Source organism: Lithobates pipiens, unplaced genomic scaffold, assembly GCF_037356315.1.
Source record: "Lithobates pipiens isolate NorthernLeopardFrog02 unplaced genomic scaffold, aLitPip1_a1.2 Scaffold_30, whole genome shotgun sequence".
NCBI classification, from domain to species: domain Eukaryota; kingdom Metazoa; phylum Chordata; class Amphibia; order Anura; family Ranidae; genus Lithobates; species Lithobates pipiens.
The window spans coordinates 29,270,320-29,335,145 of record NW_027507791.1 but is presented as its reverse complement, the minus strand read 5'-3'; the positions used below and the strand labels follow the sequence as shown (position 1 = coordinate 29,335,145).

General features: G+C 45.7%; 1 protein-coding gene across 1 annotated transcript; it reads left to right on the top strand.

Annotated features, from left to right (window-relative positions):
* The first annotated feature begins 10,617 nt into the window (after positions 1-10,617).
* Positions 10,618-35,718, top strand: LOC143942514 (uncharacterized). Its single transcript, XM_077463827.1, has 2 exons — positions 10,618-10,771; positions 21,279-35,718. Exons 1-2 carry the CDS (start codon positions 10,634-10,636, stop codon positions 34,995-34,997), a joined length of 13,857 nt encoding a protein of 4,618 aa, XP_077319953.1. The 5' UTR covers positions 10,618-10,633; the 3' UTR covers positions 34,998-35,718.
* Positions 35,719-64,826: the final 29,108 nt, after the last annotated feature.

The window sequence follows — 64,826 nt, the reverse complement described above, 5'->3', positions numbered from 1 at the left end:
TAATTACTTTATTTATTTTTATTTATTTTGATCTACTTATTTTAGTTACTTTTTTTAATTCACATTTTTATAGTTACTTTAATGATAATATTATTTAATTACTTTTTAATTACTTTGACGAATTTAGTGATTCAAACTGTGTCCAGTCCGCTTTGAATCTATAATTGCCACATAGGATCGGTTTATGACTATACAGGGCTTATGTGTTTCAATGTATTTATTTATTTATTTAATTTATTTATTTATTTAATGTGCCAATTTTTCTATATGTTTATTTTATAAACTATTATACTGTTACATAGAAACATATTATAAAATGTACCCTATTTAATTACTTCATTTATTTTTATTTATTTTGATGTACTCATTTTAGTTCCTTTTTTTTATTCACATTTTTTATTTAATAATATTTAATTACGTTACTTTTTATTTACTTTGACGTATTTATTGAAATGATTCAAACTGTGTCCAGTCCACTTTGAATCTATAATTGACACAGAGGATCGGTTTAGGACTATGTAGGGCTTGTGTGTTTCAATATAATTTATTTTCTCTCTTTTTTAAAAACATTTTTTATTTTATTTATTAAATTATATGATTATATTATTTAATTACTTAGTTTTCATTTTTATTGTATTTATTATTTTATTATTATATATTATTTACCTAGAGCCATCCAGTGGTCATGCATACCTAGAGCCATCCAGTGGTCATGCATACCTAGCCTCATCTAGTGGTCATACATACTTTTTGCCATCTAGTGGTCATACATACTTTTTGCCATCTAGTGGCCATAGATACCTAGCCCCATCTAGTGGCCATAGATACCTAGCCCCATCTAGTGGCCATAGATACCTAGCCCCATCTAGTGGCCATAGATACCTAGCCCCATCTAGTGGCCATAGATACCTAGCCCCATCTAGTGGCCATAGATACCTAGCCCCATCTAGTGGCCATAGATACCTAGCCCCATCTAGTGGCCATAGATACCTAGCCCCATCTAGTGGCCATAGATACCTAGCCCCATCTAGTGGCCATAGATACCTAGCCCCATCTAGTGGCCATAGACACCTAGCCCCATCTAGTGGCCATAGACACCTAGCCCCATCTAGTGGCCATAGACACCTAGCCCCATCTAGTGGCCATAGACACCTAGCCCCATCTAGTGGCCATAGACACCTAGCCCCATCTAGTGGCCATAGACACCTAGCCCCATCTAGTGGCCATAGACACCTAGCCCCATCTAGTGGCCATAGACACCTAGCCCCATCTAGTGGCCATAGACACCTAGCCCCATCTAGTGGCCATAGACCCCTAGCCCCATCTAGTGGCCATAGATACCTAGCCCCATCTAGTGGCCATACATACCTAGCCCCATCTAGTGGCCATACATACCTAGCCCCATCTAGTGGCTATAGATACCTAGCCCCATCTAGTGGCCATACATACCTAGCCCCATACCTGGTGCCATCTAGGGGCCATACATACCCGGCCCCATCTAGGCGCCATACATACCTGGCCATACATACCCGGCCCCATCTAGTGGCCATACATACCCGGCCCCATCTAGTGGCCATACATACCCGGCCCCATCTAGTGGCCATACATACCCGGCCCCATCTAGTGGCCATACATACCCGGCCCCATCTAGTGGCCATACATACCCGGCCCCATCTAGTGGCCATACATACCCGGCCCCATCTAGTGGCCATACATACCTGGCACCATCTAGGGGCCATACATACCTGGCCATACATACTTGGCCCCATCTAGGGGCCATACATACCCGGCCCCACTAGATGGAGCTGATGACACCAAGAATTAATCCATTCTATTTGGCCACTAGATGGAGCTGATGACACCAGGAATTCATCTATTCTATTTGGCCACTAGATAGAGCCGATGACACCAGGAAATCAATTATTCTATTTGGCCACTAGATGAAGCCAATGACACCAGGAATTCTTCTATTCTATTTGGCTTATAGATGACTTAGGAAAATTACAGGAAATGGACGCCTGCACGAATGCTTCTGACATTCGAGCAACGAATGTTTTATAAATAGACCGCAATGTGTTATTTGTGATCATTTTTTTGATGGTTTCCATCGTTTGTACACCTTGTTGGCGGTGGCCCATTGGATATGTAATAAAAGTATCCTTCCTGATAATTGTTATTTGATGTTTTTTTTTTTTTTTTTTTTTTTAGATACTTTTGGTTGTATTTATAAATCGTTTGCAAAGCGGGTTTGTCCATCCGCACTGGACGGGAATTTGTTTGGTGTCAAAATCGAACGTTCTTAGGCTAGATTTTCTCTGCAGATTGAAGGTGTGACTGGGGAAAATACATTATTGGCCACTAGATGGCGCCAAGTAAATAAGTAAGCTCCTCAACCCCATCTAGTGGCCATAATATGGAATTTCCCCCCTAACCCAGAGGGGGGGGGGGGTGTTTGGTTGTGAATTCATCCACATTGGAGCAGACAGAATCCGAAGCAGCTTTGCATGGCAACCAATCAGCTTCTACCTTCAGCTTGTTCAGTTAGTGTTTAAAAAAATGAAGGATAGAACGTGATTGGTCGCTAGGCACAGCCGCTCCAGAGTCTACTCCAGTCTTGATAAATCAACCTGGTTTTTTGTTTATTGATGAACTTTCAATCTGCAGAGGGCAATTGATTTTGCCCCATTTGCACAGAAGCAATTTGGGGGATAAAATTGAATGTCCTCTGGCACTAGGCTATGCAATTCGAATGTGCAAAACTACCACATTATGGCCACTAGATGGTGCTAAGTATGTATGCTCTTCAGCTCCATCTAGTGGCCATAATGTTGCATTTTTTTTCTTCATTTACACTTTTGTGTGAATAGGAAAAAAATGCAGCATTATGGCCACTACATGGAGCTGAGGAGCATACATACCCGGCCTCGTCTAGTGGCCATACATACCCGGCCCCATCTAGTGGCCATACATACCCGGCCCCATCTAGTGGCCATACATACCCGGCCCCATCTAGTGGCCATACATACCCGGCCCCATCTAGTGGCCATAAATACCCGGCCCCATCTAGTGGCCATACATACTTGGCACCGTATAGTGACCATACATACCTGGCCCCATCTAGTGGCCATACATACCCGGCACCATCTAGTGGCCATACATACTTGGCACCGTATAGTGGCCATACATACCCGGCCCCATCTAGTGGCCATACATACCCGGCACCATCTAGTGGCCATACATACTTGGCACCGTATAGTGGCCATACATACCTGGCCCCATCTAGTGGCCATACATACCCGGCCCCGTCTAGTGGCCATACATACCCGGCGCCATCTAGGGGCCATACATACCCGGCCCCATCTAGTGGCCATACATACCCGGCCCCATCTAGTGGCCATACATACCCGGCCCCATCTAGTGGCCATACATACCCGGCCCCATCTAGTGGTCATACACACTTTTTGCCATCTAGTGACCATAATGTGGTATTTTTTTTTTCACACATTCGTATTGCAGAGACTAGAGCCAGAGAACATTCGATTTCACCCCATTCACACAGAACGAATTTTCAGGCAGTTCTGATGGGTGAATAGCTATGGGCTCTCACCCCTCCCCCCCCCCCCCCAAATAAAGTTTCTCTTCCTTATACATGTCAGTCTGGGGCTCGGCATCCGCAAAGTTAAACTGGTTTCGTTGTGATAAATGCTGGAAATTCGCCTTCCAGCCGATGCAGAAAGTGATTCATGGGGAGTAATGCGGGTGACACCGCGGGTGACAGAGTACCTATCAATGTCAGGGGGGAGGGGGGGGCGCAGAGCGTTGCAGCATCAGAGCATCACACAGATCGCTCATTATTCAGATCAGGGTGTGATGGTGAGATTGGGAGGTAATGGGCAGCCCAGGGGACGGAACACGGCGGGGCGGAGAGGAGATGGGTGTCACCCGGGTGTCACTGTGTTTATTTATTATATAAAGACACCCAACGGATCCGATCCCAACCAACCCAGACACCGATCTGCCGAGACCCGAGGAGACGCATCACTTACCAGGTAACCTTCTACTATGGATTGATCATTCAGGGGTGTGACAGAGGAGCTTACACTCTAATCCCATCACTTCACTATTAATATGCTGTATGTTTATATAGCTCTGACATATACCGCAGCGCTGTACAGAGATCACATCAGTCTCTGCACCAGAGGAGCTTACACTCTAATGTCCCCTCCCCCCACAGTCACATCAGTCTCTGTACAGAGGAGCTTACACTCTAATGTCCCCTCCCCCCACAGTCACATCATTCTCTGTACAGAGGAGCTTACACTCTAATGTCCCCTCCCCCCACAGTCACATCAGTCTCTGTACAGAGGAGCTTACACTCTAATGTCCCCTCCCCCCACAGTCACATCATTCTCTGTACAGAGGAGCTTACACTCTAATGTCCCCTCCCCCCACAGTCACATCATTCTCTGTACAGAGGAGCTTACACTCTAATGTCCCCTCCCCCACACAGTCACATCTGTCTCTGTACAGAGGAGCTTACACTCTAATGTCCCCTCCCCCCACAGTCACATCAGTCTCTGTACAGAGGAGCTTACACTCTAATGTCCCCTCCCCCTCCACAGTCACATCAGTCTCTGTACCAGAGGAGCTTACACTCTAATGTCCCCTCCCCCCACAGTCACATCAGTCTCTGTACAGAGGAGCTTACACTCTAATGTCCCCTCCCCCACAGTCACATACTTACAGTGCCTTGAAAAAGTATTCATACCCCTTGAAATTTTCCACATTTTGTATTTTATGGGGATTTTATGTGATGGATCAACACAAAGTTTCACATAATTGTGAAGTGGAAGGAAAATGATAAATGTTACAAATAAATATGTGAAAAGTGTGGGGGAGGGGCATTTGTATGGCGCCCCCTATACTCTGATACCCCTAACTAAAATCTAGAGGAACCAATTGCCTTCAGAGGTCACCTAAATAGTAAATAGAGTCCACCTGTGTGTCATTTCATCTCAGTATAAATACAGCTGTTCTGTGAAGCCCTCAGATGTTTGTTGGAGAACCTCAGTGAACAAACAGCATCATGAAGGCCAAGGAACACACCAGACAGGTCAGGGATGAAGTTGTGGAGAAGTATAAAGCAGGGTTGGGTTATAATAAAATCTCCCAAGCTTTGATCATCTCACGGAGCTCTGTTCAATCCATCATCGGAAAATGGAAAGAGTATGGGCACAACTGCAAACCTACCAAGACATGGCCGTCCACCTAAACTGACCGGGCCGGGCAAGGAGAGCATTCATCAGAGAAGAGCCAAGAGGCCCATGGTGACTCTGGAGGAGCTGCAGAGATCCACAGCTCAGGGGGGAGAATCTGTCCACAGGACAACTATTAGTCGTCTCTCCACAAATCTGCCCTTTATGGAAGAGTGACAAGAAGAAAGACATTGGAGAAAGAAAGTCATAAGAAGTCCTGTTTGTAGTTTGTGAGAAGCCATGTGGGGGAGGGGGCAGCAAACATGTGGAAGAAGGTGATCTGGTCAGAGGAGACCAAAAATCAACTTCTTGGACTAAAAGCAAAACGCTATGTGTGGGGGGAAACTAACACCGCCCATCCCCCGAACACACCATCCCCACCGTGAGACATGGTGGTGGCAGCATCATGTGGTGGGGATGGTTTTCTTCAGCAGGGACAGGGAAGCTGGTCAGAGTTGATGGGAAGATGGATGGAGACAAATACAGGACAATCTTAGAAGAAAACCTGTTAGAGTCGGCAGAAGATTTGAGACCGGGGCGGAGGTTCCCCTTCCAGCAGGACAACGACCCGAAACATCCAGCCAGAGCTACAATGGAATGGTTTACATCAAAGCATATTCATGTGTTAGAATGGCCCAGTCACAGTCCAGACCTAAATCCCATTGAGAATCTGTGGCCAGACTTGAAAATTGCTGATCACAGACGCTCTCCATCCAATCTGACAGAGCTTGAGATATTTTACAAAGAAGAAGAATGGGCAGAAATGTCCTCTCTAGATGTGCAAAGCTGGTAGAGACACCCCCAAAAAGACTTGTAGAGAAAGGGGGTTCTACAAAGTATTGACTCCGGGGGGCGCCATACAAATGCAATACCTTTTCAAGGCTCTCTATGTGTGTATAGAATATATAATTGTAAATGTATTGAAGTATATAAAATGATGTAATCTATGGACTGGTGACATCAGGAGCTCAGTGTGGATTCCTCTATTGAATGTTGAGAGGACCAATCATGGGCAGTTCTAATATGTTCCTTTGATGTGGTGCACCATCCAGATCATGGAGCAGTGCTGGGACTTGTGGTTCCTCTGAGGGGGGAGGGTGGGGGGTAGTAGTAGGTGAGCAGGTCTGGGACTTGCGGTTCCTCTGAGGGGTAGGTGAGCAGGTCTGGGACTTGTGGTTCCTCTGAGGGGTAGGTGAGCAGGTCTGGGACTTGTGGTTCCTCTGAGGGGGGAGGGTGGGGGGTAGTAGTAGGTGAGCAGGTCTGGGACTTGCGGTTCCTCTGAGGGGTAGGTGAGCAGGTCTGGGACTTGCAGTTCCTCTGAGGGGTAGGTGAGCAGGTCTGGGACTTGTGGTTCCTCTGAGGGGTAGGTGAGCAGGTCTGGGACTTGTGGTTCCTCTGAGGGGGGAGGGTGGGGGGTAGTAGTAGGTGAGCAGGTCTGGGACTTGTGGTTCCTCTGAGGAGGAGTCAAGCAGTGCTGGGACTTGTGGTTCCTCTGAGGGGGGTGGTCGGGGGAGGATTAGGTGAGCAGATGAGGTCGATACCGCCAAGCCTGCACCGGGCTCCACCAATCCAGCAGATCACCTCCCTCCCAGTGGCCCTCCCATGGTTGATATGAGTTACAGGAAAGGCTCTCTCCCGGGGGGCCCCTCTGCACCTCTCTTCCATGACTGCAGTGTGTCCCGCAGGTCCGGTCCCAGAAAGTCAGGGAACCCGGGCGCTAGTGGAGGTGCCGGTCACTTAACCCCCTCCACTATCAGAGGAGCCATGTCACCCATCTCCTGGCTGGTTGGCTGCTTTAAGCAATGTTCCCCTGGACAGCCCTCTGTGTGTCTGACTAGGTATTGCATCTTCCTCCAGCCCCGCCCCTCGCTGCATTGGCATCTTCCTCCAGCCCCGCCCCTCGCTGCATTGGCATCTTCCTCCGAGCCGCCCCTCGCTGCATTGGCATCTTCCTCCGAGCCCCGCCCCTCGCTGCATTGGCATCTTCCTCCGAGCCGCCCCTCGCTGCATTGGCATCTTCCTCCGAGCCGCCCCTCGCTGCATTGGCATCTTCCTCCGAGCCGCCCCTCGCTGCATTGGCATCTTCCTCCAGCCCCGCCCCTCGCTGCATTGGCATCTTCCTCCAGCCCCGCCCCTCGCTGCATTGGCATCTTCCTCCAGCCCCGCCCCTCGCTGCATTGGCATCTTCCTCCAGCCCGCCCCTCGCTGCATTGGCATCTTCCTCCAGCCCCGCCCCTCGCTGCATTGGCATCTTCCTCCAGCCCCGCCCCTCGCTGCATTGGCATCTTCCTCCAGCCCCGCCCCTCGCTGCATTGGCACCTTCCTCCAGCCCCGTCCCTCGCTGCATTGGCATCTTCCTCCAGCCCCGTCCCTCGCTGCATTGGCATCTTCCTCCGAGCCGCAATTAACGCTTAATGGTCACTTTACTAAAGAAAGGCAAAACATACAGGAAAAGTTTTTCTACCCCCCCCCCCCCCACACACACACACACACACACATACATTCCTGCACAGGGGAGGTCTACTGTCCAAAAGGTGATCCTACCTGAATAACAGCAGGGTCCAGAGTCCTTTAGAGGTAAGTGTTCAAATAATCCAGAAGGCAGAAAGTGTCCTCCATCCATGATTGGCAGGAAGTCCATACAGGAAGTAATATACGCCCACAGCTGGCAGCTAAGAGTCCATCGAGTCCTCAGGTTCCCAGCCCCTTAGGGAACCCCGACTGGGCCCCCCAGATGGGGGAACAGACCAACAGAGTAACATCTTGGCATTTATTCCGAGCAGCTCTCCCTCAGGGAGCTCTTTTCATGTGAATCTCTGGAAATTTGGCTGCAAAAACTGGCCAATCAATTCCTCAGATCCACCACATATCTGCATTGTAACGAGTCGCACCTGAATGGTAATCCGAGGACAGCTGAGAGACATGGATGTAGGACAGCAGAGCAGAAAAATAATATTAACCCTACTGGGGGGGGGGGGGGACATTAACCCTACTGGGGGGAGGGGGGAACATTAACCCTACTGGGGGGGACATTAACCCTACGGGGGGGGGGGGGGAACAACCTCAACATTGGGATTTGAATTTGGCCAATTTAATGTTTCAGGCATATTAGGAAAAAATTAAAAATGTGAATGTAATTCGACCTTTTGATCAATTTTTTTTTGATGGTGGTGTTTATATTATGGCTACTCGTTAAAAATGAAAATTGTGAAAAAAAAAACATCTTGTGAATAGTGATGTGTGCATTGTGATTGTCTGCGTCCCTGAAATGTGAAAATCTCTTAATTGCATCTCTAATTCCTACATTTTTGCCATGTCAAAATATATATATATACTGTATATATATATATATATATATATATATATATATATATATATATATATATATATATATATATATATAAATGTTTTGAATAAAATGCAATTGTATTCATTGAATTATTATTATTATTATTATTATTATTATTAATAATAATAATAATAATAATAATAATAATAATTATATATTATAGTTTATCATATTTTATTTTATTTTGCTTTAATATCATTTTATATTATAGTTTATCTATTTTTTTTATTATTATTATATTTTATTATTATTTTTATTTTTTTATTTACTTAATTTTTTATGATATGTTATATTATATTAATTATATATTACAATTATTTCTTTTATTTATCTTATTATATATATTTTTAAAATTATTTTTTATTGACAAAGATGCATGGCATTAATACATACAACAAAGTTCTCAACGTACGCACAATAAAGTACAATATGTGGTTTTACAGACATAAAACAGGTCAACAAAGACATGTACAAAACTTTACTTAGAATTAAAAAAAAAGAGAGAAAATTAAATATTGAATACCCTCCTGGGTGTACAAAAATGTATTATTATTATTATTATTATATTATTATTATTATTAATAAATATATATAATTTTATAATTATTATTGTATTATATTTTTTATATTATTATTTTATTATAATTATTACTATTATATTATTCGTATTATTATGATTATTATTAATAATAATAATAAAAATCATAATACTAATAATGATATATTATAATATAATAATAATTATGATTATAATATTATTGTTATAATTGTGTTTTTTTTATTATTAATATTATTATTATTATTATTATAGTTATTATCATTACTATTATTATTATCAATAATACTATATTATTATTACTATTATTATTATTATTATTATATTATAACTATATTATTATTATTATTATTATTATTATTATTATTATATAATATAGTTTATAATATTTTATTTTATTTTGCTTTATATAATTTTATATTATAGTTTATATCATTTTTATGATGTTACATTATATTAATTATATATTACAATTATTTATTTTATTTATCTTATTATATATATTTTGTAATTATTTTTTATTGACGAAGATGCATGACATTAATACATACAACTGTACAGTGCTAAACGTAAGCACAATAAAGTACAATATACAATTTACAGACATAAACAGGTCAACAAAGACATGTACAAAACTTTACTTAGAATTCAAAAAAAAGAAAGGAAGGTTAAATATTGAGTATCCTCCTGGGTGTATAAAAATGTATTATTAATATTATTGTTGTTGTTATTATTATTATTATTATTATTATTATTATTATTATTATTATTATTATTATTATTATGAATAATAATAATAATAATAATAATAAATATATATTATTTTATAATTATTATTATATTATTGTTATTATTATAATTATTATTTTATCATATTATATTATTGTTATCATTATGATTATTATTATTAATAATAAAAGTCATAATAATAATAATAATTATTATATATTATAATATAATTATTATTATTCTAGTATTGTTATTATTATAATTATTGTTTTTTATTATAATTATTACTCTTTTAATATTGTTATATATATATAATTATTATTATTATTATTATTATTATTATTATTAATAATAATAAAAATAATAATAACTAATTATAATAGTAATAATAATAATAATAATAATAATAATAATATAGTCATAATTATAATACAAAAATTATAATAATAACAAAGATTTAATAATAACAATTATTATATTATAATATATAATTATTATTATGATTTTTATTATTATTAATAATAATAATAATAATAATAATAATAATCATAATAATAAGAATAATGTAATAGTAATAATTATAATTAAATAATAGTTATAATAATAACAATATTATAATAATTATACAATTATATATATTTATTAATATTATATTGTAATATTTGTATTCATATTATTTCAAATTCAATTTATTGGATAATTTATTTGTTTTCATTTCCAGCCTAGACCTTCCCCGCCGCAGCCATGGCCAACATTCTAACTGCCATTCGGCAGATCATCGAGACCTTCCACCGCTACAGCAGCGAGAGCGCCCCCTGCGACACGCTGAATATGGAGGAATTTAACAAACTCGTCCAGACGCAGTTTGCCGATGTCATAGAGGTAATGAAGTCGCCACCTGGTGGCACAGTGGAGAACGGCGCCATTTTATACTAACCGGGGCAATTTTTTAATATTATTGTTAAAATCAGCAGTTTTAAAAAAAAATTATGTAGAACCCACAAACATTATATATTTTCTTAAGGAAGAGGCTTTGTAAAATAAAAGGGCGGTGGTCGCCATTTTTTTTATGTAGGATGCTATTTGCACAATTTTAATTAAATAATTAGGAATGAAAAATTAGGGGAAAAAAATAATTTTGGTTTTAAACACAAAATAACACCCGCTTTTTGGGGTAAAAGATTAGGGCTGTGTTGAGTAAATAGACAACAAATATGTCAATTGCACGTGCCCATAAAAAGGTGCCCAATATTTTTATTGCTTTTTAAATTATTTTAAAATTATTTTAATTTATTTAATTACAATTATTATTTTAATTCTTTAGTTGATTTTTTCCACATTTTGTTATGTTACAGCCTTATCCCAAAATGGATTAAATTAATAATTTTCCTCAAAATTCTACAAACATCCCCCATAATGACAATGTAAGAGAAGTTTGTTGAAATCTTTTCAAATTTATTAAAAATAAAAAAGGAAAAAATCCCATGTACATAAGTATCACAGGCTCCTCCCATGTACATAAGTATCACCGACTCCTCCTATGTACATAAGTATCACAGGCCCCTCCCATGTACATAAGTATCACAGGCTCCTCCCATATTCATCACAGGCTCCTCCCACGTACATAAGTATCACAGGCTCCTCCCATGTCCATAAGTATCACAGGCTCCTCCTAGGTACATATGTATCACAGGCTCCTCCCATATTCATCACAGGCTCCTCCCATGTACATATGTATCACAGGCTCCTCCCATATTCATCACAGGCTCCTCCCATGTACATAAGTATCACAGGCTCCTTCCATGTACATAAGTATCACAGGCTCCTCCCATGTACATAAGTATCACAGGCTCCTCCCATGTACATAAGTATCACCGGCTCCTCCCATGTACATAAGTATCACAGGCCCCTCCCATGTACATAAGTATCACAGGCTCCTCCCATATTCATCACAGGCTCCTCCCATGTACATAAGTATCACAGGCTCCTTCCATGTACATAAGTATCACAGGCTCCTCCCATGTACATTAGTATCACAGGCTCCTCCCATGTACATAAGTATCACAGGCTCCTCCCATATTCATCACAGGCTCCTCCCATGTACATAAGTATCATAGACTCCTTCCATGTACATAAGTCTATGGACTGGTGACATCAGGAGCTCAGTGTGGATTCCTCTATTGAATGTTGAATGTTGAGAGGACCAATCATGGGCAGTTCTAATATGTTCCTTTGATGTGGTGCACCATCCAGATCATGGAGCAGTGCTGGGACTTGTGGTTCCTCTGAGGGGGGAGGGTGGGGGGTAGTAGTAGGTGAGCAGGTCTGGGACTTGTGGTTCCTCTGAGGGGTAGGTGAGCAGGTCTGGGACTTGTGGTTCCTCTGAGGGGGTAGTCAGGGGAGGAGAAGTTGAGCAGATGAGGTCGGTACCGCCAAGCCTGCATCGGGCTCCACCAATCCAGCAGATCACCTCCCTCCCAGTGCCCCTCCCATGGTTGCTATGAGTTACAGGAAAGGCTCTCTCCCAGGGCCCCTCTGCACCTCTCTTCCATGACTGCAGTCTGTCCTGCAGATCCGGTCCCAGAAAGTCGGGGAACCCGGGCACTAGTGGAGGTGCCGATCGCTTAACCCCCTCCACTATCATAGGAGCCATGTCACCCATCTCCTGGCTGGTTGGGTGCTTTAAGCAATGTTCCCCTGGACAGCCCTCTGTGTGTCTGACTAGGTATTGCATCTTCCTCCAGCCCCGCCCCTCGCTGCATTGGCATCTTCCTCCAGCCCCGCCCCTCGCTGCATTGGCATCTTCCTCCAGCCCCGCCCCTCGCTGCATTGGCATCTTCCTCCGAGCCCCGCCCCTCGCTGTACATAAGTATCACAGGCTCCTTCCATGTACATAAGTATCACAGGCTCCTCCCATGTACATTAGTATCACAGGCTCCTCCCATGTACATAAGTATCACAGGCTCCTCCCATGTACATAAGTATCACAGACTCCTCCCATGTACATAAGTATCACAGACTCCTCCCATGTACATAAGTATCACAGGCTCCTCCCATGTACATAAGTATCACAGGCTCCTCCCATGTACATAAGTATCACAGGCTCCTCCCATATTCATCACAGGCTCCTCCCATGTACATTAGTATCACAGGCTCCTCCCATGTACATTAGTATCACAGGCTCCTCCCATGTACATAAGTATCACAGGCTCCTCCCATGTACATAAGTATCACAGGCTCCTCCCATGTACATAAGTATCACAGGCTCCTCCCATATTCATCACAGGCTCCTCCCATGTACATTAGTATCATAGGCTCCTTCCATGTATTTTTTTTATTTTTAATAGAGTGCAAACAAAAACAAATTAATTTAACCTCCTCCCACCCGCCCTGTAGCCGAATGACGGCCTTAGAGTGGGCGGGTTCCTTCGCCTGGCCGTCCCCGGACGCCCTTGTGTTTACTTCCGCAATGCGCGCCGCCGGGGGCGCGCATCGCGGAAGTATTGTATTCGCCGTGTCTCCCGGAGACAGGCAAATACAGATCGCCGTGAACGGCCAATCAAAGCGGCCGTTCACAGCGCGATAACAGCTGCCAATGGGAGATGATCTCAAATGTAAACATATGAGATCAACTCCCATTGCCGTGTCTCTCCCTCCTCACACAGAGACAGCGTGTGAGGAGGGAGAGCGATCTGTGTGTCAGCCCCAGTGCCATCTGTCAGCCCCAGTGCCATGTGTCAGCCCCAGTGCCAGTGCCATCTGTCAGCCCCAGTGCCATGTGTCAGCCCCAGTGCCAGTGCCATCTGTCAGCCCCAGTGCCATGTGTCAGCCCCAGTGCCAGTGCCATCTGTCAGCCCCAGTGCCATGTGTCAGCCCCAGTGCCAGTGCCATCTGTCAGCCCCAGTGCCATCTGTCAGCCCCAGTGCCAGTGCCATCTCTCAGCCCAGTGCCATCTGTCAGCCCAGTGCCATCTGCCAGTAGTGCCAGTGCCGCCTGCCAGCACCAGTGCCGCCTGCCATCAGCCCCAGTGCCGTCAGCCCCAGTGCCGCCAGCGCCAGTGCCACCTGCCAGCCCCAGTGCCATCCGTCAGCCCCAGTGCCATCCGTCAGCCCCAGTGCCGTCAGTGCCGTCAGCCCCAGTGCCGCCAGTGCCGTCAGCCCCAGTGCCACCTGCCAGTGGTAACTGCCAGCACCAGTGCCACCTGCCAGCGCCAGTGCCACCTGCCAGCGCCAGTGCCATCCGTCAGTCCCAGTGCTGTCAGCCCCAGTGCCGTCAGTGCCGCCAGTGCCAGTGCCACCTGCCAGCGCCAGTGCCACCTGCCAGCGCCAGTGCCATCCGTCAGCCCCAGTGCCGCCAGTGCCAGTGCCGCCAGTGCCACCTGCCAGTGCCACCTGCCACCACCAGTGCCGCCAGTGCCAGTGCCGCCAGTGCCACCTGCCAGCGCCAGTGCCACCTGCCAGCGCCAGTGCCATCCGTCAGCGCCAGTGCCGTCAGCCCCAGTGCCGCCAGTGCCACGTGCCAGTGCCACGTGCCAGTGCCACCTGCCAGTGCCAGTGCCACCTGCCAGTGCCACCTGCCAGTGCCATCCGTCAGCCCCAGTGCCGTCAGCCCCAGTGCCGCCAGTGCCAGTGCCACCTGCCAGCGCCACCTGCCAGTGCTATCTGCCAGCCGCAGTGCCATCTGCCAGCCCCATTTGCCAGAGCAATTAGCCAGAGCAAATAGCCAGCACCATCTACCAGTGCCATCTGCCAGTGCCAGCCCCAGTGCCAGCCCCAGTGCCATCTGTCAGCGACATCTGCCAGCCCCATCTGTCAGCCCCATCTGTCAGCCCCATCTGCCTCCAGTGCCATCTGCCTCCAGTGCCATCTGTCAGTGCCACGTGTCGTCAGTGCCACGTGTTGTCAGTGCCACGTGGGGTCACTTTGTGGGCATTTCCATTGTCCTGGTGCTCCAGGGCCTTCAAAACTGTAATAGGTGGTTGAGAAATAAGATGTGTAATTTATGCTCCTAGAACGCCTGATGGTGCTATTTCAATATTGGGCCTCTGTATGTGGCCAGGCTGTGTAAACGTCTCACACATTTGGTATCGTTATACTCAGGAGGAGGAGCAGAACGTATTTTGGGGTGTCATTTGTGGTATACACATGCCACGTGAGAGAAATAACCTATTACATTGAAAATTTTGTGAGAAAAAATAAAAATAAAAAAATCTTCATTTTGCAAAGAATTGTGGGAAAAAGATGACAACATCAAAAAGCTCACTATGCCTCTTACTAAATACCTTGGAATGTCTACTTTCAAAAAAGGGGTGATTTGGGGGGTATTTGTACTTTCCTGACTTGTTCGGGTCACAAGAAATGAGATCGGCCACCAGTACATCAGATGTGATCAATTTTTTATGATTCGCACCACAGCTTGTAGACTCTCCAACTTTCAGATAGACCAAATAATATCCACTAATTTGGGTTCTTTGTACCAGAGATATGTAGCAGTATAAATTGTGGCCAAAATGTATGAAAAAAAAATTATAATTTGCAAAATTTTATCACAGAAACAAAGAAATATGCGTTTTTTTTCAAAATTTTCGGTCTTTTTTCATTTATAGCGCAAAAAATAAAAACCCCAGAGGTGATCAAATACCACCAAAAGAAAGCTCTATTTGTGGGAAAAAAAGGACACAAAATTCATTTGGGTACAGTGTTGCATGACTGAGTAATTGTCATTCAAAGTGGGAGAGCGCCAAAAGCTGAAAATTGGTCTGGTCAGGAAGGGTGTTTAAGTGCCCAGTAAGCAAGTGGTTAATCCATTTTGGATTAAAGTGGTGTTGCCACCAAAAAAAAAAAATTGCTTAAAATTCATAAAAAATAAAATAAAAAAAAAGAATTATTGGAAAAATAAGTATTTGTAGCTGCTGACTTTGAATTTTTTTTTTGAAAAAATGTTCTGAAAGATCGGATTTTTCGCCAACCTGGACTTAAAGGCTGTATCATAACAAAATGTGGAAAAAGTGCGCTGTAAATATAAATTGATAAAAATAATAAACTTTAAATGTTGATATTTATTATACATTTATAAATATTAAAATAAAAATGATAAATTTTTAATTAATTGTCACATTGCTAATGGTAATATTTATTATACATTTATAAATATTATAAATTTAAATTTAAATTGTTAATTTATTACAATGAATTATTAATATATATTTGTGAATATTCATGAATACATAATAATTAATATTAATAAATTAATTCATAAATATTTATTTATAACAATTACAAAATATTTTTTTATTTCAATTATTATTTTAATTATTTAATTTTATAATTTTTTTTCTCTTTTACACATTTACATTTTTTATTTTTTTGGATTATATGTACTACAGTCTTTGATGCGCACCTCGCGCATTTTTTTTAAACTCTAATATGTGTGCAGTGGCAACCACAGTTTTTTTTAAATAAATGATAATATGTATTATACATTTATAAATATTATAAATGAACATTTTTAATTTATTATAATTAGCTATTAATATGTATTTAGGAATATTAATTAATACATAATAATGAATTAATATTAATATATTAATTCATAAATATTTATTTATAACAATTAAAAAAAAATGTTATTGCAATTATTATTTTAATTATTTAATTTTATTACTTTTTTTTTCCTTTTACATGTTTGGAATTGTTTATTTATTATTTTTGGATCATATGTACTACAGTCTTTGCTGCGCACCCCAGTCCATTTTTTCTTAACTCTAATATGTGTGCAGTGGCAACCACTATTTTTTTTTTAAATAAATGGTAATATGTATTATACATTTATAAATATTATAAATTAACATTTTTAATTTATTATAATTAGATATTAATATGTATTTAGGAATATTAATTAATACATAATAATGAATTAATATTAATATATGAATTCATAAATATTTATTTATAACAATTTAAAAAAAAATTTATTGCAATTATTATTTAAATTATTTAATTTTTTTTTTCCTTTTACATGTTTGGAATTGTTTATTTATTATTTTTGGATCATATGTACTACAGTCTTTGCTGCACACCCCAGTCCATTTTTTCTTAACACCTAATATGTGTGCAGTGGCAACCACTATTTTTTTTTAAATAAATGGTAATATGTATTATACATTTATAAATATTATAAATGAACATTTTTAATTTATTATAATTAGTTATTCATATGTATTTAGGAATATTAATTAATACATAATAATAAATTAATATTAATATTAATATATTAATTCATAAATATTTATTTATAACAATTAAAAAAAATGTTATTGCAATTATTATTTTAATTATTTAATTTTATTACTTTTTTTTTCATGTTTGGAATTGCTTATTTATTATTTTTGTATCATATGTACTACAGTCTTTGCTGCACACCCCAGTCCATTTTTTCTTAACCCTAATATGTGTGCAGTGGCAACCACAATTTTTTTTTTAATAAATGGTAATATGTATTATACATTTATAAATATTATAAATGAACATTTTTAATTTATTATAATTAGTTATTCATATGTATTTAAGAATATTAATTAATACATAACAATTAATTAATTAATATTAATATATTAATTCATAAATATTTATTTATAACAATTAAAAAAAAATGTTATTGCAATTATTATTTTCATTATTTAATTTTATTACTTTTTTTTTTTCATGTTCGAATTGTTTATTTATTATTTTTGGATCATATGTACTACAGTTTTTGCTGCGCACCCCAGTCCATTTTTTCTTAACCCTAATATGTGTGCAGTGGCAACCAGTTTTTTTTTTTTTTTTAATAAATGTTAATATTTATTATACATTTATAAATATTATAAATGAACATTTTTCATTTATTATAATTAGGTATTCATATGTATTTAGGAATATTAATGAATACATAATAATGAATTAATATTACTATATGAATTCATAAATATTTATTTATAACAATTAAAAAAAAATTATTGCAATTATTATTTTAATTATTTAATTTTATTACTTTTTTTTTTCCTTTTACATGTTTGGAATTGTTTATTTATAATTTTTGGATCATATGTACTACAGTCTTTGCTGCACACCCCAGTCCATTTTTTCTTAACTCTAATATGTGTGCAGTGGCAACCACTGTTTTTTGTTTTGTTTTTTGTAAATAAATGTTAATATTTATTATACATTTATACATTTTGTAAAGGAAAATGAAAACTTTTAATTAATTATAATTAATTTGTAAATATGTATTTATGATTAATAGTTAATACATAATAATTAATATTAATATATTAACTCATAAGTATTTATTTATAATAAATATTTATTTATTGCAATCATTAGTTTAATTATTTAATATTATATTTTTTTTCTTTTACACGTTTTAAATTTTTTTTTTTTTTTTTTCATACTACTGTTGTCACAAGGGGCTAATAAGCCCCCCTATGTGATAGCATGGGCAGGTAACATAAGGAGTTTATTAAACCCCCTGATTGCCATGCCTTCCAAAAAAGCTAATAAAGCACAAAACTTTTAAAATAAATAATAAAATAAATAAATAAATCATAAAAAAAAAAAAAAAAAAAAATAATGACATCAAGTGGTTAAAGAAATATAATATTAAACTTTGCCCTACTTAAAGGTGCTATTTATATATAAATATAGGGAGTGTGATTTAAATTTACCTGCACAACCGGATAACATCGGAGAAATATTTTGGGATTTTTTTTTTTTTTTTTTTTTCATAGGGTGTTTCCCAGACTTGTGAGGGTGTGACATTTATAGGGTGTAACTGTTCAACCTCACTAAACAAAGGAGGAAAAATCTGCAACTCCAGATAGCTGCAGCGCCAATATTGATGACGGAAAAAAATATATATATATATTTTGTGTGATTATTGGTTCAAGGGCGTGCGGACCGCGAGAAAAAAAGACACCAAAAATTGAAAATTTTGGATCAAAAACTTACCGTAATTTTCCCTTCCTGACGCCAAACCACGGCAGATTATTAGTGACTCTTCTCCACTCCCTCAGGACCAGTGCATAGCATAAAAAAAAGGAGTGGTTAGACGCCCCCCCCCCCTCCCCCACCCCCATTCTTGTTGGTGATCACAGAGGTCAGACGTTTCTTGTAGGTGGTGATGAGGTTTCCACATCTCAGGAGGGATTTTCTCCTCTCTTCTCTACAGATCTTCTCTAAATCCTGAAGGTTTCTTGGCAACTTGAAGTTTCATCTCCTCCATACATTTTCTCGCACGTTGAATGACAATTGTGCGGTCATGCTACACTGTACTCATATGACATTTTTAATAGTGCCCCATCATTGGTGTCAGTGGGAGGAATAGTGTCCCATCATTGGTATCAGTGGGAGGAATAGTGTCCCATCATTGGTGTCAGTGGGAGGAATAGTGCCCCATCATTGGTGTCAGAGGGAGGAATAGTGTCCCATCATTGGTGTCAGTGGGAGGAATAGTGCCCCATCATTGGTGTCAGTGGGAGGAATAGTGTCCCATCATTGGTATCAGTGGGAGGAATAGTGTCCCATCATTGGTGTCAGTGGGAGGAATAGTGTCCCATCATTGGTATCAGTGGGAGGAATAGTGCCCCATCATTGGTGTCAGAGGGAGGAATAGTGCCCCATCATTGGTATCAGTGGGGGGAATAGTGCCCCTTCATTGGTGTCAGTGGGAGGAATAGTGCCCCATCATTGGTGTCAGTGGGAGGAATACTGCCCCATCATTGGTGTCAGTGGGAGGAATAGTGCCCCGTCATTGGGAGGAATAGTGCCCCATCATTGGTGTCAGTGGGAGGAATAATGCCCCATCATTGGTGTTTGTGGGAGGAATAGTGCCCCATCATTGGTGTTTGTGGGAGGAATAGTGCCCCATCATTGGTGTCAGTGGGAGGACTAGTGCCCCATCATCGGTGTCAGTGGGAGGAATAGTGCCCCATCATTGGTGTCAGTGGGAGGAATAGTGCCCCATTATTGGTGTCAGTGGGAGGAATAGTGCCCCATCATTGGTGTCAGGAGGAGGAATAGTGCCCCATCATTGGTGTCAGTGGGAGGAATAGTGCCCCATTATTGGTGTCAGTGGGAGGAATAGTGCCCCATCATTGGTGTCAGGAGGAGGAATAGTGCCCCATCATTGGTGTCAGTGGGAGGACTAGTGCCCCATCATTGGTATCAGTGGAAGGAATAGTGCCCCATCATTGGTGTCAGAGGGAGGAATAGTGCCCCATCATTGGTATCAGTGGGGGGAATAGTGCCCCTTCATTGGTGTCAGTGGGAGGAATAGTGCCCCATCATTGGTGTCAGTGGGAGGAATACTGCCCCATCATTGGTGTCAGTGGGAGGAATAGTGCCCCGTCATTGGGAGGAATAGTGCCCCATCATTGGTGTCAGTGGGAGGAATAATGCCCCATCATTGGTGTTTGTGGGAGGAATAGTGCCCCATCATTGGTGTTTGTGGGAGGAATAGTGCCCCATCATTGGTGTCAGTGGGAGGACTAGTGCCCCATCATCGGTGTCAGTGGGAGGAATAGTGCCCCATCATTGGTGTCAGTGGGAGGAATAGTGCCCCATTATTGGTGTCAGTGGGAGGAATAGTGCCCCATCATTGGTGTCAGGAGGAGGAATAGTGCCCCATCATTGGTGTCAGTGGGAGGACTAGTGCCCCATCATTGGTGTCAGTGGGAGGAATAGTGCCCCATCATTGGTGTCAGTGGGAGGAATAGTGCCCCATCATTGGTGTCAGGAGGAGGAATAGTACCCTGTCTTTGCTGTCAGTGAAAGGAATTATTGCCCCAAGGGCCAGCTAAAGGCAAGCAAAGGGCCAGACCCCCCGCTTTAGAGAATCAAACGTTCTCAAGGTGCCATTTTCGCAGGTTTGGTTGAGGTACTTAATCTCCCTGGAAGCCCAAACATTGGGATCTGAGATGGTGAAAAATTCAGGCAGTGTGGGGCTCAACCATAGCGGGGTATTGGGAAACCAACCACTAGGCACACAGGGATGCCATGAAGTCCAAGCCTTAATAATTGCCTTCACCGAAGTTGTTAAACAGTAAGGGGCTCAGACCCCCATATAAGGAAGATTCCATAAATATCCTAGATAGGCCGCTTCTAATACCACCGAGGTCATAGTATCATCAACCATCAGCCAATTATAGGCATGGGATAGAAGGGAGGCAATGGCAATAAGTATATAAATCTGGTCAAGCAAGGCCATCTTGCCATGTTGGCAGCCATTGTAGGCTTTCTATTGATGGTGGTATTCTGGTGTTGGATGAAATAGTTTCCTACTTCTTGGTTTTTGACACCACAGACGGTTATGGGCCTGAGTCCTGATTTGTTATCTTTATTCCTTCTTTCAGAATTCCAATGACCCCCAGACCATCAAAATAATCCTTAAAACCTTGGATGTGAACAAAGATGGCGTGGTGGACTTTCAAGAGTTCCTGGACCTCGTGTCCAAAGTCGCCGTCGCTTATTTTCAAGCCCTGAAGACCAAGGAAGGCTGCGACATTTGTGCTTCCAGGAAAGGACCACAGACATCAACTGCTGCAGCTTCCAAACCACCACAAAGCCAAGCAGAGTCGGACCATGGCCAGGTTCAAACTCAAAAGCAAGAGGTGACCACAAAGGAAGGTTCCGCTCAGAAGCAGGATCTTTCTGGTCAGGAAAAACTACAAGAGAAACATCACTCTGTTCATAAGAAAGATCTTGGACAAGATACAAAACAGAAACAAGATCTCACCACTAAAGAAGATCCCCTCCAGAAGGTACCCACCAAGAAGACAGACCCCACATCTAAACCAGACCCAACTCAAAAGCTAGACCTAACCAAGGAAAAAGAGCCAGTGCAGAAACAAGACCCGGCACAGAAAGATGACCCAACATTGACCGAACAATCAACAAGTACAAGACCAGTAAAAGACCAAACACAGAAATCAGACTCAACCCAGAAAGACAAAACTACGCTGAAGCAAGACCAACCTCAGCCAACCGGCGCAACCAAGAAACAAGAGATAAAATTAACAAAAGACTCAGAAAACAAACAATGTCCCGCCCTGAAAGAAGACCCAACTGAGAAAGTAGAACCTAAACTGAAACTGGGCGAAACTGCAAAGCAAGACCGAGCTGAGAAGAAATATCCCAGTTGTCCACGTGATCCAGAAGAGAAACAATGCTCTGTATTTAAGCAGTACACCCAGAAGCAAGATCCCAAAGAGACGCCAAGAGACATAGTTCAGAAAGATGAACCAAAAGATAAACATGAGTCAACCCAAAAAGAAGACCCAACAAAGACACTAGACCCTGGGAAAAAACAAGATCTTAAAGACAAACAAACCCCAATCCTCAAACAAGAACCAACCCTCAAAGAAGACCCAACAAAGACACTAGACCCTGGGAAAAAACAAGATCTTAAAGACAAACAAGCCCCAATCATCAAACAAGAACCAACCCTCAAGCAAGACCCAGTTCTAAAAGAAGACCCAACCCTCAAACAAGAACCAACCCTCAAAGAAGACCCAACAAAGACCCTTGACCCTGGGAAAAAACAAGATCTTAAAGATAAACAAGCCCCAATCATCAAACAAGAACCAACCCTCAAACAAGACCCAGTTCTAAAAGAAGACCCAACCCTCAAACAAGGTCTATCCGTCAAACAAGATCCATCCCACAAAAAAGACCAAGATGAGAAGAAAAATCCCAGTTGTCCACGTGATCCAGAAGAGAAACAATGCTCTGTATTTAAGCAGTACACCCAGAAGCAAGATCCCAAAGTGACGCCAAGAGACATAGTCCAGAAAGATGAACCAAAGGAGAAACAAGAGTCAACCCAAAAAGAAGACCCAACAAAGACACTAGACCCTGGGAAAAAACAAGATCTTAAAGACAACAAGGCCCCAATCCTCAAACAAGAACCAACCCTCAAAGAAGACCCAACAAAGACACTAGACCCTGGGAAAAAACAAGATCTTAAAGACAAACAAGCCCCAATCCTCAAACAAGAACCAACCCTCAAGCAAGACCCAGTTCTAAAAGAAGACCCAACCCTCAAACAAGGTCTATCCATCAAACAAGATCCATCCTACAAAAAAGACCAAGATGAGAAGAAAAATCCCAGTTGTCCACGTGATCCAGAAGAGAAACAATGCTCTGTATTTAAGCAGTACACCCAGAAGCAAGATCCCAAAGAGACGCCAAGAGACATAGTTCAGAAAGATGAACCAAAAGATAAACATGAGTCAACCCAAAAAGAAGACCCAACAAAGACACTAGACCCTGGGAAAAAACAAGATCTTAAAGACAAACAAGCCCCAATCCTCAAACAAGAACCAACCCTCAAGCAAGACCCAGTTCTAAAAGAAGACCCAACCCTCAAACAAGGTCTATCCGTCAAACAAGATCCATCCCACAAAAAAGACCAAGATGAGAAGAAATATCCCATTTGTCCACGTGATCCAGAAGAGAAACAATGCTCTGTATTTAAGCAGTACACCCAGAAGCAAGATCCCAAAGAGACGCCAAGAGACATAGTTCAGAAAGATGAACCAAAAGATAAACATGAGTCAACCCAAAAAGAAGACCCAACAAAGACACAAGACCCTGGGAAAAAACAAGATCTTAAAGACAAACAAGCCCCAATCCTCAAACAAGAACCGACCCTCAAAGAAGACCCAACAAAGACACTAGACCCTGGGAAAAAACAAGATCTTAAAGACAAACAAACCCCAATCCTCAAACAAGAACCAACCCTCAAGCAAGACCCAGTTCTAAAAGAAGACCCAACCCTCAAACAAGAACCAACCCTCAAAGAAGACCCAACAAAGACACTAGACCCTGGGAAAAAACAAGATCTTAAAGACAAACAAGCCCCAATCCTCAAACAAGAACCAACCCTCAAGCAAGACCCAGTTCCAAAAGAAGACCCAACCCTCAAACAAGGTCTATCCGTCAAACAAGATCCATCCCACAAAAAAGACCAAGATGAGAAGAAAAATCCCAGTTGTCCGCGAGATCCAGAAGAGAAACAATGCTCTGTATTTAAGCAGTACACCCAGAAGCAAGACCCCAAAGAGACGCCAAGAGACATAGTTCAGAAAGATGAACCAAAAGATAAACATGAGTCAACCCAAAAAGAAGACCCAACAAAGACACTAGACCCTGGGAAAAAACAAGACCTTAAAGACAAACAAGCCCCAACCCTCAAACAAGAACCAACCCTCAAAGAAGACCCAACAAAGACACTAGACCCTGGGAAAAAACAAGATCTTAAAGACAAACAAGCCCCAATCCTCAAACAAGAACCAACCCTCAAGCAAGACCCAGTTTCAAAAGAAGACCCAACCCTCAAACAAGGTCTATCCGTCAAACAAGATCCATCCCACAAAAAAGACCAAGATGAGAAGAAAAATCCCAGTTGTCCACGTGATCCAGAAGAGAAACAATGCTCTGTATTTAAGCAGTACACCCAGAAGCAAGATCCCAAAGAGACGCCAAGAGACATAGTCCAGAAAGATGAACCAAAAGATAAACATGAGTCAACCCAAAAAGAAGATCAGACCAAAAAACAAGATGCTAAAGAAACTCAAAGTTCTACAGAGAAGCAAAATTCAAAGGCGAAACATGACCCCCCCTCAGAAGAAGACCCAAAAAGGAAACATGGGCAAACCCAAGACAAGGACAATAAAGACTCAACTCAAAAACAAAATCAGAATAGTAAAACCCTGAAACAAGACCCAGCATACAAACAAGACCCAGGACTTCAAACAGACTCTACCCTGGCAAAAGACCAAACTCAGAAAAAAGATTCACCACAGAAGCAAAGTCCAACCCAGATTCCAAGCTTCACACTGAAGCCAGACCCAGGACAGGCCCAGAAACAAGAATCCACCATGAAACAAGACACAAGCCAGAAGCAAGAACAGACCCAGAAACAAGACCAGACCCAGAAACGAGACCAGACCCAGAAGCAAGATCAGGCCCTGAAAGAAGACCTCACCCAGAAACAAGACCCCACACAGAATCAAGACCAGACCCAGAAACAAGACTCCAATAAGAACACATTCTCAATTATTAAGCTAAACTTAATCCCGATACAGTACTGCAGCACTACACCGCAACAAGACCCAACTAAGAAACTGGACCTAAACAAACAAGAAGACTCCACCCAGAAGCAAGACCAAGTCCAGAAAGCTGTCTCTTCTCAGAAACCAGACCCAGCCCAGAAAGAAGATTCACAACAGAAGCAAAGCCTAAGCCAGATTCCGGGCTTCACACAGAAACTAGACCACGGACAGAGCCAGAAATATGAGTCCACCCAAAAGCTGGACACCACCCAAAAACAAGACTCCACCCAGAAACAAGACCAGACCCAGAAAGACTCCACTCATAAACAGGACACCACTCAGAAGCAAGACCAGACCACCCAAAAACAAGACCAGACCCAGAAAGACTCCACTCAGAAAAAGGATCAGACCCAGAAACAAGACCAGACACAGAAACAAGACTCAACCCAGAAACAGGACACCACCCAGAAAAAAGACCAGACCCAGAAAGACTCCACTCTTAAACAAGACACCACCCAGAAACAAGACCAGACCCAGAAACAAGACTCAATTCAGAAACAAGACCCGACCCACAAACAAGACTCCAGAGAGAAAAAAGACTCAATTCAGAAACAAGAGCCAACCCCGATGCAGTGCTCTGCACTGAAACAATACCCAACCCAAAAACAAGACTCCACTCAGAAACAAGACCAGACCCAGAAAGACTCCACTCATAAACAGGACACAACTCAGAAGCAAGATCAGACCACCCAAAAACAAGACCAGACCCAGAAAGACTCCACTCAGAAACAGGATCAGACCCAGAAACAAGACCAGACCAAGAAACAAGACTCCACTCAGAAACAGGACACCACCCAGAAACAAGACCAGACCCAGAAAGACTCCACTCATAAACAGGACACCACTAAGAAACAAGACCAGACCCAGAAAGACTCCACTCTTAAACAGGACCTCACCCAGAAACAAGACCAGACCCAGAAACAAGACTCAACCCAGAAACAAGACCAGGCCCAGAAAGACTCCACTCAGAAACAGGACACCACTCAGAAGCAAGACCAGACCACCCAAAAACAAGACCAGACCCAGAAAGACTCCACTCAGAAACAGGATCAGACCCAGAAACAAGACTCAACCCAGAAACAGGACACCACCCAGAAACAAGACCAGACCCAGAAAGACTCCACTCTTAAACAGGACCTCGCCCAGAAACAAGATCAGACCCAGAAACAAGACTCAAGCCTGAAACAAGACCAGACCCAGAAAGACTCCACTCATAAACAGGACACAACTCAGAAGCAAGACCAGACCACCCAAAAACAAGACCAGACCCAGAAAGACTTCACTCAGAAACAAGATCAGACCCATAAACAAGATCAGACCCACAAACAAGACTCCAGTGAGAAAAAAGACTCAATTCAGAAACAAGAGCCAACCCCAATGCAGTGCTCTTCACTGAAACAATACCCAACCCAAAAACAAGACTCCACTCAGAAACAAGACCAGACCCAGAAACAAGACTCAACCCAGAAACAAGACCAGACCCAGAAAGACTCCACTCAGAAACAGGAACAGACCAAGAAACAAGACCAGACCCAGAAAGACTCCACTCATAAACAGGACACCACTCAGAAACAAGACCAGACCACCCAAAAACAAGACCAGACCCAGAAAGACTCCACTCAGAAACAGGATCAGACCCAGATACAAGACCAGACCAAGAAACAAGACTCCACTCAGAAACAAGACCAGACTCAGAAAGACTCCACTCTTAAACAAGACACCACCCAGAAACAAGACCAGACCCAGAAACAAGACCAGGCCCAGAAAGACTTCACTCTTAAACAGGATCAGACACAGAAACAAGACACCACTCAGAAACAAGACCAAACCCAGAAAAAAGACTCCATTCAGAAACAAGACCCAATCCAAAAACAAGACCCCACTCAGAAACAAGACCACACCCAGAAACAAGACTCAACCCAGAAACAAGACCAGACCCAGAAAGACTCCACTCATAAACAGGACACAACACAGAAGCAAGATCAGACCACCCAAAAACAAGACCAGACCCAGAAAGACTCCACTCAGAAACAGGATCAGACCCAGAAACAAGACCAGACCAAGAAACAAGACTCCACTCAGAAACAGGACACCACCCAGAAACAAGACCAGACCCAGAAAGACTCCACTCTTAAACAGGACACCACTCAGAAACAAGACCAGACCCAGAAAGACTCCACTCTTAAACAGGACCTCACCCAGAAACAAGACTCAACCCAGAAACAAGACCAGACCCAGAAACAAGACTCCAGTGAGAAAAAAGACTCAATTCAGAAACAAGAGCCAACCCCGATGCAGTGCTCTACACTGAAACAATACCCAACCCAAAAACAAGACTCCACTCAGAAACAAGACCAGACCCAGAAAGACTCCACTCATAAACAGGACACAACTCAGAAGCAAGATCAGACCCCCCAAAAACAAGACCAGACCCAGAAAGACTCCACTCAGAAACAGGATCAGACCCAGAAACAAGACCAGACCCAGAAAGACTCCACTCTTAAACAGGACCTCACCCAGAAACAAGACTCAACCCAGAAACAAGACCAGGCCCAAAAAGACTCCACTCATAAACAGGACACCACTCAGAAGCAAGACCAGACCCAAAAAGACTCCACTAATAAACAGGACACCACTCAGAAACAAGACCAGACCCAAAAAGACTCCACTCATAAACAGGACACCACTCAGAAGCAAGACCAGACCACCCAAAAACAAGACCAGACCCAAAAAGACTCCACTCATAAACAGGACACCACTCAGAAGCAAGACCAGACCACCCAAAAACAAGACCAGACCCAGAAAGACTCCACTCAGAAACAGGATCAGACCCAGAAACAAGACCAGACCCAGAAACAAGACTCAACCCAGAAACAGGACACCACCAGGAAACAAGACCAGGCCCAGAAAGACTTCACTCTTAAACAGGATCAGACACAGAAACAAGACACCAATCAGAAACAAGACCAAACCCAGAAAAAAGACTCCATTCAGAAACAAGACCCAATCCAAAAACAAGACCCCACTCAGAAACAAGACCAGACCCAGAAACAAGACCAGACCCAGAAACAAGACTCAACCCAGAAACAAGACCAGACCCAGAAACAAGACTCAACCCAGAAACAAGACCAGACCCAGAAAGACTCCACTCATAAACAGGACACAACTCAAAAGCAAGATCAGACCACCCAAAAACAAGATCAGACCCAGAAAGACTCCACTCAGAAACAGGATCAGACCAAGAAACAAGACCAGACCCAGAAACAAGACCAGACCAAGAAACAAGACTCCACTCAGAAACAGGACACCACCCAGAAACAAGACCAGACCCAGAAAGACTCCACTCATAAACAGGACGCCACCCAGAAACAAGACCAGACCCAGAAAGACTCCACTCTTAAACAGGAACTCACCCAGAAACAAGACCAGACCCAGAAACAAGACTCAACCCAGAAACAAGACCCGACCCACAAACAAGACTCCAGTGAGAAAAAAGACTCAATTCATAAACAAGAGCCAACCCCGATGCAGTGCTCTGCACTGAAACAATACCCAACCCAAAAACAAGACTCCACTCAGAAACAAGACCAGACCCAGAAAGACTCCACTCTTAAACAGGACACCACTCAGAAGCAAGACCAGACCACCCAAAAACAAGACCAGACCCAGAAAGACTCCACTCAGAAACAGGATCAGACACAGAAACAAGACCAGACCAAGAAACAAGACTCCACCCAGAAACAAGACCAGACCCAGAAAGACTCCACTGTTAAACAAGACACCACCCAGAAACAAGACCAGACCCAGAAAGACTCCACTCTTAAACAGGATCAGACGCAGAAACAAGACACCACTCAGAAACAGGACACCATCCAGAAACAAGACCAAACCCAGAAAAAAGACTCCATTCAGAAACAAGACCCAACCCAAAAACAAGACCCCACTCAGAAACAAGACCAGACCCAGAAACAAGACTCAACCCAGAAACAAGACCAGACCCAGAAACAAGACTCAACCCAGAAACAAGACCAGACCCAGAAACAAGACTCCAGTGAGAAAAAAGACTCAATTCAGAAACAAGAGCCAACCCCGATGCAGTGCTCTGCACTGAAACAATACCCAACCCAAAAACAAGACTCCACTCAGAAACAAGACCAGACCCAGAAAGACTCCACTCAGAAACAGGACACAACTCAGAAGCAAGATCAGACCCCCCAAAAACAAGATCAGACCCAGAAAGACTCCACTCTTAAACAGGATCAGACCAAGAAACAGGACACCACCCAGAAACAAGACCAGACCCAGAAAGACTCCACTCATAAACAGGACACCACTCAGAAGCAAGACCAGACCACCCAAAAACAAGACCAGACCCAGAAAGACTCCACTCAGAAACAGGATCAGACACAGAAACAAGACCAGACCAAGAAACAAGACTCCACTCAGAAACAAGACCAGACCCAGAAAGACTCCACTCATAAACAGGACACCACTCAGAAGCAAGACCAGACCACCCAAAAACAAGACCAGACCCAGAAAGACTCCACTCAGAAACAGGATCAGACACAGAAACAAGACCAGACCAAGAAACAAGACTCCACTCAGAAACAAGACCAGACCCAGAAAGACTCCACTCATAAACAGGACACAACTCAGAAGCAAGATCAGACCCCCCCAAAACAAGACCAGACCCAGAAAGACTCCACTCTTAAACAGGATCAGACCAAGAAACATGACACCACCCAGAAACAAGACCAGACCCAGAAAGACTCCACTCATAAACAGGACACCACTCAGAAGCAAGACCAGACCACCCAAAAACAAGACCAGACCCAGAAAGACTCCACTCAGAAACAGGATCAGACACAGAAACAAGACCAGACCAAGAAACAAGACTCCACCCAGAAACAAGACCAGACCCAGAAAGACTCCACTCATAAACAGGACACCACTCAGAAGCAAGACCAGACCACCCAAAAACAAGACCAGACCCAGAAAGACTCCACTCAGAAACAGGATCAGACACAGAAACAAGACCAGACCAAGAAACAAGACTGCACCCAGAAACAAGACCAGACCCAGAAAGACTCCACTCTTAAACAGGATCAGACGCAGAAACAAGACACCACTCAGAAACAGGACACCATCCAGAAACAAGACCAAACCCAGAAAAAAGACTCCATTCAGAAACAAGACCCAACCCAAAAACAAGACCCCACTCAGAAACAAGACCAGACCCAGAAACAAGACCAGACCCAGAAACAAGACTCCAGTGAGAAAAAAGACTCAATTCAGAAACAAGAGCCAACCCCGATGCAGTGCTCTGCATTGAAACAATACCCAACCCAAAAACAAGACTCCACTCAGAAACAAGACCAGACCCAGAAAGACTCCACTCATAAACAGGACACAACTCAGAAACAAGATCAGACCCCCCAAAAACAAGACCAGACCCAGAAAGACTCCACTCTTAAACAGGATCAGACCAAGAAACAGGACACCACCCAGAAACAAGACCAGACCCAGAAAGACTCCACTCATAAACAGGATCAGACACAGAAACAAGACCAGACCCAGAAACAAGACCAGACCCAGAAAGACTCCACTGTTAAACAAGACACCACCCAGAAACAAGACCAGACCACCCAAAAACAAGACCAGACCCAGAAAGACTCCACTCAGAAACAGGATCAGACACAGAAACAAGACCAGACCCAGAAACAAGACCAGACCCAGAAAGACTCCACTGTTAAACAAGACACCACCCAGAACCAAGACCAGACCCAGAAAGACTCCACTCTTAAACAGGATCAGACGCAGAAACAAGACACCACTCAGAAACAGGACACCATCCAGAAACAAGACCAAACCCAGAAAAAAGACTCCATTCAGAAACAAGACCCAACCCAAAAACAAGACCCCACTCAGAAACAAGACCAGACCCAGAAACAAGACCCAACCCAAAAACAAGACTCCACTCAGAAACAAGACCAGACCCAAAAACAAGACTCAACCCAGAAACAAGACCAGACCCAAAAACAAGACTCAACCCAGAAACAAGACCAGACCCAGAAACAAGACTTAACCCAGAAACAAGACCAGACCCAGAAACAAGACCAGACCCAGAAACAAGACTTAACCCAGAAACAAGACCAGACCCAGAAACAAGACCAGACCCAGAAACAAGACTCCAGTGGGAAAAAAGACTCAATTCAGAAACAAGAGCCAACCCCGATGCAGTGCTCTGCACTGAAACAATACCCAACCCAAAAACAAGACTCCACTCAGAAACAAGACCAGACCCAGAAAGACTCCACTCATAAACAGGACACAACTCAGAAACAAGATCAGACCCCCCAAAAACAAGACCAGACCCAGAAAGACTCCACTCTTAAACAGGATCAGACCAAGAAACAGGACACCACCCAGAAACAAGACCAGACCCAGAAAGACTCCACTCATAAACAGGATCAGACACAGAAACAAGACCAGACCCAGAAACAAGACCAGACCCAGAAAGACTCCACTGTTAAACAAGACACCACCCAGAAACAAGACCAGACCACCCAAAAACAAGACCAGACCCAGAAAGACTCCACTCAGAAACAGGATCAGACACAGAAACAAGACCAGACCCAGAAACAAGACCAAACCCAGAAAAAAGACTCCATTCAGAAACAAGACCCAACCCAAAAACAAGACCCCACTCAGAAACAAGACCAGACCCAGAAACAAGACCCAACCCAAAAACAAGACTCCACTCAGAAACAAGACCAGACCCAAAAACAAGACTCAACCCAGAAACAAGACCAGACCCAAAAACAAGACTCAACCCAGAAACAAGACCAGACCCAGAAACAAGACTTAACCCAGAAACAAGACCAGACCCAGAAACAAGACCAGACCCAGAAACAAGACTTAACCCAGAAACAAGACCAGACCCAGAAACAAGACCAGACCCAGAAACAAGACTCCAGTGGGAAAAAAGACTCAATTCAGAAACAAGAGCCAACCCCGATGCAGTGCTCTGCACTGAAACAATACCCAACCCAAAAACAAGACTCCACTCAGAAACAAGACCAGACCCAGAAAGACTCCACTCATAAACAGGACACAACTCAGAAACAAGATCAGACCCCCCAAAAACAAGACCAGACCCAGAAAGACTCCACTCTTAAACAGGATCAGACCAAGAAACAGGACACCACCCAGAAACAAGACCAGACCCAGAAAGACTCCACTCATAAACAGGATCAGACACAGAAACAAGACCAGACCCAGAAACAAGACCAGACCCAGAAAGACTCCACTGTTAAACAAGACACCACCCAGAAACAAGACCAGACCACCCAAAAACAAGACCAGACCCAGAAAGACTCCACTCAGAAACAGGATCAGACACAGAAACAAGACCAGACCCAGAAACAAGACCAGACCCAGAAAGACTCCACTGTTAAACAAGACACCACCCAGAAACAAGACCAGACCCAGAAAGACTCCACTCTTAAACAGGATCAGACGCAGAAACAAGGCACCACTCAGAAACAGGACACCATCCAGAAACAAGACCAAACCCAGAAAAAAGACTCCATTCAGAAACAAGACCCAACCCAAAAACAAGACCCCACTCAGAAACAAGACCAGACCCAGAAACAAGACCCAACCCAAAAACAAGACTCCACTCAGAAACAAGACCAGACCCAAAAACAAGACTCAACCCAGAAACAAGACCAGACCCAGAAGCAAGACTCAACCCAGAAACAAGACCAGACCCAGAAACAAGACCAGACCCAGAAACAAGACTTAACCCAGAAACAAGACCAGACCCAGAAACAAGACCAGACCAAGAAACAAGACTCAACCCAGAAACAAGACCAGACCCAGAAAAAAGACTCCATTCAGAAACAAGACCCAACCCAAAAACAAGACCCCACTCAGAAACAAGACCAGACCCAGAAACAAGACTCAACCCAGAAACAAGACCAGACCCAGAAGCAAGACTCAAGCCAGAAACAAGACCAGACCCAGAAACAAGACTCAAGCCAGAAACAAGACCAGACACAGAAACAAGACCAGACCCAGAAAAAAGACTCCATTCAGAAACAAGACCCAACCCAAAAACAAGACCCCACTCAGAAACAAGACCAGACCCAGAAACAAGACTCAACCCAGAAAGAAGACCAGACTCAGAAGCAAGACTCAACCCAGAAACAAGACCAGACCCAGAAACAAGACCAGACCCAGAAACAAGACCAGACCCAGAAGCAAGACTCAAGCCAGAAACAAGACCAGACCCAGAAACAAGACCAGACCCAGAAACAAGACTCAAGCCAGAAACAAGACCAGACCCAGAAACAAGACACCACTCATAAAGAGGACACCACTCAGAAGCAAGACCAGACCACTCAAAAACAAGACAAAACCCAGAAAGACTTCACTCAGAAACAGGACACCATCCAGAAACAAGACCAGATACAGAAACAAGATATGACCCACAAACAAGACTCCAGTGAGAAAAAAGACTTTATTCAGAAACAAGACCCAACCCCGTTGCAGTGCTCTACCATGAAACAATATTTAACAAAGGAACTAGACTTGACCAAAAAACAAGACCCCATTCAGAAACAAGACCCAATCCAGAAGCCAGATTTTGATCACAAGTCAGACACAACCCAGAAAGAAGATCCACCACAGAAGCAAAGCCTAACCCAAGTTCCAGGCTTTACACAGAAACCAGACCCAGGGCAGAGCCAGAAACAAGACCAGAAGAAAGACCCCACCCAGAAACCAGACTCAACACAGAAACTGGATCCAACCCAGAAACAAGACCCAGCCCACAGGCAAGATCAATCTAAGAAGGATGACCAAATATTAAAGCAAGGCAGCACTGAGTATAAAAGCCTACCTGAGGGACAAGATCCAACACAGAAAGAAGACCCGTTAAAGAAACAAGAGCCCACACAAACACCAGGCCAAGGTCCTCAAGTCCTACAAAGGGATGACAAGACAAGACAGGTTGGACACACTGAAATACGTTATTCATATCACACAGAAGGTGATGCACCATCTCATCAGATATGGGGAACCAGTCAAGGTCCAGAAAATGTAGTTGATCAATATGCACATTCATTCCTAAAGGGCCAGCAACTTATTGACCATAGAGAGACAGTACCCTCAAGTTATATGCAATACACCACAGCGGGGCAGACCACCTCACAACAGATGCCTCAATTCTCTCAAGGGGATGACAAAACTGCCCAACAGACTGGACGTACTGAAACACATTATTCCTATACCTCAGAAGGTGATGCACCATCTCCCCAGATATGGGGAACCAGCTTCCCCCAGGGAGATAAAGATGATCCATACGCACATTCGTTTCTAAAGACCCAACAATACATTGACCATAGAGACACAGTGCCTTCAAGCTATGTCCAATACACCAGTGGAGGGCAGGACACCACACAGCAAATGACCCAACAAAAGAAGACCACACCTTGGCCAACCAATGAACCACACACCAGTGGAGGGCAGGACACCACACAGCAAATGACCCAACAAAATAAGACCACACCTTGGCCAACCCATGAACCACACACCAGTGGAGGGCAGGACACCACACAGCAAATGACCCAACAAAATAAGACCACAACTTGGTCAACCCATGAACAACACACCGGTGGAAATCTGGGTTCATCATCCGCACAGAGTCACCATGAAGCTGACCCACAAAAGCCAGACCAAAGCTCTTGTCATTATCCTTTGTATGAACTTGCTCGACAATCACCAACACTCCCAAGAAGTAAACAACCTTCAACAAAACCAAAAGAGTCTGCCGAAGAACCTCAAAAATCACCACCCCCATCCTCTGGAGTGAAAACTTCTAGTAATACCAGTTCTCAGAAGGAGGAGAAGCAAAAGTCCACTGGAAAGGCATTCAAATGGCCATGGAACTAAGCAAATGACCAAAGTTTGCAGCCCTGGATGGAGGTTGATCGCATGTCCTTGAAGGGTTGTTGAGTTACTTATTAATTTCTGCCTTTTTTTTTCACGGATTCTTGTCTTCCAATGAGTGTAATCCAACTACGTCATTCATTTAATTCACAATGAGTGCCCATTTTAAGCCAGACCTTCTCGAAACGTGGCTCATCCACCAGCAAACCAACCGTGCTATGACCATGATGACTGCAGGTCTCCGGTCAGTAACCCTGAACTTCCAAGTCTTAAATCTCCGACCTCAACTCCAATTTTTCCCATAACAGTTGCTGAAAAAGAAATGTAACCCTTTGCCGTGGTGGGATTCGGTAACAAATGTAGCATTTTTACTGAACCTCGACTTCTACTGAAGAACTCTAGTTGGAGTGATCAAAAGGGAAGGGGGGTGGCGATTCCCAAGCTATATAGTATTGTGGTTTCAAACTTGGAGGAGCACATTGGTTGGGCACCCTACACATCTATATAATGAGAGCCTATGGAAGGTGAGCTGGTTTGGACATTTATTGAGTTTCTTCAAACTGTGACCTTTATGTGAATGTAAGTACTGAATTATAATCCATTAGGTGTATGTTAATGGCTTCATTTAACGTGCAATAATAAAACAATGTATATGTGATATATATATATATGTATGTAATACTTGGTGTTGGTGTTCTATTTTATTAAAACGTTTATCAGCTTTTTTCGGTCTGTTGGTGTCTTTTGATCCAGGGAAGAGGTCTACTTCAGAGTTTCTGAACTCCCCCATTAAATATCTGTAGGGAAAACTTTTTTTCCCCTAGTTTTCAATGGAGTATAGGAGGGCTAGAAGAGTTGGGGGAGGGAAGGAAGGGTCTTTGTATTGGCTTTACCAGGACAAAACATGATGTTCTTACTGGAACAAGAGATGTGGAAATCTTCCAATAGGGATGCCCATTTCAATGGAGTATAGGAGGGCTAGAAGAGTTGGGGGAGGGTAGGAAGGGTCTTTGTATTGGCTTTACCAGGACAAAACATGATGTTCTTACTGATACAAGAGATGTGGAAATCTTCCAATAGGGATGCCCATTTCAATGGGGTATAGGAGGGCTAGAAGAGTTGGGGGTGGGGGGGTAGAGATCCCTCTCTCTCTTTGTATTGGCTTTACCAGGACAAAACATAAAGTTCTTACTGATACAAGAGATGTGGAAATCTTCCAATGGGGATGCCCATTTCAATGGAGTATAGGAGGGCTAGAAGAGTTGGGGGAGGGTAGGAAGGGTCTTTGTATTGGCTTTACCAGGACAAAACATGATGTTCATACTGGAGCAAGAGATGTGGAAATCTTCCAATGGGGATGCCCATTTCAATGGGGTATAGGAGGGCTAGAAGAGTTGGGGGTGGGGGGTAGAGATCCCTCTCTCTCTTTGTATTGGCTTTACCAGGACAAAACATAAAGTTCTTACTGATACAAGAGATGTGGAAATCTTCCAATGGGGATGCCCATTTCAATGGGGTATAGGAGGGCTAGAAGAGTTGGGGGTGGGGGGTAGAGATCCCCCTCTCTCTTTGTATTGGCTTTACCAGGACAAAACATAAAGTTCTTACTGGAGCAAGAGATGTGAAAATCTTCCAATGGGGATGCCCATTTCAATGGAGTATAGGAGAGTTGGAAGAGTTGGGGGGAGGGGGTTGGAGATCCCCCTCTCTCTTTGTATTGGCTTTACCACGACAAACCATGATGTTCTTACTGATACAAGAGATGTAGTAATCTTCCAATGTGGATGCCCATTTCAATGGAGTATAGGAGGGTTGGAAGAGTTGGGGGTGGGGGGTAGAGATCCCCCTCTCTCTTTGTATTGGCTTTACCAGGACAAAACATAAAGTTCTTACTGGAGCAAGAGATGTGGAAATCTTCCAATGGGGATGCCCATTTCAATGGGGTATAGGAGGGCTAGAAGAGTTGGGGGGGGGGGGGTTGGAGATCCCTCTCTCTTTGTATTGGCTTTACCAGGACAAAACATAAAGTTCTTACTGATACAAGAGATGTGGAAATCTTCCAATGGGGATGCCCATTTCAATGGTGAACCCATTTCTTTACAGAGATTTCCTCTAACTACCTGGTTTGTCTTCAGGATGGGAAATGAAAGGAAATCTCCCCAATGGAGTAAACATAGGAATGGAGATCCTTGCAACCCTCAAACTCTGTAGGTGGGTTCAAATCTAGGTCAGTCCAAATCCCTAGGTCAACCAGTCGCCCACCAGTTGTGTCTCCGAGGTGGGAAATGAAGGGTAATCTTTCCAATGGGATACAGACATTAAATCAAAAAAACATAGTTGTCTAACGATGGGCAACACACAAAAAAGGTAACAAGGTGACAAATAAACTTTTAGGGATTGCCTACAAAAAAGGGAGCAAACCCACCCTAAGGGAAAACAGGATACATGAAGGTTTCTACACAGAGCTCAGTCTGTGGTCTTCTGCACATTGGTATAAATGTTCTGGGTCCCTTTCTCACAAGACTATGCTGGCTGGACACCTACACCTAGAATGTTGCTCCTTGACAGTCTAGTGGTATCTCAAGCTTGGAAAAGGTTCTTTTGTTGACTTTTCTCTCAGTAGGTCACTCAGCACTACCATTGTGGGGGACAACTGCAGTTTTCTTCTTCTAGGCCTATGTAGAATCATTGTGGAAGCCAGGGCCTTCAAGGAGTCTAGATCCGTACAGCAATCTAAATCCCTATGGAAGTCACTCACGACCTCCATTGTGAGGGATAACTGAAGTCTGCTTCCTCTAGGACCAACTAGAACATTTGTGACAACCAGGACCTTCAAGGGTTCCTTCCAGGAGGGGAGAGCCTTGCAGCACTCCAAATCCCTAGGTTGGTCCATATTCCTGGGTCAGTCAGTCACTCACCACCTCCATTTTGAAGAACAACCACAGTTTGCTTGCTCTATGCCCAAGTAGAACATCCACGGCAGCCATGATTTTTAAGGGTTCCCCCTAGAAGTGGAACTCCTTGCAGCCCTCCAACACCATAGGCGGGTCCAGATCTTGAAGAACAACTACAGTTTGCTTGCTCTATGCCCAAGTAGAACATCCATGGCAGCCAGGATTTTTAAGGGTTCCTCCTAGGAGTGGGACTCCTTGCAGCCCTCCAACACCATAGGCGGGTCCAGATCTTGAAGAACAACTACAGTTTGCTTGCTCTATGCCCAAGTAGAACATCCATGGCAGCCAGGATTTTTAAGGGTTCCTCCTAGGAGTGGGACTCTTTGCAGCCCTCCAACACCATAGGTGGGTCCAGATCTTGGTAAGTCCAAATCCCTGGGTCAATCAGTCACTCTCCACCTCCATTGTGGGGGACAACTAGAGCCTGCTTCCTCTGGACCCAAGTAGAACGTCCATGGCAGCCAGGGTCCTCAAGGCTTCCTCTGAGGAGGGAAGATCATTGCAGCCCTTCATCTCCCTGAGTGGGTCCACATCTAGGTCAGTCCAAATCCCTAGGTCACTCACCACCTCCATTCTGAAGAACAACTACAGTTTGCTTGCTCTATGCCCAAGTAGAACATCCATGGCAGCCATGATTTTTAAGGGTTCCTCCTAGGAGTGGGACTCCTTGCAGCCCTCCAACACCATAGGTGGGTCCAGATCTTGAAGAACAACTACAGTTTGCTTGCTCTATGCCCAAGTAGAACATCCATGGCAGCCAGGATTTTTAAGGGTTCCCCCTAGGAGTGGGACTCCTTGCAGCCCTCCAACACCATAGGCGGGTCCAGATCTTGGTAAGTCCAAATCCCTGGGTCAATCAGTCACTCTCCACCTCCATTGTGGAGGACAACTAGAGCCTGCTTCCTCTGGACCCAAGTAGAACGTCCATGGCAGCCAGGGTCCTCAAGGCTTCCTCTGAGGAGGGAAGATCATTGCAGTCCTTCAACTCCCTGGGTGGGTCCACATCTAGGTCAGTCCAAATCCCTAGGTCACTCACCACCTCCATTCTGAAGAACAGCTACAGTTTGCTTGCTCTATGCCCAAGTAGAACATCCATGGCAGCCAAGATTTTTAAGGGTTTATCTTATCTCTCTCTTTTTTTTTTTACATCTTTAGGAGAGAATAAAGAATATCCCATAAAGATGTTTTCCTGGAATGCCTTTTCCAGTTTACAGCTCAATTACTTACAGAAGTTCAAGGGTCCCCAAACTTTCTAAACAAAAGGCCCCCCTAAAGTCTGAAGGCCAGTGGGAGTAGAATATGCCCTGGTGTCAGTGGGACTTAGTGAGAATAGTGCCCCATCATTGGTATCAGTGGGAGGAATAGTGCCCCGTCATTGGTGTCAGTGAGGGGAATAGTGCCCCATCATTGGTGTCAGTGAGGGGAATAGTGCCCCATCATTGGTGTCAGTGAGGGGAATAGTGCCCCATCATTGGTATCAGTGGGAGGAATAGTGTCCCATCATTGGTGTCAGTGGGAGGAATAGTGCCCCATCATTGGTGTCAGTGGGAGGAATAGTGCCCCATCATTGGTGTCAGTGGGGGGAATAGTGCCCCATCATTTGTATCAGTGGGAGGAATAGTGTCCCATCATTGGTGTCAGTGGGAGGAATAGTGCCCCATCATTGGTGTCAGTGGGAGGAATAGTGTCCCATCATTGGTGTCAGTGAGGGGAATAGTGCCCCATCATTGGTGTCAGTGGGAGGAATAGTGCCCCATCATTGGTGTCAGTGAGGGGAATAGTGCCCCATCATTGGTGTCAGTGAGGGGAATAGTGCCCCATCATTGGTGTCAGTGAGGGGAATAGTGCCCCATCATTGGTATCAGTGGGAGGAATAGTGTCCCATCATTGGTGTCAGTGGGAGGAATAGTGCCCCATCATTGGTGTCAGTGGGAGGAATAGTGCCCCATCATTGGTGTCAGTGGGGGGAATAGTGCCCCATCATTGGTATCAGTGGGAGGAATAGTGTCCCATCATTGGTGTCAGTGGGAGGAATAGTGCCCCATCATTGGTGTCAGTGGGAGGAATAGTGTCCCATCATTGGTGTCAGTGGGGGGAATAGTGCCCCATCATTGGTGTCAGTGGGAGGAATAGTGCCCCATCATTGGTATCAGTGGGAGGAATAGTGCCCCATCATTGGTGTCATTGGGGGGAATAGTGCCCCATCATTGGTGTCATTGGGGGGAATAGTGCCCCATCATTGGTGTCATTGGGGGGAATAGTGCCCCATCATTGGTGTCATTGGGGGGGAATAGTGTCCCATCATTGGTGTCAGTGGGGGGAATAGTGCCCCATCATTGGTGTCAGTGGGAGGAATAGTGCCCCATCATTGGTGTCAGTGGGAGGAATAGTGCCCCATCATTGGTGTCAGTGGGAGGAATAGTGCCCCATCATTGGTGTCAGTGAGAGGAATAGTGTCCCATCATTAGTGTCAGTGGGGGGAGTAGTGCCCCATCATTGGTGTCATTGGGGGGAATAGTGCCCCATCATTGGTGTCAGTGGGAGGAATAGTGTCCCATCAGTGTCAGTGGGGGGAATAGTGCCCCATCATTGGTGTAAGTGGGAGGAGTAGTGCCCCATCATTGGTATCAGTGGGGGGAATAGTGCCCCATCATTGGTGTCAGTGGGAGGAATAGTGTCCCATCATTGGTGTAAGTGGGAGGAGTAGTGCCCCATCATTGGTATCAGTGGGGGGAATAGTGCCCCATCATTGGTGTCAGTGGGGGGAATAGTGCCCCATCATTGGTGTCAGTGGGAGGAATAGTGTCCCATCATTGGTGTAAGTGGGAGGAATAGTGCCCCATCATTGGTGTCAGTGGGAGGAATAGTGCCCCATCATTGGTGTCAGTGGGAGGAATAGTGCCCCATCATTGGTGTCAGTGGGAGGAATAGTGCCCCATCATTGGTGTCATTGGGGGGAATAGTGCCCCATCATTGGTGTCAGTGGGAGGAATAGTGCCCCATCATTGGTGTCAGTGGGAGGAATAGTGCCCCATCATTGGTATCAGTGGGGGGGAATAGTGCCCTGTCATTGGTATCAGTGGGAGGAATAGTGCCCCATCATTGGTATCAGTGGGAGGAATAGTGCCCCATCATTGGTGTCAGTGAGGGGAATAGTGTCCCATCATTGGTGTCAGTGGGAGGAATAGTGCCCCATCATTGGTATCAGTGGGGAGGAATAGTGCCCCATCATTGGTGTCATTGGGGGGAATAGTGCCCCATCATTGGTGTCAGTGGGAGGAATAGTGCCCCATCATTGGTGTCAGTGGGAGGAATAGTGCCCCATCATTGGTATCAGTGGGGGGAATAGTGCCCTGTCATTGGTATCAGTGGGAGGAATAGTGCCCCATCATCGGTATCAGTGGGAGGAATAGTGCCCCATCATTGGTGTCAGTGAGGGGAATAGTGCCCCATCATTGGTATCAGTGGGAGGAATAGTGCCCCATCATTGGTGTCAGTGAGGGGAATAGTGCCCCATCATTGGTATCAGTGGGAGGAATAGTGCCCCATCATTGGTATCAGTGGGGAGGAATAGTGCCCCATCATTGGTGTCAGTGAGGGGAATAGTGTCCCATCATTGGTATCAGTGGGAGGAATAGTGCCCCATCATTGGTGTCAGTGAGGGGAATAGTGCCCCATCATTGGTGTCAGTGGGGGGAATAGTGCCCCATCATTGGTATCAGTGGGAGGAATAGTGCCCCATCATTGGTATCAGTGGGGAGGAATAGTGCCCCATCATTGGTGTCAGTGGGAGGAATAGTGCCCCATCATTGGTGTCAGTGAGGGGAATAGTGTCCCATCATTGGTATCAGTGGGAGGAATAGTGCCCCATCATTGGTGTCAGTGAGGGGAATAGTGCCCCATCATTGGTGTCAGTGGGGGGAATAGTGCCCCATCATTGGTATCAGTGGGAGGAATAGTGTCCCATCATTGGTATCAGTGGGAGGAATAGTGTCCCGTCATTGGTATCAGTGGGAGGAGTAGTGCCCCATCATTGGTGTCAGTGAGGGGAATAGTGTCCCATCATTGGTATCAGTGGGAGGAATAGTGCCCCATCATTGGTGTCAGTGAGGGGAATAGTGCCCCATCATTGGTGTCAGTGGGGGGAATAGTGCCCCATCATTGGTATCAGTGGGAGGAATAGTGCCCCATCATTGGTATCAGTGGGAGGAATAGTGTCCCGTCATTGGTGTCAGTGGGAGGAATAGTGTCCCATCATTGGTATCAGTGGGAGGAATAGTGCCCCATCATTGGTATCAGTGGGGAGGAATAGTGCCCCATCATTGGTGTCAGTGGGAGGAATAGTGCCCCATCATTGGTATCAGTGGGGAGGAATAGTGCCCCATCATTGGTATCAGTGGGGAGGAATAGTGCCCCATCATTGGTATCAGTGGGAGGAATAGTGCCCCATCATTGGTGTCAGTGGGAGGAATAGTGCCCCATCATTGGTATCAGTGGGAGGAATAGTGCCCCATCATTGGTATCAGTGGGGAGGAATAGTGCCCCATCATTGGTATCAGTGGGAGGAATAGTGCCCCATCATTGGTATCAGTGGGGAGGAATAGTGCCCCATCATTGGTGTCAGTGGGAGGAATAGTGCCCCATCATTGGTATCAGTGGGGAGGAATAGTGCCCCATCATTGGTATCAGTGGGGAGGAATAGTGCCCCATCATTGGTATCAGTGGGAGGAATAGTGCCCCATCATTGGTGTCAGTGGGAGGAATAGTGCCCCATCATTGGTATCAGTGGGAGGAATAGTGCCCCATCATTGGTGTCAGTGGGAGGAATAGTGCCCCATCATTGGTATATGGGGATGGAATATTGCCCTATCATTGGTATCAGTGGGAGGAATAGTGCCCCATCATTGGTGTCAGTGGGGGGAATAGTGCCCCATCATTGGTATCAGTGGGAGGAATAGTGCCCCATCATTGGTGTCAGTGGGAGGAATAGTGCCCCATCATTGGTATCAGTGGGAGGAATAGTGCCCCATCATTGGTATCAGTGGGAGGAATAGTGCCCCATCATTGGTGTCAGTGGGAGGAATAGTGCCCCATCATTGGTATCAGTGGGAGGAATAGTGCCCCATCATTGGTATCAGTGGGAGGAATAGTGCCCCATCATTGGTATCAGTGGGAGGAATAGTGCCCCATCATTGGTATCAGTGGGAGGAATAGTGCCCCATCATTGGTGTCAGTGGGAGGAATAGTGCCCCATCATTGGTATCAGTGGGAGGAATAGTGCCCCATCATTGGTATCAGTGGGAGGAATAGTGCCCCATCATTGGTATCGGTGGGAGGAATAGTGCCCCATCATTGGTGTCAGTGGGAGGAATAGTGCCCCATCATTGGTATCAGTGGGAGGAATAGTGCCCCATCATTGGTGTCAGTGGGAGGAATAGTGCCCCATCATTGGTATATGGGGATGGAATATTGCCCTATCATTGGTATCAGTGGGAGGAATAGTGCCCCATCATTGGTGTCAGTGGGAGGAATAGTGCCCCATCATTGGTATCAGTGGGAGGAATAGTGCCCCATCATTGGTATCAGTGGGAGGAATAGTGCCCCATCATTGGTGTCAGTGGGAGGAATAGTGCCCCATCATTGGTATCAGTGGGAGGAATAGTGCCCCATCATTGGTATCAGTGGGAGGAATAGTGCCCCATCATTGGTGTCAGTGGAATAGTGCTCCATTGTTGGTGTCTGTAGAAGGAAGAGTGCTGCAAGGGGGGGGGCCCAAGATAAAGGCAAGCAAAGGGTGCATATCCAGCCCCCGGGCCGCAGTTTGGAGACCACGGAGCTAGAGAGCTGAAGGGCTTTGTGCACTTTTGAGTCCTTCTTAGATATCAGCCCTGCTGGGCTAAGCTGGTTATTAGGTGGGAATACGGGACCTCCATACTTGGCAGCTCCTCCAGCAAACAGTCCCCCTCATCATACCCATAGCAGCCTTTCTCAACCTATTTACCCCCCAATGGAACCCTCGCCAAGTCCTGTCCATTGGTGGTCAGTGGGAAAATGTCCCTTCCATTGGTGGCGGTCAGTGGAAACAATGCTTCTTACATTGGTGGTCAGAATGCCACCCTCACGGCTCCATCAGCTACAGCCACAGCTTAACCACTTCCCGCCTATTATCAAATGACGGCTGGGCGGGGGGGGGGGGGGACCTTTGTGAAAAAAAAAATGTAATTTCTTTATTTTCTAAACAATTGTGACAAAAAATTACAACTTCAAAAAAACCAGCCAGGCCTCCTACTAAATACCCTGGACTGTCTACTTTCCAAAAAGAGGTTATTTGGGGGTTGGGGGGGGGCATTTGTACTGTCCTGGCGTTTTTTGGCCCTCCAGAAATGATATTGGCCATCATTATATCAGGACTGAACAGAGCTCAAAGCTTGGGAGATTTTATTTATAACCCAACCCTGCTTTATACTTCTCCGCAACTTCATCCCTGACCTGTCTGGTGTGTTCCTTGGCCTTCATGATGCTGTTTGTTCACTAAGGTTCTCTAACAAACCTCTGAGGGCTTCACAGAACAGCTGTATTTATACTGAGATGAAATGACACACAGGTGGGCTCTATTTACTAATTCGGTGACTTCTGAAGGCAATTGGTTCCTCTAGATTTTAGTTAGGGGGTATCAGAGTAAAGGGGGCGCCATACAAATGCCCCTCCCCCCACACTTTTCACATATTTATTTGTATCATTTATCATTTTCCGTTCCACAATTATGTGTCACTTTGTGTTGGTCCATCACATAAAATCCCAATAAAATACATTTACGTTTTTTGGTTGTAACCTGACACAATGTGGGAAACGTCAAGGAGGGGGTATGAATACTTTTTCCAGGCAAAATATGACAAAAATGTAATTTGGGTACAGTGTTGTACGTGACCACGCAATTGTCCTTCAAGGTGTCCCGGGCAGGAAAGGGGGTGAGTGCCCCGGTATTGAAGGGGGTTGAAGATCCCCTAGCCGATGCTGAAGGAAGGCTCCGTCCCAGAAGATCTCAGAGAAGGTCCTTGGACTTCCCGTACCCCTCGGCCCTCGAAGCCCTCATAACCCTCAGCCCTCAACCCTCGAAGCCCTCGACCCTCGTAGCCCTTGGCCCTAGTAGCCCTCGACCCTCGTAGCCCTCGGCCCTCGTGGCCCTCAACCCTCGTAGCCCTCGGCCCTCGAAGCCCTCGCCCCTCGTAGCCCTCGACCCTCGTAGCCCTCGGCCCTCGTAGCCCTCGACCCTCGTAGCCCTCAACCCTCGTAGCCCTCGGCCCTCAAAGCCCTCATAGCCCTCGGCCCTCAACCCTCGGCCCTCGACCCTCGTAGCCCTCGGCCCTCGTAGCCCTCGACCCTCGTAGCCCTCGACCCTCGTAGCCCTCGGCATTCGTAGCCCTTGACCCTCGTAGCCCTCGGCCCTCGAAGCCCTCGACCCTCGTAGCCCTCGGCCCTCGTAGCCCTCGACCCTCATAGCCCTCGACCCTCGTAGCCCTCGCTCCTCGTAGCCCTCGGCCCTCGTAGCCTTCGGCCCTCGTAGCCCTCGTAGCCCTTGACCCTCGTAGCCCTCGGCATTCGTGGCCCTCGGCCCTCGTAGCCCTCAGCCCTCGAAGCCCTCGACCCTCGTAGCCCTCGCCCCTCGTAGTCCTCGACCCTCGTAGCCCTCGACCCTCGTAGCCCTCGACCCTCGTAGCCCTCGACCCTCGTAACCCTCGGCCCTCGTGGCCCTTGACCCTCGTAGCCCTCGACCCTCGTAGCCCTCGGCCCTCGTGGCCCTCGACCCTCGTAGCCCTCGTGGCCCTCGACCCTCGTAGCCCTCGGCCCTCGTAGCCTTAGGCCCTCGTAGCCCTCGTAGCCCTTGACCCTCGTAGCCCTCGGCATTCGTGGCCCTCGGCCCTCGTAGCCCTCGGCCCTCGAAGCCCTCGCCCCTCGTAGTCCTCGACCCTCGTAGCCCTCGACCCTCGTAGCCCTCGACCCTCGTAGCCCTCAACCCTCGTAACCCTCGGCCCTCGTGGCCCTTGACCCTCGTAGCCCTCGACCCTCGTAGCCCTCAGCCCTCGTGGCCCTCGACCCTCGTGGCCCTCGTGGCCCTCGACCCTCGCAGCCCTCGGCCCTCCCGGATAAATGAAGGATCTGAGGACTGTTGTACATCACAGAGCTGCCACCTTCGTTGAGCGAAGCCAAAGAGCTTCTTGGAGAACCTGTTGCAAGTTCCCGTCTTGTGAAATATCCGAGTTTATATATAACGTCTACGGGACGGGAGGCATCAGAAAAGGTGGCATCATACCCGGGAAAATCAGACGGAGGGCGGCCGGGCTCTTTTTATTTTTCTGCGTTGGTTGAACTGGATCATGGTGTGTAGGCAGCCCGAGGGACCTCCAGCCCCTGTGGAACTACATTTCCCATGAGGCATTGCAAGGCCGGCAGTTACAATTTACTCCCAGAGCCCTGATGGGACTTGTAGTTCCTCAACAGCTGGAGGGCCACCGGGTTGCGACTTGTGTCTTTTTTTTTTATGAACTATGTAACTAAAGGCAACTATGTAGCTCTGCCATGAAATACATGAAGGTCCTGCCTGGCACCTCATCAAGGAGGAGAGAAGATGGCGCGGATACGATAATCGGGAGGCCAAATCTTAACCCACGCCCATCAGCTAAACAGGCCGGGCACGGCGCCCACATGCCGCCAGTCCTTAAAGGGGAAGTTTGTGAATGTGAAAGGAATTTCACCTTATATTATACAGTGAAGAAGGGGACATTCCCCTCCCCCCCCCCCCTCCCGAAAAGCTTGTCCTGAAAAATTGGATGTCTCTACCGCATTCCTCCAAATAGGATACATGAGAAAAAGAAAAACGACGAGACTTTGTGGGTGTCAAGAAGGAAAAGACGATATTTTTTTTATTATAAAAAATATGTTTTATTAATAGCAGTAAAAACATTATCATAAAAAAAAAAGAAATAAACAATCTCTTCTTGCATATCAAATTCATTTCGTATACAAATACAGCCGCGTTTCGCTTCGAGTGAGCTTCTTCAGGAGGGCTGTAGGAAATGATTACTACAAGAAATAGTGAAAGAAGACAACAACAAAAGAGGAATTAATTACTTGGGAATTTTTTGTCAATTAAAGATAATTACAAATGATCTAAATATAGGTATACAGATGTACGCTTGTTTTATATTAACTACTTCAGATCTGCGCTATAGATGAATGACGGCTATAGCGCGGACCTGCTTTGCCGGGACATCTATTGACATCCTCCCGTGCCCGAGCGGCCTGCGCGCAAAGCCCCCCCCCCCCTGCAGGGCGCGTGCGGCACACTCTGTGATCAGCGAGTCTATGAGACTCGCTGGATCACAAATCGGAGTAAGGCCGACCCCTTACCATGTGATCAGCTGTCAGCCAATGACAGCTAATCATGTGATGTCAACAGAGCCGGTAATCGGCTATTTTTTCTCCTCGCGCTGACAAAAAGAAAAGCCGATCACCGGCAGCCGTGAGAGGGACATCGGTCCCGACCACAGAGAGCTGCCGCCAGCTCCTCAGTGCCCACCTGTGCCAGCTGCCAGTGCCACCTAACAGTAGACAACAGTGCCGCCTACAAGTGCCCACCAGCGTCATCCATCAGTGCCCACAGTGCCACCCATCAGTGCCCACAGTGCCACCTATCACTTCCCACAATCAGTGCCTCTTTAAAAGTGCTGCACATCAGTGCCAACTATCAGAGGTATATATCAGTGCCCATCAGTGCCACCCATCAGTGCCATCTATCAGTGGTACCTATCGGTGCCCATCAGTGCCACCTTATCTGTCCCCATCAGTGCTGCCTTAACTGTGCCTATTAGTGTCCATCAGTGCCAACTATCAGTGCCACCTATCAGTGCCCATCAGTGCCATCTATCAGTGGTATCTATCAGTGCCCATCAGTGCCACCTATCAGTGCCATCTATCAGTGGTACCTATCGGTGCCCATTAATGCCACCCATCAGTGGCGCCTTATCTGTCCCCATCAGTGCGCCTTAACTGTGCCTATCAGTGTCCATCAGTGCCACCTATCAGTGCCCATCAGTGCCATATATTAGTGGTACCTATCAGTGCCACATATCAGTGCCATCTATCAGTGCCACCTATCAGTGCCCATCAGTGCCACCTATCAGTGGTATCTATCAGTGCCCATCAGTGCCCCCTATCAGTGCCATCAATCAATGCCACCTATCAGTGCCCATCAGTGCCATCTATCAGTGGTATCTATCAGTGCCCATCAGCGTCACACATCAGTGCCCATCAGTGCCACCTATCAGTGCCCATCAGTGCCATCTATCAGTGGTACCTATCAGTGCCACATATCAGTGCCATCTATCAGTGCCCATCAGTGCCATCTATCAGTGCCATCTATCAGTGCCCATCAGTGCCATCTATCAGTGGTATCTATCAGTGCCCATCAGTGCCACCTATCAGTGCCATCAATCAGTGGTATCTATCAGTGCCCATCAGTGTCACCCATCAGTACCACCTATCAGTGGTACCTATCGGTGCCCATAAGTGCCACCCATCAGTGCCGCCTTAACTGTGCCTATCAGTGCCCACCAGTGCCGCCTCATCAGTGCCCACCAGTGCCGCCTCATCAGTGCATATCAATGAAGGAGAAAAATGACCTGTTTGCAAAATTTTATAACAAACTATGAAACATGATTTTTTTTTTTTCAAAATGTTTCAACTTTTTCTGTTTGTTTAGAAAAAAAATAAAACTCCGAGCTGTGATTAAATACCACCAAAGAAAATCTCTATTTGTGGGAAATAAATGATAAAACTTTCATTTGGGTACAGCGTTGTATGACCGCGCAATTGTCATTCAAAGTGCGTCAGCTCCGCAAGCTGAAAATTGGTCTGGGCAGGAGGGGGGAGGGGGGGGGGGGGTTTAAGTGGCCCGGTAAGCAAGAGGTTAATTTCAGCAGAAAAAGAATTTTTTAACAATCGAAGAATATTTTTGAAGCATAGATGGGCCTAAAGTAGAAAAGATGTAGCTGGATGGCCGCACTAAAATCATAGCATCTAGGCTGGTTTTATCACGGTGCTTAGTCATGACTAAGCACCGTGTTGGGTGTGAAACATGTCAGCGGCTGTGCAGTTTTAGTCTGTTTTACCAGCCCAGATGTTATGATTTTAATGATATTTTTGAAATAAAGTTGAATAATTTAGAGTGCGGCTATCCAGCTACATCTTTTCTTACTTCAGTTCCTGTTGCAAACAGAGCCAGCACCCTGTGGGACTTTGGAGACAGCTGTTTTGGGATTGCCAAATAAGACGCCAAAAAAAACTTCCGTTTCTGAATATACTCCAAGCAGATACCCCAATGTAAGGAATAAAGTGACCACAGGGGGGCGATGTAAATATAAAGGAAATAAATTCACGAAGGAGACACGTATATACGTATAGTGCATAAAAAGGGGCCAAAAAATAAATCACTCAAGGAAATGAGGCAGCATCTCAAAATGACCCATCGGTGGAGAAAAAGGCAAAGAGTGCGGAGGGAGAGGAGAGATGTGGACTCTTCTTCTCCGCCTCTTTCTCTCTCCACCTTCTTCTCCTTTCTCTCTCTCTCTCTCTCTCTCTTGCGAGCCCTCTGGCAGACAATTCATAACCCCTCCCAAAATAAATCATTCAAGGAAATGAGGCAGCATCTCAAAATGACCCATTGGTGGAAAAAAGGCAAAGAGTGCGGAGGGAGAGGAGAGATGTGGACTCTTCTTCTCCGCCTCTTTCTCTCTCCACCTTCTTCTCCTTTCTCTCTCTCTCTCTCTCTCTCCCCCCCCCCACCCATCGTTCCGGAAGCTGAATCTGAGATCACTTCCGGTATCGCGGACGTAACTATGGGTGCTACTGCGCACGCGCAATAGCTAAGGGAACGGGAGTGACGCCATGCGCATTGCTCAATCGCCAGATTCTCCATCTTGGAAATGGGCTGCCAGCGTCTTGTAACGCTGCTGGGTACAGACGACCCAAATCAGCGCAACGGTCCGCAGCAAAGCAGACTGACTGCGCTAGAGGGAGACAATGCAAGGAAGACCTAGACGATGATGAGCTCAAACCAAAAAAAAAAGAAAAAAAAAAAAGAAGGCAACAATAGACTTATAACCATCGGGGCTTCCGATCACAATTCGCACTTCATCAAATGGGAAAAGAGAATTTACATCAGTCGCATATTGAGAACACTTCTCTACGTACTTATAAGAAAAATGCATGAAAGAATCCGAAATGGATTCATTCCTGTATCATCAGCGCCATCTAGTGGCCAAAACGCCGAATGTTTCCCAAAAGGATTGATTCCTTTATTGTCAGCTCCATCTAGTGGCCAAAACGCAGAATGCTTCTAAACGGATTAATCCCAAAGGATTAACATTTTAATTCCGGTATCCTCAGCGCCATCTAGTGGCCAAAACGCACAATGTTCCTGAATAGATTTATTCCTGTATTGTCAGCGCCATCTAGTGGCCAAAACGCAGAATGCTTGTAAACGGATTAATCCCAAAGGATTAACATTTTAACTCCTGTATCCTCAGCACCATCTAGTGGCCAAAACGCGCAATGTTCCTGAATAGATTTATTCCTGTATTGTCAGCGCCATCTAGTGGCCAAAATGCAGAATGCTTCTAAACGGATTAAAGCAGTGGTCTCCAAACTACGTCCCCAGGGGCCCTTATGCAGCCCTGCCTTTATCCGGGGGCCCCTGGTGCATATTCCTCCCACTGATACGAGACACTATCCTGCCAACTGATATCAACAATGATGAGGCACCATTTCTCCCACTAACACCTACAACGGGGCACTATTCCTTCTAATGATACCAACAAAAGGGCTCTGTAGCGGATCCCCCGTCGCACTCCGCTTGAGTGCTTCCCTCAGTACACGGCTTCCTCCAATCCGGACCTTCAGATATCAGATATTACAGCCCCCAAATATTGTAATCAAGATCCAGACAGGACTAGCTCAGTTACACAGCTTTAACATGGACTGTTTGTTTTGACGCAGGGTGGTTTAGACATAGGAGGTGCATGGGGGAGCGGAAACAACCTCCCCAAGGGATTCTGGGTTCCCCCAGGCCCCTCCACCCCACCAACCCCCCCTCCCCTACCCCCATCACAGGCTCTATTTACCCCTTAATAACGAATGTGGTGATGTTTACTCTCCCACTTATGACACAAAAAATCCCACTCCTGCTGGCCACAGTCCCCCCCCCCCCCCCAAAGTCTGAAGGACAATACACTGGCCCTTTGTTTAAAAGGTCCGGAGACCCCCTGGATTAAAGTATAACTAATGGCAAAACTTTTTATTTTATCTTTTAAATATCGGCTTCGCAGACACTTAAATTCCGCTATCCTCAGCGCCATCTAGTGGCCAAAATGCGCAATGTTTCTGAATAGATTTATTCCTGTATCTTAAGTGCCATCTAGTGGCCAAAATGCAGAATGTTTCTTAATAGATTAATTCCTGTATCTTCAGCGCCATCTAGTGGACAAAATGAGCAATGTTTCCAAATAGATTCATTCCTGTATCATCAGCGCCATCTAGTGGCCAAAATGCGGTATGTTTCCAAATGGATTAAAGCAGAGTTCCGCTGAAAAAAATAAATAAATAAATAATATAGGTCAGCAGCTACAAAAAGTGTAGCCCCCCCCCCCCAAAAAAAAAACTTACATGCCATCTCTTAAAGCGGAAGTTCCATTTTTGGGTGGATCTCTACTTTAACTCCTGTATCCTCAGCGCCATCTAGTGGCCAAAATGCAGAATGTTTCTGAATAGATTTATTCCTGTATTTTAAGTGCCATCTAGTGGCCAAAATGCAGAATTTTTCCGAATAGATTAATTCCTGTTTCATCAGCGCCATCTAGTGGCCAAAATGCAGAATGTTTCCTAATAGATTAATTCATGTATCTTCAGCTCCATCTAGTGGCCAAAATGCGCAATGTTTCTGAATAGATTTATTCCTGCATTCTTAGTGCCATCTAGTGGCCAAAATGCAGAATGTTTCCGAATAGATTAATTCCTGTTTCATCAGCGCCATCTAGTGGCCCAAATGCGGTATGTTTCCAAATGGATTAAAGCAGAGGTCCGTCGAAAAAAAAAAAATTATAATATAGGTCAGCAGCTACAAAAAGTGTAGCCCCCCCCCCCCAAAAAAAAAACTTACATGCCATCTCTTAAAGCGGAAGTTCCATTTTTGGGTGGATCTCCACTTTAACTCCTGTACCCTCAGCGCCATCTAGTGGCCAAAATGCAGAATGTTTCCGAATGGATTAATTCCTGTATCATCAGCTCCATCTAGTGGCCAAAATGCAGAATGTTTCTGAATAGATTTATTCCTGTATCTTAAGTGCCATCTAGTGGACAAAATGCAGAAAGTTTCCAAATAGATTCATTCCTGTATCATCAGCGCCATCTAGTGGCCCAAATGCAGTATGTTTCCAAATGGATTAAAGCAGAGGTCCGTCGAAAAAAAAAAAATTATAATATAGGTCAGCAGCTACAAAAAGTGTAGCCCCCCCCCCAAAAAAAAACGTACATGCCATCTCTTAAAGTGGAAGTTCCATTTTTGGGTGGATCTCCACTTTAACTCCTGTATCATCAGCTCCATCTAGTGGCCAAAATGCAGAATGTTCCTGAATGGATTAATTCCTGTATCATCAGCTCCATCTAGTGGCCAAAATGCAGAATGTTTCCTTATAGATTAAAGCGGTAGTAAAGTCTATTTTTTAACTTTTACCTACAGGTAAGCCTATAATAAGACTTACCTGTAGGTAAAAAAAAAATCTGCACAGTTTAGGAGATATTCCCCTCGCAATGAGCCACTGACTGCAGCGGCGCATGCGCACAGGGGATTCTCGGCTGAAAGCCCGGCAGACGCCGGACCTTGCCGGAAAAGACGTCTCCCACACGCATGAATGGCTGGAGCCGCCATACCCGGAAGACACGCCGAGGCAACATGTCATCTCCCTCGGCGTGGACCACACGAGATACCGACGCCTCGTTCTAAGGTAAGTATTTCATAATGCGCTAGTATGCTGTGCACTACTAGCGCATTATTCCTTTTGCCTTACAGGGGAATTTTTTTTTAAAAAGTGTCAGCGGGTATACAACCGCTTTAATTCCTGTATCCTCGGCGCCATCTACTGGCCAGAATGCAGAATGTTCCCGCATAGATTATTTCCTGTATCCTCAGCGCCATCTACTGGCCAGAATGCAGAATGTTTCTTCATAGATTATTTCCTGTATCCTCAGCGCCATCTACTGGCCAGAATGCAGAATGTTTCCACATAGATTATTTCCTGTATCCTCAGCGCCATCTACTGGCCAGAATGCAGCACATTTTTTTCACTACTGAGGTTTTCAGAAAACTGTACTTCATTTTGGCCACTAGACGGCGCTGATGACAAAAGGAGTTAATCCGTTCGAAAAGATACGGGGAAATTGAATTCAGCTTTGGTGAATGTCTCTGACATTCCTGTAATTAATTCTTTATAAATACACCCTGTAAAGTGGACCGGTTACCGCCGACATTTTTTCATGCTCAGTAATCCGTGTAACAATTTCAGGCATTTTTTTTTTTGCCTCTCACAGACATCACAATATTCCCCTTGACAACGCCTTCATCTGCTTTCCCCCTCCAGAAGGACAGCGCTATGTATGTTCGGGCATCATCCAGGGTCACCAGCTACTTCCCGGACTGAGATGCCGGAGATTACACAGACATGTAAATCCTGGTCACAAATGTCTGACACAGATCAGCCCCTGCGGCAGCCTGTCATCTTGTGATTTGCTACAAAGGTTACAATGTACTGTCTGATCACTGGGGGGAGGGGAGACTGAGGAAATGACTCCTCCTCCTTCTACTAAGTTACAATGTACAGTCTGATCACTGGGGGGGAGGGGAGACTGCGGAAATGATTCCTCCTCCTTCTACAGAGTTACAATGTACAGTCTGATCACTGGGGGGAGGGGAGACTGAGGAAATGACTCCTCCTCCTTCTACTAAGTTACAATGTACAGTCTGATCACTGGGGGGAGGGGAGACTGAGGAAATGACTCCTCCTCCTTCTACAGAGTTACAATGTACAGTCTGATCACTGGGGGAGGGGATACTGAGGAAATGACTCCTCCTCCTTCTACTAAGTTACAATGTACAGTCTGATCACTGGGGGGGAGGGGAGACTGAGGAAATGACTCCTCCCCCTTCTACAAAGTTACAATGTACAGTCTGATCACTGGGGGAGGAGACTGAGGAAATGACTCCTCCTCCTTCTACAAAGTTACAATGTACAGTCTGATCACTGGGGGAGGAGACTGAGGAAATGACTCCTCCTCCTTCTACAAAGTTACAATGTACAATCTGATCACTGGGGAGGAGACTAAGGATATGACCCCTCCTACAAAGTTACAATGTACAGACTGATCACTGGGGAGGGGAGACTGAGGAAATGACTCCTCCTCCTTCTGCAGAGTTACAATGTACAGTCTGATCAGTGGGGGGAGGGGAGACTGAGGAAATTACTCCTCCTCCTTCTACAGAGTTACAATGTACAGTCTGATCACTGGGGGAGAGGAGACTGGGGAAATGACTCCTCCTCCTTCTGCAGAGTTACAATGTACAGTCTGATCAGTGGGGGGAGGGGAGACTGAGGAAATGACTCCTCCTCCTTCTGCAGAGTTACAATGTACAGTCTGATCACTGGGGGAGGGGAGACTGAGCAAATGCTTCCTCCTCCTTCTATAAAGCTACAATGTACAGTCTGATCACTGGGGGAAGGGAGACTGAGGAAATGCTTCCTCCTGCCTGCAGCAGACTGATGACATCATCTCAGACTAGACACAGTCACTGACGGCTCTTTAATAATTAGGTGGAGCCTTTCTGGAAACGGTCGCTGTTGCTGTATATTGTTATGTGTCGGAAATTGTTGCTAAAAAGTAAAATTTCACCTCCGAGCGACGCCCATAACCGTATTATTCCGCGATCGTCCTCACACCGAACGATTTGTCTTTCAGTGCGCAGATGACCAATGATTTTCTAATGGAGAGAATCTTCCTTTAGCAGAGACGCCATCTAGTGGACAAAATGTATATTGCCATATTTCTTCCTTCTCTAACCAGAAGCTCAGATGTTATTTAGTTACTACTTTTTATTCTGCAAGGAGCCATGGATATATATATAGTTTTTTTTAATGTAGGGAGTATTAGGCTCCCAGTGCAGTCCCATGGCAACTGCAACGGTTGCTATGGCTACTGTCGCCCCCTAGCTCATGGGAGAACAATGACAGGTCTCATTGTCCTACACAATGTCGGACAACATGGAAAAGGCCCCCGGGGGCTGGACAGCCATTACTGGGAATGATATTAGAACACAGAAGGATTTTTTACACTAGGTAAGGACTAACCGCTGGCAATACTGGGCCTGTCCACAGGGTGGCGGCAGCTCCCCCATGTAGCGTGTGCAGCATGGATGGTAGGAAGGTGTCCATTGGGCGTTGTCAGCTCCGGGGCCGATAATTAACCTGGTTTTATAACAAAACATGACTGGACTGGCCTGGCGGGACCTGTTTTCTGATCTCTTCATCCGTGGGATTACAGCGGAGTCATATATATGTTATACCTGAGTGGTGTCATCATCATTACACAATCGCCCATCGCTGTATTCACTCATCGTCCTACACAATGGGGGTACATATCGGGGGGACTCATCGTCCTACACAATGGGGGAACATATCGGGGGGACTCATTGTCCTACACAATGGGGGAACATATCGGGGGGACTCATTGTCCTATACAATGGGGGAACATATCGGGGGGACTCATTGTCCTATACAATGGGGGAACATATCGGGGGGACTCATTGTCCTACACAATGGGGGAACATATCGGGGGGACTCATTGTCCTACACAATGGGGGAACATATTAGGGGGACTCATTGTCCTACACAATGGGGGAACATATCGGGGGTCTCATTGTCCTACACAATAGGGGAACATATCAGGGGTCTCATTGTCCTACACAATAGGGGAAACATATCGGGGGTCTCATTGTCCTATACAATGGGGGAACATATCGGGGGGACTCATTGTCCTATACAATGGGGGAACATATCGGGGGGACTCATTGTCTTACACAATGGGGGAACATATCGGGGGGACTCATTGTCCTACACAATGGGAGAACATATTAGGGGGACTCATTGTCCTACACAATGGGGGAACATATCGGGGGTCTCATTGTCCTACACAATGGGGGAACATATCAGGGGTCTCATTGTCATACACAATAGGGGAACATATGGGGGGTCTCATTGTCCTACACAATGGGGGAACATATCAGGGGTCTCATTGTCATACACAATAGGGGAACATATGGGGGGTCTCATTGTCCTACACAGTGGGTGAACATATCAGGGGTCTCATTGTCCTACACAATGGGGGAACATATGGGGGGGTCTCATTGTCCTACACAATGGGGGAACATATCAGGGGGTCTCATTGTCCTACACAATGGGGGAACATATGGGGGGGTCTCATTGTCCTACACAATGGGGGAACATATCGGGGGTCTCATTGTCCTACACAATGGGGGAACATATCGGGGGACTCATTGTCCTGCACAATAGGGGAACATATCAGGGGTCTCATTTTCCTACACAATAGGGGAACATATCAGGGGTCTCATTGTCCTACACAATGGGGAAACATATCGGGGGTCTCATTGTCCTACACAATGGGGGAACATATCGGGGGTCTCATTGTCTTACACAATGGGGGAACATATCAGGGGTCTCATTGTCCTACACAATGGGGGAACATATCAGGGGTCTCATTGTCATACACAATGGGGGAAAATATCAGGGGTCTCATTGTCCTACACAATGGGTGAACATATCGGGGGTCTCATTGTCCTACACAATGGGTGAACATATCGGGGGTCTCATTGTCCTACACAATGGGGGAACATATCAGGGGTCTCATTGTCCTACACAATGGGGGAACATATCAGGGGGTCTCATTGTCCTACACAATGGGGGAACATATCGGGGGGAATAATTGTCCTAAACAATGGGTGAACATATCGGGGGTCTTATTGTCCTACACAATGGGGGTACATATCGGGGGGACTCATTGTCCTACACAAGGGCTGAACATATCAGGGGTCTCATTGTCCTACACAATGGGTGAACATATCGGGGGGGTCTCATTGTACTACACAATGGGGGAACATATTGGGGTCTCATTGTCTTACACAATGGGGGTACATATCGGGGGGGCTAATTGTCCTACACAATGGGGGAACATATCGGGGGTCTCATTGTCTTACACAATGGGGGAACATATCGGGGGTCTCATTGTCTTACACAATGGGGGTACATATCGGGGGTCTCATTGTCCTACACAGTGGGGGAACATATCGGGGGTCTCATTGTCTTACACAATGGGGGAACATATCAGGGGTCTCATTGTCCTACACAATGGGGGAACATATCAGGGGTCTCATTGTCCTACACAATGGGGGAACATATCGGGGGGAATAATTGTCCTACACAATGGGTGAACATATGGGGGGGTCTCATTGTCCTACACAATGGGGGAACATATCAGGGGGTCTCATTGTCCTACACAATGGGGGAACATATGGGGGGGTCTCATTGTCCTACACAATGGGGGAACCTATCGGGGGTCTCATTGTCCTACACAATAGAGGAACATATCAGGGGTCTCATTGTCCTACACAATAGGGGAACATATCAGGGGTCTCATTGTCCTACACAATGGGGAAACATATCGGGGGTCTCATTGTCCTACACAATGGGGGAACATATCGGGGGTCTCATTGTCTTACACAATGGGGGAACATATCAGGGGTCTCATTGTCCTACACAATGGGGGAACATATCAGGGGTCTCATTGTCATACACAATGGGGGAACATATCAGGGGTCTCATTGTCATACACAATGGGGGAACATATCAGGGGGTCTCATTGTCCTACACAATGGGGGAACATATTGGGGTCTCATTGTCCTACACAATGGGGGAACATATTGGGGTCTCATTGTCCTAAACAATGAGGGAACATATTGGGGGGTCTCATTGTCCTACACAATGGGGGAACATATCGGGGTCTCATTGTCCTACACAATGGGGGAACATATTGGGGGGACTAATTGTCCTACACAATGGGGGGACATATTGGGGGGTCTCATTTTCCTACACAATGGGCCTGTTATAGTGTCTGTTAGATTTTAAATGCTTTCTAGGAAGAAAGCCCACAAAATACAGGAGTGTACCTAAAGCTGCGTGTAGACATGGCTGCCACAGAGGTTCTCAGGGGGCACTGGTAACATGGCATAACTGGGGTATCTGGGTGACACAGGGTGCTATGAAATGTCTGGAAGATACAGAATGCTGGGGGGGGGGGGGAGTCACTGGGTGATGCCGGAAGCACGAGGTTTACTGGGTGACTCAAGAGGACAGGGGTCGCTGGAGACACGGAAGTCAATGGAGACACATGAGAGGAGGGGACACTAGAGACACAGGCATGCAGGGGGCACTAGAGACACAGGGAAGCAGGGGGCACTGAAGACACAAGAGTCACTGGGAACACAGGGGTCACTGAAGACTCAGGGGTCATTGGGAACACAGGGGTCTGTGAAGTCTCAGGGATCACTGGGAACACAGGGGCCACTGAAGTCTCAGGGGTCACTTGGAAAACAGAGGTCACTGAAGTCTCAGGGGTCACTGGGAACAAAGGGGTCACTGCGAACACAGGGGTCACTGTAGACACAGGGATTACTGAAGACTCAGGGGTCGCTGGGAACACAGGGGTCACTGAAGACACAAGGGTTACTGGGAACCCAGGGGTCACTGGAAACACAGGGGTCACTGAAGACCCAGGGGTTACTGGGAACACAGGGGTCACTGGGAACACAGGGGTCACTGAAGACACAGGGGTCACTGGGAACACAGGAGTTTGTGAAGTCCCAGGGATCACTGGGGACACAGGGGCCACTGAAGACTCAGGGGTCACTGGGGACACAGGGGTCAATGAAGATAAAGGAATGGAGGTGTTAATGGAGATGGGGTTGTGTTACAATGTTGCACTAAAATCTCTGGGGGAGGGGAGACTGAGGGGCAGTCATCATCTCAGGGCGGAGCTAAGCCAATGATTGGAGGTGGAGATTCTCTGAACGATGGAATTGTCGCACACTGTGATGAGTCAGGAACGTATTTGTGGAGAATTGTGAAGTTATTTTCTATCCTTCTGATGGACGGGGGGGACTATTTCATTGAAATGAGCAGGAAGGGTGGGACCTGCAGCCATGGAGCACCACATCCCCCCCTGGTGGCAGTGCGGGGAACCTTCTTATTCTTTGTATTCTCTTCAATACGTAAAGTCAGACCGGCCATTATGAATGAGGCTGATGAGAGTAATGAGATCACATGACTGCGGCATGGCTCCTTTTTATCGTTCATCTTCCAAATAATTAATTGGGGTGACTTCGCCACATTTGGGTCCTCCAACATTGGAGCTCTGAAGAAGGAGGAGATCTTTTGAGCCCTCAAAAAAGCGTTGGCCGTTTTATGTCTCCTTGTTATAAATTGACGCATTATTAAAAGATTTTAGACTTTTTTTGGTCAGGGGCTCTTATTAGGTTTTTTTTATACCTGGATTTTGGGTCTTCTGGTTAAGGGGCGGCCTCACCACAACCTCGGCACCCCCTATTGGCTGTGAGGGACCTTCTTCAGCCAGGAATAATTGATGGTTTGATTCCAGCACTCCAGTCATACATGTTCCAGTTTTTCTGGACACAAATCACACCCAACTGCTCAGCATTTATGTTCTTCAAGTTTCTTTGGCAACCCAAGCAAGTTTCCTAACCCCCTCCCTCCGGATCGTACAATAAATCATCCGCTGGCATATGTTCTAGTGAATCTGGCACCGTGCCATCTCAAGACAGCGAGGCATTATTATATGCCAAAAGATTGATGATACCTCATATCTGGCATCTGTGCCCCGTTGAGGGGCCACACAACTCAAAGGTCATATTTCATTGCTTGGAAGAAGCTGGAGAGCTGATACACCCGCTGTGCCCATTATGAGGGGTTCCCACCATCCCTGTGCTGAGTTCCCGGGTCTGTACACCCGCTGTGCCCATTATGAGGGGTTCCCACCATCCCTGTGCTGAGTTCCCGGGTCTGTACACCCGCTGTGCCCATTATGAGGAGTTCCCACCATCCCTGTGCTGAGTTCCCGGGTCTGTACACCCGCTGTGCCCATTATGAGAGGCTCCCACCATCCCTGTGCTGAGTTCCCGGGTCTGTACACCCGCTGTACCCATTATGAGGGGTTCCCACCATCCCTGTGCTGAGTTCCCGGGTCTGTACACCCGCTGTACCCATTATGAGGGGTTCCCACCATCCCTGTGCTGAGTTCCCAGGTCTGTACACCCGCTGTGCCCATTATGAGGGGTTCCCACCATCCCTGTGCTGAGTTCCCGGGTCTGTACACCCGCTGTGCCCATTATGAGGTGTTCCCACCATCCCTGTGCTGAGTTCCCGGGTCTGTACACCCGCTGTGCCCATTATGAGGGGTTCCCACCATCCCTGTGCTGAGTTCCCAGGTCTGTACACCCGCTGTGCCCATTATGAGGGGTTCCCACCATCCCTGTGCTGAGTTCCCGGGTCTGTACACCCGCTGTGCCCATTATGAGGGGTTCCCACCATCCCTGTGCTGAGTTCCCGGGTCTGTACACCCACTGTGCCCATTATGAGGGGTTCTCACCATCCCTGTGCTGAGTTCCTGGGTCTGTACACCCGCTGTGCCCATTATGAGGGGCTCCCACCATCCCTGTGCTGAGTTCCCGGGTCTGTACACCCGCTGTGCCCATTATGAGGGGTTCCCACCATCCCTGTGCTGAGTTCCCGGGTCTGTACACCCGCTGTGCCCATTATGAGGGGTTCCCACCATCCCTGTGCTGAGTTCCCAGGTCTGTACACCCGCTGTGCCCATTATGAGGGGTTCTCACCATCCCTGTGCTGAGTTCCCGGGTCTGTACACCCGCTGTGCCCATTATGAGGGGTTCTCACCATCCCTGTGCTGAGTTCCTGGGTCTGTACACCCGCTGTGCCCATTATGAGGGGTTCCCACCATCCCTGTGCTGAGTTCCCGGGTCTGTACACCCGCTGTGCCTATTTTGAGGGGTTTCCACCATCCCTGTGCTGAGTTCCCGGGTCTGTACACCCGCTGTGCCCATTTTAAAGGGGTTCCCACCATCCCTGTGCCGAGTTCCCGGGTCTGTACACCCGCTGTGCCCATTATGAGGGGTTCCCACCATCCCTGTGCTGAGTTCCCGGGTCTGTACACCCGCTGTGCCCATTATGAGGGGTTCCCACCATCCCTGTGCTGAGTTCCCGGGTCTGTACACCCGCTGTGCCCATTATGAGGGGTTCCCACCATCCCTGTGCTGAGTTCCCGGGTCTGTACACCCGCTGTGTCCATTATGAGGGGTTCCCACCATCCCTGTGCTGAGTTCCCGGGTCTGTACACCCGCTGTGCCCATTATGAGGGGTTCCCACCATCCCTGTGCTGAGTTCCCGGGTCTGTACACTCGCTGTGCCCATTTTGAGGGGTTCCCACCATCCCTGTGCTGAGTTCCCGGGTCTGTACACTCGCTGTGCCCATCATGAGGGGTTCCCTCCATCCCTGTGCTGAGTTCCCGGGTCTGTACACCCGCTGTGCCCATTATGAGGGGTTCCCACCATCCCTGTGCTGAGTTCCCGGGTCTGTACACTCGCTGTGCCCATCATGAGGGGTTCCCTCCATCCCTGTGCCGAGTTCCCGGGTCTGTACACCCGCTGTGCCCATTTTGAGGGGTTCCCACCATCCCTGTGCTGAGTTCCCGGGTCTGTACACCCGCTGTGCCCATTATGAGGGGTTCCCACCATCCCTGTGCTGAGTTCCCGGGTCTGTACACCCGCTGTGCCCATTATGAGGGGTTCCCACCATCCCTGTGCTGAGTTCCCGGGTCTGTACACCCGCTGTGCCCATTATGAGGGGTTCCCACCATCCCTGTGCCCCTTATATGTGTAGAGATTTTGAATTAATAGAACCTATCACATGTTATCAGCTATTTTGGGCTTAAGGAGGCTCCTGGATGCCATGTGTTGGCATCAATGGACTTCTTCAAGTCATAATCTATCCTATTATTATTATTAACAATTTATATAGCGCCAACAGTTTACGCAGCGCTTTACAATGTATAGCGGAGACAACACAATTACAGTACAATACAAAATGTACAGGAGGGCCCGGCTCATAGAGCTTACATTCTAAAGGGAGGGGGTGGTGGTACAAAAGGTAATCGCTGCAGAGAATGATTAATTTGAGATAATTATGGTAATTAATACTCTTCATGATGTTCTAATCCTTTCCTCTTCGTAGTCATTCTATCGGGCCTCCACCCTTATGTTGTCCTCGGAATCCATCCAAGCTCCTCCCACAATACCTGGGAACATTTACAGATCTGTATTCGGATTCTTGCTGCCTGAATCTTGGGATTAAAATTTTTCATGTAATCCCTTCTATTTATAAAGGATGATACGCTGTACAGGAAGAAGGAAATAACGGTGGAAGAAGGACTGACTAATGATTATTAGTCAGGAACGGATGGCTATAAATATTATTGTCCTAAATAGTAATGGAATACTAGAGCCAAATACCAAGACAACGAAATCGCCATAAAATATACTAGAGAAGCAATAGCTGCATAGTAAAGGCTGGATCAAGCAGTCATGCCGCAATAGCTGCATAGTAAAGGCTGGATCAAGCATTCGTGCCGCAATAGCTGCATAGTAAAGGCTGGATCAAGCATTCGTGCCGCAATAGCTGCATAGTAAAGGCTGGATCAAGCATTCATGCCGCAATAGCTGCATATTAAAGGCTGGATCAAGCAGTCATGCCGCAACAGCCGCATAGTAAAGGCTGGATCAAGCATTCGTGCCGCAATAGCTGCATAGTAAAGGCTGGATCAAGCATTCATGCCGCAATAGCTGCATATTAAAGGCTGGATCAAGCAGTCATGCCGCAATAGCTGCATAGTAAAGGCTGGATCAAACAGTCATGCCGCAATAGCTGCATAGTAAAGGCTGGATCAAGCATTTGTGCCGCAATAGCTGCATAGTAAAGGCTGGACCAAGCAGTCATGCCGCAATAGCTGCATAGTAAAGGCTGGATTAAGCATTTGTGCCGCAATAGCTGCATAGTAAAGGCTGGATCAAGCAGTCATGCCGCATTAGCTGCATAGTAAAGGCTGGATCAAGCAGTCATGCCGCAACAGCTGCATAGTAAAGGCAGGATCAAGCATTCGTGCCGCAACAGCTGCATAGTACCTCTTAGCAGTAGCAGCAGTGGCCGCTGGTGTGCAAACTTTTTGGGGGGACGCAAACAAACGGAAAAATTCAGAAAAGAAAACCCCATCAATTGCAGCCACTGTGCCCATAAAATGCAGCCTCTGTACCCATCATATGGAGCCTCTGTGCCCATCATATGCAGCCTGTGTGCCCATCATATGCAGCCTCTGTGCCCATCATATGCAGCCTGTGTGCCCATCATATGCAGCCTCTGTGCCCATCATATGCAGCCTGTGTGCCCATCATATGCAGCCTCTGTGCCCATCATATGCAGCCTCTGTGCCCACCATATGCAGCCTCTGTGCCCACCATATGCAGCCTCTGTGCCCACCATATGCAGCCTATGTGCTCATCATATGCAGCTTCTGTGGCCACCATATGTAGCCTCTGTGCTCATCATATGCAGCCTCTGTGCTCATCATATGCAGCTTTTGTGGCCATCATATGCAGCCTCTGTTCCCTTCATATGCAGCCATTGTGCTCATCGTATGTGGCCTCTGTGCCCATCATATGCAGCCTGTGTGCCCATCATATGCAGCCTGTGTGCCCGTCATATGCAGCCTTTGTTCCCAGGTAAGGACATGATAAGAATGGGTGTCACCAGGTAAGGACATGAGGGGAATGGGTGTCACCAGGTAAGGACATGAGGGGAATGGGTGTCACCAGGTAAGGACACGAGAGGAATGGGTGTCACCAGGTAAGGACACGAGGGGAATGGGTGTCACCAGGTAAGGACATAAGGAGAATGGGTGTCACCAGGTAAGAACATGAGGAGAATGGGTGTCACCAGGTAAGGACATGAGGAGAATGGGTGTCACCAGGTAAGGACATGATAAGAATGGGTGTCACCAGGTAAGGACATGAGGGGAATGGGTGTCACCAGGTAAGGACATGAGGGGAATGGGTGTCACCAGGTAAGGACATGATAAGAATGGGTGTCACCAGGTAAGGACATGAGGGGAATGGGTGTCACCAGGTAAAGACATGAGGGGAATGGGTGTCACCAGGTAAGGACATGATAAGAATGGGTGTCACCAGGTAAGGACATTAGGAGAATGGGTGTCACCAGGTAAGGACATGAGGAGAATGGGTGTCACCAGGTAAGGACATGATAAGAATGGGTGTCACCAGGTAAGGACATGAGGGGAATGGGTGTCACCAGGTAAGGACATGAGGGGAATGGGTGTCACCAGGTAAGGACATGAGGAGAATGGGTGTCACCAGGTAAGGACATGAGGGGAATGGGTGTCACCAGGTAAGGACATGAGGGGAATGGGTGTCACCAGGTAAGGACACAAGGAGAATGGGTGTCACCAGGTAAACACATGATAAGAATGGGTGTCACCAGGTAAGGACATGATAAGAATGGGTGTCACCAGGTAAGGACATGAGGAGAATGGGTGTCACCAGGTAAG

Excerpts from the sequence above, each read along its gene's own strand:
- LOC143942514 (XM_077463827.1), top strand. The coding sequence starts at position 10,634 with ATGGCCAACATTCTAACTGCCATTCGGCAGATCATCGAGACCTTCCAC. Across the intron at positions 10,772-21,278 it reads AGTTTGCCGATGTCATAGAG|AATTCCAATGACCCCCAGAC; the intron begins GTAATGAAGTCG and ends TCCTTCTTTCAG.